Below are 72089 nucleotides of genomic sequence, written 5' to 3'. Positions count from 1 at the left end.
GGGGAGATTTTGTTCTTCGAGTTCGCGAAGGAGAGGATGCAAACGCGCAGATATGGTCTGCGTGTGCATCGCGAATGAGGGAGAGGTGTCACGTTTGTGAAGAGATGTTGAGGCAGCTGAGGACACCAGGTCCTTGGCCTACGCTTTCGCCAATGTGGTGGCCAACGCCTTGAGTAAGAAGGCAGTGAGTATGGGCAATCTTGCATTCATTCTTGTTGGGGAGAGACCCCTTGCAGTTGATGTTCAGACCTTGGCCAACCGGTTCGTAAGATTGGATATTTTGGAGCCTAGTGAGGTTCTAGCTTGTGTGGTTTCTTGGTCTTCCTTATTTGATCGCATCATAGAGCGCTAGTATGATGACCCTAATTTGCTTGTCCTCAAGGATAGGGTTCATCACGGGGATGTCCGAGATATGACTATTGGTGATGATAGGGTGTTGAGGATGCATGACCGGATATGTGTGCCCAATGTAAATGGTCTACAGGAGTTGATTCTTGAGGAGGCCCGTAGCTTGCGGTATTCCATTCATCCAGGTGCCGCGAAGATGTATCAGGATTTGAAATAGCACTATTGGTGGAGGAGGATGAAGAAGGATATAGTTGGGTTTGTAGCTCGGTGTCTCAACTGTCAGCATGTTAAGTATGAGCATCAGAGACCAGGTGGCTTGCTTTAGAGGTTAGATATCCCAGAGTAGAAGTGGGAACAGATCACTATGGATTTCGTAGTGGGGCTCCACGGACTCCGAGGAAGTTCGATGCTATTTGGGTGTTTGTTGATCGGTTGACCAAGTCCATGCACTTCATTCCAGTTGGTACTACTTATTCTTTAGAACGGTTGGTAGAGATTTACATCCGAGAGTTTGTTCGCCTTCATGGGGTGCCAGTTTCCATCATTTCAGATAGAGGCATGCAATTTACATCGCAGTTTTGGAGAGCCGTGCAGTGCGAGTTGGTCACTTAGGTTGAGTTGAGCACAACATTTCACCCTCACATGGACGGATAGTCTGAGCGCACTATCCAGATATTAGAGGACATGCTACGCACTTGTGTCGTCAATTTTAGGGGTTCATGGGACCAGTTTCTGCCTCTCGCAGAGTTTGCATACAACAACAGTTATCAGTCGAGCATTTAGATGGCTCCATACTAGGCTTTATATGGGAGGCGATGTAGATCTCTGTTGGGATGGCTTGAGCCGGATGAGGCTAGGCTTTTGGGTATAGACTTGGTTCAGGATGCATTAGACAAGGTAAAATTTATTCAAGACCAGCTTCGCATAGCGCAGCCGAGACAGAAGAGCTATGCTGACAGGAAGGTCTATGATATGTGTTACATGGTCAGGGAGAAGGTTCTGCTGAAGGTTTCACCCTATGAAGGGTGTTATGAGATTTGGTTAGAGGGCAAGTTGAGCCCTCAATTTATTGGGCCGTTTGAGGTGCTTCAGAGGATTGGGGAGGTGGCCTACGAGCTTGCCTTGCCACCTAGCTTGTCGAGTGTAAATCCAGTATTTCATATTTCTATGCTTCGAAAGTATATCAGTGATCCATCTCATGTTTTGAATTTCAGCACGGTTCAGTTGGATGGTGATTTGACTTATGATGTGGAGCCGGTGGCCATTTTGGACCGGCAGGTTCGAAAGTTGAGGTCCAAGGATATAACTTCAGTGAAGGTGCAGTGGAGAGGTCAGCCCGTGGAGAAGGCTACTTGGGAGATCGAGCGGAAGATGCGGAGCAGATATCCACACCTATTTGAGACTCCAGGTATGTTTCTGAACCTGTTTGAGGACGAACATTTATTTAAGAGGGGGAGGATGTAACGACCTAGCCGGTCATTTTGAAAGTTGTAGCCCCGTTCCCCCCATTTCCTGCATCTTTTATGTTCTACGGCTATATTATTGCTTACCAGGTTAGTCGGTTCGGGTCCGGAGTGATTTCAGAGTGAATTGAGGCACTTAGTTTCCTAATTAAAAGTTCAAGTTTGAAAAGTCAACTGTATGTCGACTTATCTGTAAACGACCTCGAATTTGGATTTTATGGTTCCATTAGCTCCATTAGGTGATTTTGGACTTAGGAACGTGTCAGGATTGTGTTTTGGAGGTCTGTAGTAGAATTAGGCTTGAATTGACGAAAGTTGAAATTTTGGAAAGTTTGACCGGGAGTGGACTTTTTGATATCAGGGTTGGATTGGATTTCTGGAAGTTGGAGTAGGTTTGTGGTATCATTTATGACTTGTGTACAAAATTTGAGGTCAATCGGGCGTGATTTGATAGGTTTCAGCGTCGATTGTAGAATTTGGAAATTTGAAAGTTCATTAGGCTTGAATCCGTGTGTAATTCGTGTTTTTGATGTTGTTTGAGGTGATTTGAGGATTCGACTAAGTTCGTATGATGTTTTGGGACTTGTTGGTATATTTGGTTAAGGTCCCGAGGGCCCGGGTGAGTTTCAGGTGGTTATCAGATCATTTTTGGCCTTTGAGTGATAGCTGATGTCTGCTGTTGCATTTCTTCTGGTTTCCTTATATGCGACCACATGAGCGGGTCCGCGATCGTGTAGATCTATTGAGGGCAGCTGGGGAATTGTTCTATGCGATCGCTAGTGGAAGCACGCGGTCACAAAGGTTGGTGAGCCTGGTCATCGCGGACACGAGGAGAGGTACGCGTTCTTACAGAGTACTAGGTCAGGAGCTGGAATCAAGTGATTCCTCTATGCGATCGCAAAGTTGTGGACGGGATCGCGTAGCTTTGGTTAGTCAGTTGTATGTGATTGCAGATTCTTTTACACGTTCGTGTAGGGCAAAAGTGTGGGGCAGTCTGTTTTGTGCTTCGTGATTGCGAGGCTATTTCCGCGATCGCGATGAAGGAAAACTGGGCAGATAGTATTAATTTAAAAAACGAGGGTTTGAACCCATTTTTCATATTTTGAGCTAGAGACCACGGATTTGGGCGATTCTTGAAGGGATTTTCGTGGAGTTGATTAGGGTAAGTGATTCTTACTTGGTTTTGGTTAAATCCCATGATTATATCTTTAATTTTATCATCTAATTTGTGATTTGGGGTGATAATTTGGGGAAAAAGAGGAAGAACTCTTGAGTTGGGATTTTGAGGTTTTGAATGGGATTTTATTATTGGATTTGATTAAATTTGGCATGGTTGGTCTCGTGAGTAAATGAGCTTTCTAGTTTTGTGATTTTTTTTGAATTTCGAGACGTGGGCCCAGGGGCCGGGTTCGGACCAATTTCGGATTTGGGCTATAATTTAATACTTTTCTTGTGGAATTGATCCCCTTAGTTTATATTGATTGTATTGTACTACTTATGGCTTGATTCGGGACATTCGGAGGCCGACTCGCGAGACAAGGGCATTTTGGAGTAGAGTTTTGTTCAGTTTGAGGTAATGTTAGTTTATGTGAGTCTACCAAACTATAGAATACCTGGTCCTCTATGAGACTGATACATAGAATGCAGTAAAGTCTGAATGTAAAGAAGGCAAGAGATTTTCTATGTGGAAAAATCCCACACAAGGGGATAAAAAAACCACGACATACTCTTGTAGGCTTTTAATTCTACTATCTTGTAATCTACCTATTACAAGTCACTTTGCAAACACCCTATTGCAAAGACTTGAAACTAACTTTTGATACAACCACCACAAGCCACTCTATAGCTCTCCTAGTTACAGAGGATTTAACTTATGACTATTCCTAGTCACAACATAAACTCTAAAGTTTACAAAATTGGTTTGTTCCTAAGACAATGCTTCTAAGAAAGCAAACTAGGAATTACAATGTTGAACAATTAACAAGATTACAACTCAATTATGGATGTACATAAAGCTCGTTTAGAAACTGATCCTTAGTGGAGTTGTCTTTTTGTTCTTGACACACCAGTGACTTCAATGCCGGATGAATGCTTTTACTTCTTTGAGAGAATATCACTGAATGCACAAGTGATGGTGTGTCTTGCACCAGGTTGTTTTATCACAAAAGATATCACAATGGATAGTGATGTCAACTCTTGGTGTACTTCCTCCCAGTGAGAAGTGACTGCTGCACTGTCTGCACAGCCACTTCTGAGCATTTGCGTTCCAGCTGGATAGTGGACTTTGTACTTCTGTCAGGACATAGCAACAGACCAGGTCCTAGTTGTGTTCCTCTTCTGTAACAGTTGCCAGATGGTCACTTTCTTGCTACATTCCAGCTGTGCACTTGACTTGTACTTCTGTCAGAGAACCCTAAGGGAGCAGGTCCTTGTTGTATTCCTCTTTATATTGATTGCGTACAGTCACTGACTTGTTTGTGTCAGAGAAACCTAAGGGACCAGGTTACCAGGTCCATGTTGTGTTCCTCCCTATGGTCATTTGTCCATTTGCTAACATGTGAAATGTATGAAATGTATCCTGTGGAACAGATTCTCTATCTGGTTCTTCACAACAAGTTTGTTAGATCATCATAACATAAGAAGCATAAGGCTAAGACATTTGAAAATCCATCAATTTCCCCCTTTTTGATGATGACAAACTTTGACAAGGAAAGCATTTGTTTAGATCAGAATTAACCAGATGAGATGCCAGTTCCCCTTTAATCTTAGATCTCCCTCCTTGTGAGTTTTAGTTCCCCCTCAATTTGTTGTTATTAACCCCTCAACCTCCTCAACTCCCACTTCTTTTCTCCCTTTTGGCATCATTAAAAAGAACAAGTATGTCGAACAACACAAGTAGGTAATAAGTATAAAGAAGTCTAACACAACTAGCTCGTGCCACATTTGTGTACACAACATGATAGAAAAGAGAAGCCAGAGGAGCACAATATTGTACAAGCAAGGAAAATGTAGTTGTTTTATTAATGTTTACATTGGACTGAGCAAGACAGGAGCAGTAATGGTTAAGTTCAACATGCCATCAAAAGCAAGTAAACAAAAGTAAAACAGCAACCACAAGATGTTGGAGCAAAAATAGCTTGACACTTGGGGGGATCCTAGGGAACACTAAAGGAAGGAGGCTTAGAGGAAGAGACAACAATGGTTTTGAGAACCAGGTCCAGTCTAGCATTTGCAACCAGTTGTTCTTCAAGTAATTGAGCCCGAAGTATCTCATTTTCCTTTCTCAGTCGGGCAACCTCATCATGTACAGAATCAGGTCCCTTAGCTGCTTGGCTAAGCTAAGTTTCCAGTATGGCATTTCGAGCCCTCAACCTTCTTATTGACTCAGAGGATACATTATGAGCGTTTATCAGCTAAGAAATGGTCGAGATGCTTCCACCAACTTTTTCTATACATTCACATTCTTCTAGAGTGGTCGTAAAGAAGGTCTGCTTTCGTGTGCCCACTCTAGGATTTCCAAAGGGGACCTTATAGAATCTGAACACTTGAGTGAGGAGAAAGCCATAAGGTAACCCATGATTTCCACCCTTAAAATTTGCCACCTTCTACATATGATCTATCATGATTGCTGGCAAATTGATTGATACAAACTCATCAAGCGCTTCCATCAGGAACAAATTCGATTTTGTAGCAATGGAACGTCTCTCAGAACGGGGTAAGAGTACTTTATTAACCAGTTCAAAGAGAAGCTGGCATTTCGGAAGCAATACCTTCTTATGGACCTATTCCCCCTGTTGAATAGCTTGCTCTTTCATGATAGCTCTCCGAAAGTTTATTCCCATAGACATCCTTAATTGAGGACACACCTTTACACGGAATTCTGAGAATTTCTCCCAATATTGAAGCATCGAGTGCAATATCCACTCCATTTACAAGTGCACATATGTGATCCCTCTCAACAGTGAAGAGAGATGCGTAGAAGGTTTGCACTGCATCTTCGTACACCAGAGGCATGCTCCCTTCAAACAGGTGTTCCCATTGTTGAAATTCCATAATCTCCAGAATTTGTCTCATGCCTGCCATCTCCGAAATTTTTGGATCTAAAGTTCGGCCCCACAACACTTGTTGAGTTCTTAATCTCTACTACCATAGAACACCATCACATGTCGAAGACCTTGTTGAACCAGGGTCCTTAACGATTTCCCTTTTTTGTTTGCTATTCCCTTCGGCAGACTTTCCTTTCCAGCTTGCTGCCTCCACAATATTGTCCTCAGACACGGCTAGCTCAGTTTGACTCCGTTTAGACTTGCTTCTGTACTTCACGGAAGACCCTTTCTGTTCTCAACAGTATCCTTAATTGTCATAGACTGTTGCACTAAGGCACCAGGTTCCCTAGAAGCATTTTTGTCTGTCTGGTTTACTGACACACTCTTGATGAAATCCTTTGGATTTGTTTTCCTATTTTTTCTTGTCTTGACACTCCTCTTACTTTTCCGTAATGAGGAGTCAAAATTCTCTTGCTGTAGTGACCTGGTGATGGGAGGTTTGGAAAAAGACTCCAAGAGCTTGGAATGAACAGGATGTGCAGGAGTGAGCTTGCATGGAAGTGAATCAGGTTCATCAGAAGGTTTTTCTGAGAATATTTCATGAGCCAAAGACTCGAGAAGTGCTGCGGTTCTTACATCTCCTAGGAATGGAATGTCTTCCACCTGATACTCAGAAGAGAGATATGCTCCTTCATTCATCAGACTCTCAGCAGCTATAGCCATGATGTTATGACCTGCTTCCTTTTCTGGTGACTCCTTAGGAGTCACTGAGTCCAACATGGAAGAGTTCAGGTACTAGTCAGGATTTTCCTCAAGGGCTTCTGATACTCGAGGAGTAAAACCTCCTGTGTGTTCTTTGGTGAAATCGTAGGATTGACTAGACATTGGATTCTCAAAATAACGGTAAACACAGTTTATTAGAAATGGAAAAACTGTAGGGGTGGAGGAGGAACCAGAAGTAGGTAAGGTGGTAGAAGGCGTGAAATAATGATGCTCTAAAATGACTTCAAGGATAATGACGAAGTGGGAGCAGTGTTAATGGTGGGGTAATGAGAAGATTGTTCGATCACCATTAGATGAGTACTTAGTAGACGAGTAGAGATAGAAAGAGAGAGCTGGGGAGAAGTTCCTAGCTATACAGAAGAGATGAAGGTTCATGACTTGCCGTGAGAGAGAAAGAAGGTTTTATTGGAAGAAAGGCTAATGATGAGTGGAGAGCAAAATAGGTTCTGAATAATCCTGAAAATGGAGGTAGGTTTGTGGGTAAGTGTTACCGTGCAGAGGGGATGAAAGGATTTGAAAGATAAGACATGACACACAAACGTTGAAAAGTCGGATGATGTGGCAGTTGATTTACAAAATGTAAAAAAAGTTTTTTATTGTTTAGAGAGGGCATGCAGAATTAACCACATTACTACTAACCTGAGATACAAGAGCCTGATGCCAGATCAATCTTTTGAACATAGTTTTAGCAATTCCCTTCTCGAAGTTCATAGCCATTCCTTTAGCTTCTATGATCATCCTGCGCATTTACCTACAACGATATTGATGTGAGTTAAGCTTGGTCAGAAAACACTTTAGCTACCTTTACCTAACGGTGTCTCACACAGCCAGTAGATGAAGGAACCGATCCGTCATTGGTTTCTTGCAACTCCATCTTCATCTTGATTCATTCGGAATATTCTCTACTTGAAGCTTTGATGCAGATATCTGGAGTGTGGTCTTCTGTTCTGAAATGCTTTCCATCAAACCGCCCCTTCTTCATGTTGAACCTCAGAAGATGATCTCACTCGTCAATATGCTTGAAATTTCTCTTCAGTTGTTGATAAGGTCATTTTGTTTTGCTTCCTTGTGTAGTGACATGGGCTGCATTTTTTATTCTTCCTTCAGCTTTAGTGGTAATTGGTGACATACCAGGTTCTTTGTGAGACGTGGAGAATAATGTCGCGTTGATGTTCTCCAGTCTTATTCATCTTGCTCACTTTATCATACTCCCTATTGAAACCTCAGATATTTCCTAGAGACATGATTGGTTCATCATATTGTTCCTCACTGTTTCTTTCTTGGTAAAGGAGAGTCTTGTTGAATACCCCATGAGCATCTTTTACTATTTAGTTCTTTCATTGTTGGAGACCTTGTGTCCTTGTTATGTGGATTGTACCCTAGGAGGATTCCTTCACTCGTAATTTTGCATTGAGCTTCCCAAGCTGATCCTTCCTGTTGTCAAGAACAAGGCATTTTCTTCCAATTTGGAAGCTCCTGGTGAGTTTTGATTTAGGCGGGACCTGGTCCGAAATCTGTTCTCAAAGTAGAGAGCAGTATTCATTCCTTTTGCCCAGAATTTCTTGGCGATTCCATAGGCGATTGGCACGATCCATGCATCATTTTCCAGTTCCGTTCTTTCTTTCAGCTATGCCATTTTGGTTGTGGAATCCTTGGTGTTGAGAAATTGTGCGTGATCCTTTCTCCCTCTCCTCCATCATTTTTGTGAACTCATGTCTAGGTGACACTTGAGTTTTGCAGACCACAGACCAGGTCCGGCTGAGTTAGTTTCTTGGAGGTGAGAAATTTGCATATACTTTTCATCCCATGGTTGTGACTTCCCTCATTTCATACCGCCAGCTTGTGGAGAATGATGATTAGCAAGAGTGACTATTCTTTTTTCCTTTGTTCAGTGATACTACTTGGCGAGTTATCAGATTGATGACTGCACTTTTTAGGTCATTCACATAGTGCTCGTTCCCATTCAAGTGCCAAAGGAACCTTTCTGCCTTTTCATTCACTGAGAATGTACTCTTTACTTTCTTCTCAAGGATACATTCCCTTCTTGCAGGGCTTTCAGTGAGTGGAAATTCATGATGTTTTTTCAGCTGTGTGTTTTGAGCATCTACTGTCCATAGTCCATCGCAGTCCGCTCCCCTTCACTGCTTCCTTCTCATGTACATCAAGGGTTAGATTTAGGAACCCAAACTAGTTTGGGTCCCTTGTTACTATAAAAAGGATGAATGAGGGATTTCTTAGTCTACACAGGCAATATCCACTTTTTGTGAGTGCTACCTGGTCCTTTGCTAGTAGTCACTCTATCAGTAAACGCTTTGTTCTTCTGAGCAGACTGAACCATGGCCTTGCAATTTTCTTTAAAATGCCCATTGTTTCTGCAGTGGGTACATATCCAGTTATCAGGTACAGTGACATACTTGCTGTGTGGGTTGTAGGGAGTTTTCTCCCTTTGGAACCCGATGCCCTGCTTGTTACCACTATTGTTGAGATACATGGCAGTCACATCATCTGAGGACCAGGTCCACTTCAGGGATTTCTCAAGATCATTTCTTACTTTCTCCAACTCAGCTTGGAGTTGCTGATTCCTCTCGAGTTCACTGCAAAGACTAGTTTTTACAACAATTAACTCCTTTTCAAGCAAGATGTGTGACTCACTGGCTACTTCCTTCCCTTTCCCAAGACTTACATTCCTATGTTCTCTATTGCGTCACTCAATGGTTTCCTCTAGATCAATGCATATCACTTGTAGGTCATCCCTTTACTCTTCAGTAGATGCAACATTTTCTTTTAAAATGTGTTTCTCATTGCTAAGACCTTCTATTGTTTCTTTTAGATCAACAACTACTACCATCAGATCGTCTCTCTCATTTTCCATACTAGTTAATTTTTCAATCAGGGCCTCCTTCTCTTGTTAAAGATTAGCTATGGTCTCATTTAAGTCCACTACACAGACCACTAGTTCATATCTAGATTGTTCGGCCTCACCTAGTTCTACGGTTAGAATCTCCTTATCATTTACAAGGCTATAATCGGCATCAATTAGGACATTAGATAAAGATCTTAGCTTCTTAGAAGAATAGGATTTCAGATTTCTCTGAACATCCCTGAAGTTTACCTCATCATCTTCAACTTCTTCATCATCTGACTGTGCCATTAGTGCGAACATTGAATCGTACTTTATTGCTTCAGTTTCCACTGCCATCATGGAACTGTTTTCTACATCTGATTCCCTTTCGGATTCACTTGAGGAGTCACCCCAAGCAGCAAGAGCCTGCTTAACGATATTGTGTGCAATACTTTTTTGATTGAATCTTTTATCTGGAACCAGGTTCCTTTTTCCTGCTTTGTCAGGATTTTGCTTGTATTGCTCCTGTTTCGCAAGTGGGTAGTCTTTTATGAAATGCCCTGACTTTCCACATCTGTAACAGAGATCGTTGTTCCTTGTTTTACTTGAACTGCCCCACTTTGGTATGCCACCATTTCTTCAAACCATTTTTTGAAATTTCTTAGTAAGATAGGCCATGTCACTATCTTCATCACTTGAATCACTGCTTTCAGCCTTAAGTACCAGGTTCTTATCCTTCTTAGGCTCTCTTCTTTCACTGTCTTTCTTTCTTTTCATAACGTATGTTTTTAGATTACCAATCAACTCATCCATGGTCAGAGTCTGTAAATCTTTAGCTTCAGTGATGACATTTACCTTACTTAGACAAGACCCAGGTAGAACACTGAGAATTTTCCTTACAAGCTTGTTTCTGGGAATGACATCTCCAAGTGAGTGAAGCTCATTTATGATGGAGGTGAATCTGGTGTGCATATCTTGTATAGACTCATCATCCTTCATCCTGAAGAGCTCATATTCAGTGGTGAACATGTCGATCTTGGATTGTTTGACCAGAGTAGTTCCTTAGTGTGCGGTTTGTAAAGCTTCCCATATTTCTTTGGCAGTATCTCAAGCTGATACTCTGTTGTACTCATCAGGTCCTATGCCACACATCAAGATTTTCTTGGCATGATAGTTCTTTTCTACAACTTTTTTGTCAATGTCGCTGTACTCTCTTCTCGCTTTGGGCACCAATGGTCCTGTTTCTTCAAGTTTCTTCATGGGAACATGTGGACCACCACAAATGATGTCCCATAGTTCTAAATCTTCTGCCATCATTAAATCATGTATCCGGGTTTTCCACCATCCATAGTATTGACCATTGAATATGGGAGGTCTATAGGTTGATTGTCCTTCTTCAAAGTTTAGTGGAGCAGCCATTGATGATCCTCCCTAGGTGTTAACCTGATAGGAGAGACCCGCTCTGATACCAATTGTTAGTTTATGTGAGTCCACCAAACTATAGAGTACCTGGTCCTCTATGAGACTGATACGTAGAATGCAGTAAAGACTGAAAGTAAAGAAGGCAAGAGATTTTCTACGTGGAAAAATCCTATACAAGGGGATCAAAAAACCACGACCTATTCTTGTAGGCTTTTAACTCTACTAACTTGTAATCTACCTATTACAAGTCACTTTGCAAACACCCTATTGCAAAGACTTGAAACTAACTTGTGATACAACTACCACAAGCCACTCTATAACTCTCCTAGTTACAGAGGATTTAACTTATGACTATTTCTAGTCACAACATAAACTCTAAAGTTTACAAATTTGGTTTGTTCCTAAGACAACGCTTCTAAGAAAGCAAACTAGGAATTACAATGTTGAACAATTAACAAGATTACAACTCAACTATGGATGTACATAAAGCTCATTTAGAAACTGATCCTTATTGGAGTTGTCTTGTTGTTCTTGATACACCAGTGACTTCAATGCCGGATGAATGCTTTTACTTCTTTGAGAGAATATCACTGAATGCACAAGTGATGGTGTGCCTTGCACCATGTTGTTTTATCACAAAAGATATCACAATGGATAGTGATGTCAACTCTTGGTGTACTTCCTCCCAGTGAGAAGTGACTGCTGCACTGTTTGCACAGCCACTTCTGAGCAGTTGCGTTCCAGCTGGATAGTGGACTTTGTACTTCTGTCAGGACATAGCAACAGACTAGGTCCTAGTTGTGTTCCTCTTCTGTAACAGTTGCTAGATGGTCACTTTCTTGCTATATTCCCGCTGTGCACTTGACTTGTACTTCTGTCAGAGAACCCTAAGGGAGCAGGTCCCTGTTGTGTTCCTCTTTATATTGATTGCGTACAGTCACTTTGTGTTGGAGAACCATAAGGGATCAGGTTACCAGGTCCCTGTTGTGTTCCTCCATGTCGTCGTTTGTCCATTTGCTGACACGTGAAATGTATGAAATGTATCCTGTGGAACAGATTCTCTATCTGGTTCTTCACAACAAGTTTGTTAGATCATCAAAACATAAGAAACATAAGGCTATGACATTAGAAAACCCATCAATTTCCCCCTTTTGATGATGACAAACTTAGACAAGGAAAGCATTTGTTTAGATCAAAATTAACCAGATGAGATGCCAGCTCCCCTTAATCTTAGATATCTCTCCTTGTGAGTTTTAGTCCCCCCTCAATTTTTTGTTATTTCCCCCTCAACCTCCTCAACTCCCGCTTCTTTTCTTCTTTTTTGGCATCATTAAAAAGAACAAGTATGTCGAACATCACAAGCAGGTAATAAGGATAAAGAAGTCTAACACAACTAGCTCATGCCACATTTGTGCACACAACCTGATAGAAAAGAGAAGCCAGAGGAGCACAGTATTGTACAAGCAAGAAGATGGGAGTTATTTTATTAATGTTTACATTGGACTGAGCAAGACAGGAGCAGTAATGGTTAAGTTCAACATGCCATCAAAAATAAGTAAATAAAAGTAAAACAGCAGCCACATTATGTTGGAGCAAAAATAGCTTGACACTAGGGGGATCCTAGGGAACAGTAAAGGAAGGAGGCTTGGAGGAAGAGACAACAATGGTTTTGAGAACTAGGTCCAGTCTAGCATTTGCAGCCAGTTGTTCTTCAAGTAATTGAGCCCGAAGTCTCTCGTTTTCCTTTCTTAGTCAGGCAACCTCATCATGTACAAAATCAGGTCCCTTAGCTGCTTGGCTAAGCTGAGTTTCCAGTATGGCATTTCGAGCCCTCAACCTTTTTATTTCCTCAGAGGCTACATTTTGAGCGTTTATCAGCTGAGAAATGGTCGAGATGCTTCCACCAACTTTTTCTATACATTCAAATTCTTCTAGAGTGGTCTTAAAGAATGTCTGCTTGCGTGTGCCCACTCTGGGATTTCCAAAGGGGACCTTATAGAATCTGAATACTTGAGTGAGGAGAAAGCCATAAGGTAACCCATGATTTCCACCCTTAAAATTTGCCACCTTCTGCATATGATCTATCATGATTGCTGGCAAATTGATTGGTACAAACTCATCAAGCGCTTCCATTAGTACCAAATCCAATTTTGTAGCAATAGAACGTCTCTCAGAATGTGGTAAGAGTACTTTATTAACTAGTTCAAAGAGAAGCTGGTATTCCAGAAGCAATACCTTCTTATGGACCTGTTCCCCCTGTTTAATAGCTTTCTCTTTCATGATAGCTCTTCGAAAGTTTATTCCACATACATCCTTAATTGAGGACACACCTTTACACGGAATTCTGAGAATTTCTCCCAATGTTGAAGCATCGAGTACAATATCCACTCCATTTACAAGTGCACATATGTGATCCCCCTCAACAGTGAAGAGAGATGCGTAGAAGGTTTGCACTGCATCTTCGTACACCAGAGGCATGCTCCCTTCAAAAAGGTGTTCCCATTGTTGAAATTCCATAATCTCCAGAATTTGTCTCATGCCTGCCATCTCCGAAATTGCTGGATCAAACGTTCGGCCCCATAACATTTTTTGAGTTCTTAATCTCTGCTGCCACAGAACACCATCACAGGTCAAAGACCTTGTTGAACCAGGGTCCTTAACAGTTTCCTTTTTTTGTTTGCTAGTCCCTTCGGTAGACTTTCCTTTCCAGCGTGTTGCCCCCACAGTATTGTCCTCAGACACGACTAGCTCAGTTTGACTCCGTTTAGACTTGCTTCTGTACTTCACGGATGACACTTTCTATTCCTCAACAGTTTCTTTAATTGTCATAGACTATTGCACTAAGGCACCAGGTTCCCTAGAATCATTTTTGTCTGTCTGGTTTACTGACACACTCTTGATGAAATCCTTTGGATTTATTTTCCTCTTTTTTATCATCTTGACACTCCTCTTACTTTTCCGCAATGATGAATCAATATTCTCTTACTGTAGTGACCTGGTGATGGGAGGTTTGGAAGAAGACTCCAAGAGCTTGGAATGAATAGGAGGTGCAGGAGTGAGCTTGCATAGAAGTGAATCAGGTTCATTAGAAGGTTTTTCTGAGAATATATCATGAGCCAAAGACTCGAGGAGTGCTGTGTTTCTTACATCTCCTAGGAATGGAATGTCTTCCACCTGATACTCAAAAGAGAGATATGCTCTCTCATTCATCAGACTCTCAGCAGCTATAGACATGATGTTATGAGCTGCTTCCTTTTCTGGTGACTCATTGAGAGTCACTGAGTCCAACATGGAAAAGTTCAGGTACTGGTCAGGATCATCCTCAGGGGCTTCTAATACTCGAGGAGTAAAACCTCTTGTGTGGTCTTTGATGAAATCGTAGGATTGACTAGCCATAGGATTCTCAAAATAATGATAAACACGGTTTATCAGAAATGGCAAAATTGTAGGGGTGGAGGATGAACCAGAAGTGGGTAAGGTGGTAGAAGGCATGAAATAATGATGCTCTAGAATGACTTCAAGGATAATGACGAAGTGGGAGCAGTGTTAATGGCGGGGGAATGAGAAGATTATTCGATCGCCATTAGATGAGTACTTAGTAGATGGGTAGAAACAGAAAGAGAGAGTTGGGGAGAAGTTCCTAGCTATACAGAAGAGATGAAGGTTCATGACTTACCGTGAGAGAGAAAAAGGTTATATTGGAAGAAGGGATAATGATGAGTGGAGAGCGAAACAGATTCTGAATAATCCTGGAACCGATGGTAGGTTTGTGGGGAAGTGTTACCATGCAGAGGGGATGAAAGGATTTGAAAGACAAGACATGACACACAGTCGTTGAAAAGTCAGATGATATGGTAGTTGATTTACAAAATGTAAAAAAAGTTTTTTTTTGTTTAGAGAGGGCATGCAGAATTAAGCACATTACTACTAACCTGAGATACAGGAGCCTGATGCCAGATCAATCTTTTGAACACAGTTTTAGCAACTCTTTTCTCGAAGTTCATAGCGATTCTTTAGCTTCTATGATCGTCATGCGTGTTTACCTACAACGGTATTGATGTGAGTTAGGCTTGGTCAGAAAACACTTTAGCTTCCTTTACCTGACGGTGTCTCACACAGCCAACAGATGAAGGAACCGGTCCGTCATTAGTTTCTTGAAACTCCATCTTCACCTTGATTCATTCGGAATATTCTCTACTTGATGCTTTGATGTATATATCTAGAGTGTGGTCTTCTGTTCTGCAATGCTTTCTATCGAACTACCCCTTCTTCATATTGAACCTCAGAAGATGATCTTACCAGTCAATATGCTTGAAATTTCTCTTCAGTTGTTGATGAGGTCATTTCGTTTTGCTTCCTTGTGCAGTGACATGGGTGATCGCAGCGGACTCAACCTAAGGAAGAGTGGGCGCTAATACTTTTACCCAATAGCGGTATCGGGGTCAATTTTCCACAGGGAGCTTCAATTTGGAGTTGAGTGTTTGTATGGTCTAGGACTATGTTTTAGCTCCTAATTGATCTTATAATCATTTTTGGTTTTCTTTTGATTATCAACTCAATATATCAACTACAAATTTAAAGCTAAGTTATGCTAAGATATTAATTCTAAGTTGTATGCAATATAGAGAAAGGCACTAGGGTCGTGGCATGTACCTAGGTGGTCAACTAACGAGTAGAGATTCCTAATGCAAGAATGATGAATATGGTACTTATACTATAACCATTGCACTTTTGCAACCACTCTCACACCTCTCGGTAGAGAGAGTGACTTTGCCCAATTGACTCTCTCGAGACCAATTGGGTAGGCCAATTTGCCCAAGCAACTTATGGTTCAAATTGGGTAATTACTCTCTCGAGGTTTAACCCGTTAATTGGGACTACCATTCTTATGGGTCCATCCCAATTCCTTGTTGGAATTAATCTTGGGGTCATAGACTCTCTTTCTCAAGAGGAGTCAAGACTCACTAAGCTAGACTTAGTGTTTGCAACCACCAAATCTTAAATGAAAACATAAGATTAATCCAAATAACAAATACCCAACATCATTCATGCACTAAACAATCACACCCATTAATTACCCATACTAGGGTTGAGCCACAACCCTAGCTAATGGGTTTAGCTAGCCATAATAGAAACAAAAATTGAAGAAATAGAAGATGAAACAACCATATTAATTAATTGCTAATGTTAAACTACAATAATGTATGATGAAACTAAGCTAAAAATGCCCAAGATAGGCCAAAATATGAGTCTCACGAGCTCAGCCGCTATCCGCCCAAAAACCAGAACTATAAAAAAAAAACTCCGCTAAAAAATAAAATGTTCTATTTATACTACACAGGAAAAACTGGACAAAAATACCCCTGAGGGTCTGGCGCGGACCGCGTACAAATGTCACGCGGCCGCGGAGGGCAATAAGTCTTCAAGTCTTGCTTCTGGAACTGAGGGATGCGGACCGCACAAATATGTCACGCGGCCGCATACGCTAAGATGCGCGGACCGCGTAGAAATGGGATGCGGCCACGTAGTAGATTTTGCCCAAAACTCAACTCTCTGAACTTTCACCCATGCGGACCGCACTGATTTGATGTGCGGTCACGTGGGCTTTTGCCTTGATTTTCTTTGTCTCTGAACTTCCATCAGTGCAGACCGCGTGGAATTGATTGCAGACCGCATGGCTTGACTTCAAACTTGCAAGGTCTCTGAACTCTCCTGCGCGGCCGCACACCAAATCAGTGCGGTCCGCGCAGGTCATCTTGTTCCCCACTTCAGTTGTCTTTTGACACTTGGCAGATTTCACTCCTTTTTGAGCCGATCTTTGATATTTATCATCTTGTCGCTCAAACCTGCAATCAAGTGTAATTTGTAAGCATTTTGGGACTAATATATGGCAATTAATGCACAAAGCTCAGGTAAGAATGGGTATAAAACATGTAGAAATCACAGTTATCAACTCCCCCAAACTTAAACCTTTGCTTGTCCTCAAGCAAATAAAATGAGACCTATCCCTCAATGGAAAACACCCAAGTAATTCCTATTTATCCTAGAGTAACCTCAACAAGCATCAATTGGGACTAACAATTTCCCTCAATGCGAATGCATCATTAACACATTTAAACTTTGAAAACTTGTGGATCAAGTGCGACACAAGAGCATCAAGAGTTGACACATTTCATCAAGGAACCTTTCTCAATTTCTTTGGTCATTGTGGAACCCAAACTCACACATCCTCGACTTTCCCTGAGTGAACCTCACCTTTTAGAGTATTTGCACACAAATCGAGGTGAATGGACTTCTCTCTCATCTCTCACAAAGAAAAGGCCCTAAGTCCAGCTCTAAGTACCATATGCTTTCCCCTTATGTAAGTATCCACTAATGTAGACTTCCCTCAACTCAAGATCATATAGGGCTTTTGAGGAGTCATTGTGAAGGCTTTGGGTAAAGGTATGACGTGTTTTTGTTCTTTGGGTAAAGATCATTAGTCTCTCTTCTTTCACTGTCTTTCTTTCTTTTCATCTCGTATGTTTTCAGATTACTAATCAACTCATCCATGGTCAGAGTCTGTAGATTTTTAGCTTGAGTGATGACATTTACCTTACTTTCCCAAGACCCAGGTAGAACACTGAGAATTTTCCTTACAAGCTTATTTCTAGGAATGACATCTCCAAGTGAGTGAAGCTCATTTATGATGGAGGTGAATCTGGTGTTCATATCTTGTGTGGACTCATCATACTTCATCCTGAAGAGCTGATATTCAGTGGTGAGTATGTTGATCTGGGATTGTTTGACCTGAGTAGTTCCTTTGTGTGCGATTTGTAAAGCTTCCCATATTTCTTTGGCAGTATCGCAAGTTGATACTCTGTTGTTCTTATCAGGTCCTATACCACACATCAAGATTTTCTTGGCACGATAATTTTTTTCTACAGCTTTTTTGTCAATGTTGTTGTACTCTCTTCTCCCTTTGGGCACCAATGGTCCTGTTTCTTCAAATTTCTTCATGGGAATGTATGGACCATTACAAATGATGTCCCATAGTTCTAAATCTTCTGCCATCATGAAATCATGCATCCGGGTCTTCCACTATCCGTAGTATTGACCATTGAATCTGGGAGGTCTATAGGTTGATTGTCCTTCTTCAAAGTTTGGTGGAGCAGCCATTGAGGATCCTTACTAGGTGTTAACCTGATAGGAGAGACCCGCTCTGATACCAATTGTTAGTTTATATGAGTCCACCAAACTATAGAGTACCTGGTCTTCTATGAGACTGATACGTAGAATGCAGTAAAGACTGAATGTAAAGAAGACAAGAGATTTTCTACGTGGAAAAATCCCACACAAGGGGATCAAAAAACCATGACCTACTCTTGTAGGCTTTTAACTCTACTAACTTGTAATCTACCTATTACAAGCCACTTTGCAAATACCCTATTGCAAAGACTTGAAACTAACTTGTGATACAACCACCACAAGCCACTCTATAACTCTCCTAGTTACAGAGTATTTAACTTATGACTATTCCTAGTCACAACATAAACTCTAAAGTTTACAAATTTGGTTTGTTCCTAAGACAACGCTTCTAAGAAAGCAAACTAGGAATTAAAATGTTGAACAATTAAAAAGATTACAACTCAACTATGGATGTACATAAAGCTCGTTTAGATACTGATCCTTAGTGGAGTTGTCTTCTTGTTCTTGACACACCAGTGACTTTAATGCCGGATGAATGCTTTTACTTATTTGAGAGAATATCACTGAATGCACAAGTGATGGTGTGTCTTGCACCAGGTTGTTTTATCATAAAAGATATCACAATGTATAGTGATGTCAACTCTTGGTGTACTTCCTCCTAGTGAGAAGTGACTGTTGCACTGTCTGCACAACCACTTCTGAGCAGTTGCATTCCAGTTGGATAGTGGACTTTGTACTTCTATCAGGACATAGCACCGGACCAGGTCCTAGTTGTGTTCCTCTTCTGTAACAGTTGCTAGATGGTCACTTTCTTTCTACATTCCAGTTGTGCACTTGACTTGTACTTCTATCAGAGAACCCTAAGGGAACAGGTCACTGTCGTGTTCCTCTTTATATTAATTGCGTATATTCACAGACTTGTTTGTGTCGGAGAATCCTAAGGGACCAGGTTACCAGGTCCCTATTGTGTTCCTCCCTGTGGTCATTTGCCCATTTGCTGACACGTGAAATGTATGAAATGTATCCTGTGGAACGTATCCTGTGGAACAGATACTCTATCTGGTTCTTCACAACAAGTTTGTTAGATCATCAAAACATAAGAAGCATAAGGCTAAGACATTTGAAAACCCATCAGCTAAGTAATAGTTATAAATCTGGTCCTGAGGGTATAAAACCCCGAATTTTGTGTCGTGTGATTATTTGGAGGTAACACACATGCTAGGTGACGGGCATGTGGGAGTGCACCGAAGGGATTGTGACTTGGTCCGTCCCGTGAAACTGTAAAGTTGGGTAGCTTACTGTTAACTACATGTTCCCTCTGTTTTATGGAAATTTGACTGCAATTTTATGTCAGAAATCATGCTTAGGCAATATGATATTACTGTTGGGACCCGTTGAGGTCATGTATTTGTTGAATTAGCTACTAATTGCTGTCTTGTACTCAGTCATGATTTTACCTGCATATTACACCTCCGTCTCTTCTTGTTTCTTGTTGATACATGTTATTATATCTGTTTGGGCTGATTTATATGATTTTTGAGAGCCCGGGAGACTAGAGAGGTTGGTGACTGAGATAGGGCCCGAGTGTCGAGCTGTGAGCTATGTGAGTTTATATGGATCAGGTTGCATGCCGAAACGATCCTGAGGGCTGAATTATATGGATCGGGTTGCACGCCCCAACGAACCTTATGGCTATTTATATATTGTATCAGGCTACATGCCACAACGATATAACGCTTGGGCTGTGATCGGAGCCAACCCTACACTACTATAGAGTGGCAATAGCGGTCGATGCAGCTTTTATCTGAAAAGGTCGGGATCGAATCCACAGGGAGCTAAGATATGTTTGGAGTTGGATTCCTATCTAATCTAGCAATGTGCAGTGTTCCTCCAATCATTCTTGTTTGTTCACTACTCTAATTTAATACTAATGATGCAGAAAATTAAATTAAGTATGACTTTTTTGTAGGGTTTTCTTAATTGGTCTAAAGGCACTAGGGAAATGACTTGCACCTAGGTGGATATCTAACAGGATCTACAACTTAGGGCAAATTTGTTATAGTTGGGATCATGATATAGCCATTGCACGTAACTACTCACTCTATACCTCTCGGTAGTTTGAATGACTTTGCCCTAATTGGCTTTCTCAAGCCCAATTGGGTGTTCAACCAATGCAAGCAAAATTGGCTTAAGTTGGGTATTACTATCTTTAGGTTTAACCCTTTAATTGGGGCTATCAATCTCTTGAATGCATCCCAATTCCTTGTTGTCCTAAAATTCCTAGACTTATTCTCTCTTTCTCAAGAAGAGCCTAAGTAAAACGACACAAATTAGTGTTTGCAACCTAAAAAAGTCACACATCAGTGTTTGCAACCACCAATTTAACATTTAAAGCATAAATCAGGCCAAATATCAATCACCCATAAACATTCAAGCCCTAAAATAGAAGAACCATTAAAATACTCACACTAGGGTTGACTCACAACCCTAGCTAATGGGTTTAACTACTCATAATCAAAGAAGAAATCATAGATTGAGATGTAATAGAGGCCATAAAAAATAATTACAAGATAAGAATCTAAGATTAATTGTTAAACAAGCTCTAAAATTACTCAAAAAGGTAAAAAGAGGCGGTTCACGTACTCAACTAATAACAGATGACCTAAAAATCTGAAAAAGAACTATTTATACACAGCTAAATTTTCCTGGACCAGTGCAACTCTAAGACTACTGCGGCCGCGCAAAATCCACCGCGGACCGTAGTCTTGAACTTTTAGTTCAACTTCTGGTTCTCTGATACTGACTACCACTGAGGCCGATAAAATGATTGCTGCTGTGCTAAGGCTAACGCTGCCGCACAATTTCACCGCGGGCAATGGTGACTAGTAAAGCCCAAAACTGCAACTCTCTAAACTTTTCCACCCGCTTCCGTGCTAGAGCCACCGTGTCAGCGCTTGATTCTTCGCTGTCAGGGCTCCTTTAACTCAGCTTTTGAACTTGTGCAGGTTTCACTCCTTTATTGAGCTAATTTTGACTTTCTTGTCTCTTTTTGACCAAACACTGCAAACAAGCACATTAAGTTAGCTTTCGGGAATACTTGTACACATTTTTAATCCAAAACTCAAGCAAAAAGGAGCATAAAACAAGCTAGAATCACTAGTTATTAGGCTGAAGGAGCCCCTCCGGAGTCTGTAAACCCCTAGTGAGCGCAGGTACCTATTGAGTGTGAGTACTGTGGGCTGAGAGCCGAGTGATCGAGTTGTTGAGGGGAGTTGAGTGACTGTTGCCCTGAGAGGCTGTGCTTGCTTTCATTTGTTGTTGCACTTAGTTGCTATCTATCATTGTTGTGGAATTTTCTAAAAGACATTATACCCGGTCTACTAGAACTTGAAACTGTATAAAACTGATTTGACTTAAACTGCCAGATTTGAAAGCATGTCTATATTTTACTGAAAAGGAACTATAACTGTGTAGCTCATCACTATCTTCAGTTCCTTATTTATTATTGTTACTTACTGAGTTGGATGTACTCACGTTGCTCCCTGTACCTCGTGTGCAGATTCAGGTGTTTTCGGACATGGTGGACGTTGATCTCGTGCGTGGTTGAGTATCAGAGACTTACGAGGTAGCTGTCAGCATTTGTAGTCTTTGTCTCTCCTTTCTTGTTATCTTTTCTTTCCTGTATTGGCATTTTGGCACATACTATTGTAGACTCTGTTTCTAGACTGATTGTGTAGATGATCATGACTTAGTGACACCCCGATGTCAGGCTATTTTCCACACTTATGTTTTGGGTTTACCCCATTTTTATGAAAAACTTCGATTATTGAAAATGTCTTAATTCATTTCTGTTAAATGTGGAAATTGTTTTAAAATGTCAGCTTGCCTAGTACCAAGATAGGCGCCATCACGACGGGTTAGATTTTTGGGTCGTGAAACTCAAGAACCCTTCCTTTTTTTTCTCCGATTTTCACCCCAAATTACAAATTAAATGATGGAATTAAAGGCAAAATTATGGAATTTAGCTAAAACCAACCAGGAATCACTTACCCCAAATAACTCCTCGAAAATCCCTTCAAGAATCGCCCAAATGCGTGGTCTCTAGATCAAAATATGAAAAATGGATTCAAACTCTCATTTTGAAATTTAACACTGCTACCTAGATAATCCTTCTTCGCAAACGCGGCCTTTCACTCGCGTTCATGTAGGCCAAATTTGACAGCCTCTCAACTAACTCTTCGCGAACGCGACCAAAGATTCACGAACGCAATTTCACCATGGTCAGCAGTGACTAGTAAAGCCCAAAACTGCAACTCTCTAAACTTTTCCACCGCTAAGGGAAGTAATTTCACCACTACCGTGCTAGAGCCACCGCGTCAGTTCTTGATTCTTCGCTGTCATCGCTCCTTTAACTTAACTTTTGAACTTGTGCAGGTTTCACTCCTTTATTGAGCTGATTTTGACTTTTTTGTCTCTTTTTGACCAAACACTACAAACAAGCACATTAAGTTAGCTTTCAGGAATACTTGTACACATTTTTAATCTAAAGCTCAAGAAAAAAGGAGCATAAAACAAGCTAGAACCCCTAGTTATCAACTCCCCCAAACTTAAGCTTTTGCTTGTCCTCAAGCAAACAAAGTAATTCCCACTTCCTAAAGATAAAAGAAAGGAAAATTTCAGCTTCCCTAAAGTACCCTCATCAAGAAACAATTGGGACTAACAATTACCCTCAACTCAAATACATCATTAACAACATTCAACCTTTTTAGAACCATGGCTTTAGTGCGACACGAAAGCATCAAGAGTTGACTCAACTCATCAAGGGATCTCTTTCTATCACATTGATCATTGTGGAACCCAAACTCATACTCCTCAACTCTCTATACGCAAACCTCACTTTTAGATTGTAGCACTCAGAATGAGGATTGTGGAAAACTCACTCATCTCTCTCCAAGGAAGGTTACAAGTCCGGCTCTAAGTACCATAAGCTTGCCCCTTATGTGAGTCACCACTAATGTAAGCTCACTCAACTCAAGATCATATAGGGCTTTTGCGGGAATGTAATGAAGGGTTTTGGTTCAAGGTCGGATATATTGGTCTATGAAGGTTTTATCTTTCTTTAAGAACTTCATTTTCTTCATTTTGGCTCACATTTTCTTGACTCTTTGAGCCATTTACTTCTTCCTTAGGGGCTAGAGAGACACACTGTCACTATTTCTTGTTCATTTTAATCCTTTTTCTCCTTTCTAATCTTTCCAAGACTTTCATCTTTTGCTTTTATTGAATCCTGTCATTTCTTCTACATCGTTCACTTTCTTTTTTTCTTTTTGGCTTTTTCTTTGTTTTTCTTTTTGCCTTTCCTTTTCTTCATTTTGTTCCTTTTATCACTTTTGCATTTCTCGTCTCTCCCCCCAAACTTATGCTTTTACCTTGTGCTAAGGAAAGATCAGGTGCCAAGAGAGGATCATTTTAGAATAGATAAAGGTTTGTATCATGGTTATTGAAAGAACATGGTCTATGGCTCAATGAGGTAGACTAGGGATATCATTTTTGGTGGGATGTGGATGTTTTCAAGTCTCAATTTGGATCAAGGAGAGCCTATAATCACTTCTCAAGTCGAGATACACGCAGGATTTCTCCTAGACAAACATTCAGGGCAAGCTCTGGACTTATTGACAAGGGACTTGGACTTGCAAATCAATACCTCACCACACAAGCTATATGATTGCTAAAAAGACAGAGTCGGGGGCCTACAACAATCTTAGCTAAGATTTGAGCAACACATATGGTTCCAAGAAACTACTCGATGATTGTTTAGTCAACACAAGAGTCTCAAGGTCACAACTATCACCATCCTATACACACCAATTTATTTTTAACCATAATGTCAAAGGTAAATGTGTAGGCCCAAGTGAATCTTTGCTTGAGGCACTATTTCTCACTAGCTTTTATCTACTCAAAAATGAAAAGAAAACAGACTCAAGCCCTTAAGAAGTTTGTCATGTCATCCATTATCGGGAAGAGCCACCCGGTTCACACAAACTCTGCCTTTGGAAAGAACCGTGACACTAAGAAAACCAAAGGCTTATTGAACACAAAAAATTGCAAAAGAAGTTATGAAGTAAAATGTGGAAAGTAAACTAAATATGTACAATAGGGGATTTAGACGAATATACATAAGAGGGAATGAATATATACATGACAGAGTAATTTTATATACAGACCAAGATTGAAAAATACTGAAAAGTGAAATAAATGGTAAAGTTATATACATACCAAAAGTGAAAAAAGCATAAAGAAAAGAAAATAGTATCATAATTACAAACCAATTACCAAATCATCAAAGTAGGACCACCCCTTCAAATGAAAACTAGCATTGTCCTCAATACTAAATAACCAAAAATAATATAAAAAATGGGTAGAGAGTGAAGAAAACTCCCTATGGGTCCTCTGTCTCCATGGGGTCCTGTAGCTGGGTCCTTGGATCATCTGGCTCGGGGTCTGTGGCTGTCCTGAGGTACCTCCCTCAGGGTCCTCCAGCTGAATCTCTACATCATCGACCCAGGGCACTATTCTCCTCCTCTTGGGCTCTCTCTCAGTCTCCTGCTCTTGAACTTGCTCTGTCTGAGCTGCTGGAGGCTGGTCCTGTAATAGTAGATCCAATGGTAAGTGGTCTGCTGCCTTCATCTTCTCCACCTCTCCCCTCAATTCCTTTATCGACTCCTTTAAGGCTCGAGTCTTTTTCAGCTTCTTTGTCTGCTTGCTCAACTCCTTAAGTTGTTGCCTGTATCCAGTTGTTGATGCTGGAAAGTCTTTGGTTCAACCTTTGAGCAGTCAACGGGTAGGCGGAGGAGGAAGGCACTGAGGATGGCATGGAAGTAGATGGTCCGGAGGCAAGATCCAGTATGGCAGTAGGAGGTTGTGAAGAAGTGACTACCACTAATGGCTCTTTAGACTGGCCAGTAGAAGTAGTAGCTTTGCCCTTGGATCCTTTGGATTTAGGGTTTCCCAGACCCTAAAGGCTGTACCAAGAGAAGGGCTTTTTTGGATTTACCATGATGTCAAAATCCCTTTTCTCTAGCTCCTAATCCTCAAAGTACATGGTGAGGAAGTTCGGGAAGGGGTAGGATCTATCACCCTCATTGACCACTCTGGTGATCACTCTCAACATGATATTCCCGACATTGATCAGGAACCCTGCCATGATAGCTACCACTACCATCGCCCGGGAAACCGATATGTCACTGTCGTGAGTAGTGGGGTCTAATCTACTGCATACGAAGGTATCCGAACCCTTTACCTCAAAGTTTAGGGTGTTCCTAAGATAGGAACCCCTCTTGTCAACCATGTTGGAGTAGTATCCGGGAGGGCCAGAAGTGATGCCAACCATGGACGAGCTGCCTCATCCATCGCCACCTTCTCTAAGTACAATGTCTTATCTTCATCATTGAATCCCAGATACTCATTGATCATCTCCCCATCAAACTTTACCTTCAAGTTTCGTACCTTAGTCACTTTTATGCCCCTTTTGATGTGGGAGGCATTGGCATAGAACTCCTTGACAAAGTGCTTATTAGCATCCGACACCGTGCTAGTGAAGCACTCCCATCCCACTCTTTCACTGAAGTGCTGCTTCACATTGGGGTTGTGGGGCAGAAGGTCCTGCTCTATAAACTGACGCTCATGAATTAGGTACTTTTGAGGCCACCACTCTCTGAATTTATGGTATGCCAGCTCACTGACAAACCTTTTTTGCCAAACCTCTGGGTCTCTTGTCCTTTTTACACCACCAGTCTGGGTATCACCCCCTCTCCTATCATCTGGTACCTCAGCATCTACATCCTGTCCAGGCGACGAAGCTGTAGGTGAGGTTGAAGCTGAACCATCAGACAACTTAGAAGAAATATCAACAGAAGCTCGAGCAGTAGGAGAGGCCAGAGGTGTGGGCTCATCTCTTAACTTAAGTCTCCTCGGGAAGTCTGGAACATGTGTGGGCACTGAGTCAGTCTCTGATGGCTCCCGGGAGGGCACATACTCACTCCCTTCTGAGTGGGAAGCAGCTCTATTTGTAGCTATGATGTTCTTTCTCATTTCCCCAATTGCTTGCCGGACTGCTGGGGTTAACTTTATTTGTCCTCGTCCCCTACCCCGGGAAGACTCTACTTTGCCTTTGCCTTTTTGTTTCTCACTGCCACCTCTAGATTTAACCATTGTCTGCAAACACATTCAGTAGAAGATTGTTAGTATTGGTGCAAGAAGAAGCAGTGAAAAAAACACAGAAGAATAATGGATAGTGCTTGAAAACAATTGCAGACTGTTGGCAGCAGAAAAAGCAACGCGGCAGCGGTAAGAGCACTACTGAGAGCGGAAAAAGCACCGCTGACTGCGGAGGTGTGGGGATCAGACTACCCACCCTCTAATAAAACTGTACCACTTAGCGCGGAAAAAGCAGCGCGACAACAGAGTGCATACCGCTGAGAGCGGAAAAAGCACTGCTGATAGCGGAGGTGTGGGGATCAGATTACCCACCTTCTGAACTCAAGAACCGCTGACCGTGGAAAATTGAGCGCGGCTGCAGAAGTTGAACCGCTTTCCACGAAAAATCAACCTCGGCCGCGAAAGATAAAAATGGGCTCAACAAACCTAGGCTTTCAGTTGTTCATAAACTTAGCAATCTCCTATACATTTTTAAACCCCACTAGGTATTCATTAACAACTCCTAACTATTTTAAGCCTTACCTAATTAACATTATACAGCCCTAGGTCAAAATTAAAAGAAAAGAAGAAGAAGAAGTAAAAACAAAATTAATAGTTAAAATAAAAACAAGTCCAAAATTGAAGAAAAATAAGGGAATGAATTTACTAGATGTGAAATGTGTGTTGAAAATGGACTATAAGTCTTGTGTTTGTGTAGCTTAGGGCGTGGATGAACAGTAGTGATTTTAGTTTGAGAGTAAAATGGGCAAAAAGGGTAAAAGGCCTTATGACTGCCTATTTATAGAAAACCCCCAAGGGCCCACTAAAACTTACCTAGCATGGCCACGGTAAATAATCGCGGCCCGCGCTTGTGAAGAACTGAAGGGCTTCTTTACTGAGACCACCGCTGAGAGCAAAAAATGCAGCGTGGCAGAGGTAAGCCATCGCTGACCGCGAAAAATGCACCACAGACGCGATTGGAACTTCAGAGAACCCCCATTTTGGATTTTTTAGCACCACTGACAGCCATCAAATCTCACCTCAACGATAAGGCCACCACTGACAGCGGAAAAGGGAGCGCGGTCAGCGATCTAACTTCAGAGAGTTGTAACATTCTTCCTGCTTAGTCCTACACTGCATCACACATTCCTACACACATATCACAACTAGTTAGTTCAAACCAAGTCCTATACTAAGAAGAAAATCAAAAAGAAGAAAAACACATGGGTTGCCTCCCAAGAAATGCCTGATTTAACATCGCGGCACGATGCAGGTTACCATCAATCACTTGAGATGGATCATTGCCACCACACGGCTATCATCAAACTTGCCAAGATAATGCTTTACTTTGTGCCCATTAACTCTGAAGATTTCACCATTTTTCTTTTTCAAATCAAGAGCACCAAACAGAGTTACAAGCACCACCTCAAAAGGTCCACTCCAATTTGACTTGAGCTTTCCCGGAAACAGTCATAATCAGGAGTTGAATAAAAGAACCAAGTCACATTCCTTGAATTCCTTGCTATGGGAATACTTGTCATGTAAGTACTTCATCTTGTCCTTACACAAGGACGAGCTGGAATAGGCATGAAACCGGAATTCATCAAGATCATTAAGTTGCTCCACCCGAAGATTTGCTGCACCATCCCATTCAAGATTTAACTTCCTAAAAGGCCACATGGCCTTGTGCTCTAACTCAAACTAGTAGATGGCAATCTTTCCCAAACACCAACCAGTACGGAGACATACCAGTCGGAGTCTTGTAAGCAGTCATGTAAGCCCATAAAGCATCATCCAGTTTCTTTGACTAGTCGGTCCTATTTGCATTGACAGTCTTTCACAATATGCTCTTAATCTCCCTGTTGGAGACCTCAACTTGCCCACTAGCCTGAGGATGGTAAGAAGTTGAAACCTTGTGATTGACACCATACCTTGCAATCAAAGTATCAAATGCCTTATTGCATAAATGAGAACCGAGTAAAGATATTCTTCTTGAGAAAAGCCACCACACTCCAGGCCTCGTTGCTGGGTAAAGCCACGGCCTCAACCTACTTGAAAACATAATCAACGACCACCAGAATGTATGTGTTACCACATGAACTTACAAAAGGTCCCACGAAGTCGATGCCCCACACAACAAATATGTCAACCTCAAGATTAGTGGTGAGAGGCATTTCATCCTTCTTTGAAATTCCGCTAGCTCTCTGGCACTCATCACATCTCTTCACAAGATCTCCCGCATCCGTGTACAATGTAGACCAATAAAATCCACAGCTAAGCACCTTTGAAGTTGTCTTTTTCCCACCATGATGACCACCGTAGGGAGAGGAATGACAAGCATCAAGAATACTCATTTGCTCCTTTTCCGGAACACATCTCCGGATCACACCATTATTACAGATTTTGAACAAATAAGGCTCATCCCAATAGTAATCCAAGCTATCATGTTTGTGCTTCTTCCTTTGGTTAGAAGAGAGCTCATACGGAACAATACCGGTACAAGAAAGTTGGCAACATCCGCAAACCAAGGCATGCTATTCACAGATATGGAGAAGAGTTGCTCAGCATTGAATGAATCATTAATTTCGATGCCGTCACAAGGCCTCTCCTCCTCCTCCAAGCGGGACAAGTGGTCCGCCACTTGGTTTTCACTCCCTTTCCGATCAAAAATCTCAAGGTCAAACTCTTGAAGTAATAGAACCCATCTCATAAACCTAGCCTTGGAATCATTCTTTGTCATCAAGTAGCAGAGTGCTGCATGGTCAGTATGAACTATCACCTTGTCACCCATAAGATAAGGCCTAAATTTCTCCGTTGAAAACACAATTGCTAGCAACTCTTTTTCTGTCATTGTGTAATTTACTTGAGCATCATTCATTGTCTTGCTTGCATAATACACCGGGTGAAACATCTTGTTGACTCTTTGACCCAAGACCGCTCCTACCGCAATGTCACTTGCGTCACACATGAGCTCAAAAGGTAAGCTCTAATTGGGTACGGTTATAATGGGAGTGGTTGTCAATTTGTATTTGAGAAGTTCAAAAGCTTTCATGCATTCCTCATTAAATACGAACTTGGCATCCTTTTCCAATAATTTGCACAAAGGGTTCACTACCTTAGAAAAGTCTATCACACCTCCTTTTTACTACCCCAGGAAGGATATAAAGGAGTTTTTTCCAATTTAAGTGACAATCGAAACGGGATTATTATTTAAGAATCAGAGTCGCCACTTGGGATAATATATGGTGTCCCAAGTCACCGGTTTAAAATCCTGAATCGAGGAAAGTTTGACTCTATTTTTACAGTCCGCAAACATAGAAATCCGGGTAAGAAATTCTGTTAACCCGGTAGAAGGTGTTAGGCATTCCCCGGTTCCGTGGTTCTAGCACGGGCGCTCAACTGTTATTATTGGCCTAATTATCTGATTTTATTATGTGTTTTAGCCTATGGTAAATTTAATTTATTAACCGTTTTAATTATTTTTAAGAAGATTCAATGCTATTTTAAAACATGCCTTGGACCACGCCACATGAAATGCACCCACGGTCCGCAACACATTTATATAACGTTGTTAAAATTTAGATTTGGGTCACATGAAATGCACACCAGAGTTTAAGGAAATTAATTTAAATTACGCGCCTAAAGCAACTACACACTTTCAAGTTTGCAAGGGTCATGGAAGATTCGCTAATGGCACACCTCGACTATTCTAATAAAAGAGTTTCTACACTTAATTTTGAGGGCCATAAATATTGGTGTTATACAATACAACACACCTCAATAATTTAAGGATCTAGTCAACTGATTAAAGGACTAAGGAATTTCCAATCATTAAGGCAAAGGTTTTAAGCTCAACGTTAATAATTAGTAAGCTAACAATACATGAAATCAAGCTGAGTTACTGAAGGGGCCTAGGCAGGCTGTGAACCCAATGACCAACTGCCCATTTCGTTAGCAGGCATGATGACACAACTGGGCTAAATCACGAAGCCCATAGCTAGGATTCGCCTGTCGAAAGGAAGTTTGGCACAACTGGGCCCATGCTAACAGCCCAATTCAGTGATTTAAGCATTAACAATAGAAGGTAAACTATATTGTTACGAAGATTCAGAATCTGATTATTAACAGCTCGTGCAAGATGTTTCATCATTTAAAGTCGCCAATTCAACTTTCCAACAAGAAGAAAACAAGTTCAAGTTTCAGAAATACTTCATTTATTAACAATGGCCTCGGAAAGGCTTGACTCTAGACCTTGAAAAGGGAGCAAACACTGGCTGATTTCGCATAAACCAAATGAGACTTTCATGTATTGCAACATGGCACAACCAATTTTCTGCATCTTAAAAATCAGAACTGCTACATAATCAATATTGAAACTAAAACACTTAACGATTTCAGTAGAGTGTTACAGCCATCCGAATCAGCTATCAAATACCATAACATGCCATGAATTTATTCAAACACCTAAACTAACATCTAAAAGAGGTAAGCAACCTCAAGTTAATTAACAAGCTCACATGTCTAACTTCTGAACACAGTCTCACATTAGGGCCAATAGGACCAAAAACATGATTAAAATATCTAATAACACTTCTTATTAGCCCATAACTCAAATCATACTAGACCAAATTACTCACCCATTTTACATATTTCTTAATAATAAAAACTTAATGAACACATAATCACATAACTAGACTACATAAATACAGAACCAAATAATCTAACATAAATTGCCATGAAACATGGTATCATCAGCATTCTCATTCCCATTTCAACATGCCATTTGAGGTCGACTGTGTACCTGGTTACAACAAAGACAAACAAAGAGCTTTGAGACTCAACTTAAAGCAACATCAAACCAGCAAGTACAACAACAGAGATCAGTAGTAAAACCAAATCAAACAGCTTCCAAAAACCCAGCCATTTCAACTCTTTAAACAATTTTTACCCAAATCAAACAAGAGTTTTTCGAAGCTTTTTAAATTCCAGTTGAAACTCAAGATTAGGGAGCAAATTCAGGACTAATTCCCACTGCAAAAGATGCAGAAATTTCAATATATTTCCCGAATAACTATTTTCAGCCGTTTGTTTGCTTTTCCAGTATTTCTTAATCCCTATATCTGCCTTGTGCATGAAGAAACAGTCCTTTTATAAGGAGCTTTTAGGGCAACAGAAAGTGAGTCAGTTTATTGCCCTTAAATCCCTTTTCAATTCTTATTTTTGCTATTATACCCTTAATTTAAAATCAGTTTTTCAGAGTTGCCCTTAACCCTCCTTCTAGGAAGCTTCCTAAATCAGTTTAATAGATTCCCTTCCCTAAATTTCCTAGACTACCCTTAAATCCCCCTGTTTTTACTTCAGAAACCAAATGGGTTAAATTGACCCAATGACTTAAACCCCAATAAATGGGTTTCTCTTAAAATATGGGTCAAAATTGAACCCAAGGCCCAAACAAAAAATCAGAAATCCATTTAGCTAATTCGATGAGAAGCAGAAAAGAAAAACAATTGAACGACTTCAAAATCCAAAATCTAAACTAAATGATTGATTTCTTTTTAAGCTAAATACTGAACTGGAATTAAACTATACTACCAAATCAACTAAATCTAACTATCAGAAAAATGTTATAAATAACAGAAGAAAATAGAGAACATCGTTTAAAATTTGAAAAGAAAAACTGAAAATCGAAAAGAGAAAATATGAACACTAAATTAATCAAAAGGGAAAACTAGGTCTGAAACTTTTTATCGACTTTCCAATCAGAGAACAAAACATTAAAAGAAACGAAACAACAAAACAAACTAAAAAACAAAAAAAAGAAAGGAGTAGGAAGATGAAACAACACAAGACGGTAAGGAAAATGAAGAAAACTTACCAATTTGCCCTCGAAACTAGTATTGGACTCTTTGATTTAACACAAACAGTGTTAATCGTTTGTTCTTTGTTAAGAACAAGCGACCAACAATGCTTATGTCAAATTAACCTTAAGGAAACTCAGGAAATTTGGGGATTAAACCTTGCATGCCAACGATTCAAAAGAAATCGATTTTGGGCTTTTAGGGTTTCGAACTACGATTTAAAATCCGAGCATTTGTGGAGGGATTCGAGGGGAGTTATGTTGCGATTTGGAAAGAGGAGGGTGAGAAGGTTCCAGGGTGTTTATTTTGGGTGGGTTAGAACGGTGTAAGGCTATGCCACCACCGGATATAATGGTGGGTTTTTTAGGGCGGCGGATTCTTTAGGGTTCGAGGTTTGGAGACGAAGGAGACTGGGGGGGGGGTTCTGAGGGGGTGGGGGCTTTTCGGACAGTTATATACGTAGGGAGCTTCAATTCCTAGCCATCTGATCACACGAGATCAACAGCTCAGATCGAAAGCCTGGGAAACGGGGTCGTTTAGTTAGCTGAGCGGGTGGATCGGGTAAACACGACGGGTTTGGGCCTATTTGGGGCGGGTAAAGGGTAAAAAAATGTTTTGGGTCTATGGGGAATTAATTAAATAGCCCAACAAGACTTCTTTCTTCAATTCCTTTTCTTTTCTCTCTTTTTTTTATTTTCAAAAATTCTTTTTCTTTTCAAAATTAAAATCTAAATTAATTCCTAAACTAAATTATCCTACCAAATTAGATTAATTACTCAAAATAATACTTACCACAACTAGTTAATTACCAAATTAAAAGAAAACTCCAAAATTCAAAACAAAAAATGCACAAATGAGTTATTTTTGTGATTTTCTATTTTTGTAACACAACTAAATTAATAATTAATTTAAAAATGCAAAATTAAATCCTAAATGCAAATGCAATGTATTTTTGTATTTTTTATGAATTAGATAAAATAAACGTGCACAGACTAATGCAAACAATTAACAAAAAATGCTACAAAAATTACGAAATTGCAAACAATGGGAAAAATTTATTTTGTTTGAATTTATGGGAATAATTCATATAGGGAAAAAATCACGTGCTCACAGCTGCCCCTCTTTGCTCGGAAACACGGAGAGTTTTCGTGCAAAGATAAAGTGAGCGAATACGAGCAATTTTTGCCTGTTTGTATACTCCGTGGGAAGCATTTTTGAAAGATTTGACCGTACCTTGCTTCCGAGGTTGCCTACGTATCCTTGGCTATAAAGGAATCAAGTCAGTGTAGTTCGGGAAGTTTCGGTAGCTGGGACTACCAGGAAGCTGTGATTTCACTGTTGCTACTGCTGCTACTGCTTGTTGAACCCCTTATTACACCAAGACAAAATAAAAGAAGCTATACTAAACTATGATCTATGTATTACAAGAATTCTATCTATATCTTCAAACTTGATCTTGCAATTTCCGCTGCTCTGTTGACTTGTACTCTCCAGGTGAGATTCCTTTGTTGCTGTCTTGAATTGTATTCTGAGGTGCTTTCCCTTTGTTTTTCAGGCGGACACCTGATTGCTGAACTTGAATCGTCTTCCTTCAAACATTGCTGCTTTCCCTTTGTTCTTCCAGGTGGGCTCCTGATTACCAACACTTGAACTGCTTCCTTTCCTCCAAAACTTTCCTTGTTCTTTCTTTGTTCTCCAGGCGGGCTCCTGATTGCCGAACTTCCTTTGAATATTGTTGTTTCCTTTCATTCTCCAAGTGGGCTCCTGATTACCGACACTTGCGCTGCTTTTCCTCGAAACTTGAACTACCTCCCTTTGTTCTTCAGGTGGGCTCCTAATTACCGAAACTTGCACTGTTGTTTCTCGAAACTTGAACTGCTTCCCTTTGTTCTTCAGGTGGGCTCCTGATTGCTGAACTCCTTTGAACCTCGCTGCTTCCCTTTGTTCTCCAGGAGGGCTCCTGATTGCTGTCTTCATTTGAACATTGCTGCTTCCCTTCGTTCTTTAGATGGGCTCCTGATTGTTGTCTTCCTTTGAACATTGTTGCTTCCCTTCGTTCTCTAGGTGGGCTGCTGATTACCAACACTTGTGCTGCTTTTCCTCGAAACTTGAACTGCTTCCCTTTGTTCTTCAGGTGAGCTCCTGATTGCTGAACTCCTTTGAACCTTGTTGCTTCCCTTTGTTCTCAGGTAGGCTCCTAATTGCTATTTTACTTTGAATATTGCTGCTTCCCTTAGTTCTTTAGGTGGGCTCCTGATTGCTGTCTTCCTTTGAACATTGCTTTCTATCCTTAAAACTCGTGTTGTTCTCCCTTGCTCTCCAGGTGAGTGCCTGATTTTAACAAAATAGACAAATCAAAGAAAATCTTCTGCCCCAGTTTGGTAGCTGGGCACATCTGTGAGTATTAATTGAATCATGTTATCAAATATCATTAAGAATTTGAAAGCTAGATCCCATTATCTAGGAGGGTCCTGAAAACTCCTAGTTAAATGACAGTTTTTAAAGCTAAGGCATGACTTCAACTAAACTTTGTTATCTATGAAGGTTTTGCAACTAAATCTCATTATCCAGGAGGGATCTGAAAATCAAGTCTTATCTTAAGAGTGACAACTTTAAGGCTAAATTATATTTCCCTACGACAGAAACTGACACTAAATCCTGTTATCTAATTGAGGTCTTAAATATAAGTCCCATTATTCAGGAGGGTCCTGAAAATTTCGAATTGAATCCTATCCCTAAGAATGAAAACTTCAAAGTCAACTTGTATTTCTTTGGGGTAAGACTTATGCTAGATATTGTTACTCTTGCATGTTTGAATTTTAAACTAGGTCCCATTATCCAGGAGAGTCCTGAGAATTTATGGCCAAACCTGTATGGTACTTGCTTTCCTTACGGAGGATTTCTCCGAAACAAACAAAATTTTTCTACCCCTGTTTCAAATCAAAGAAAAATCTTGTCAATTTAAAATGTAGTGGTTAGTTTGTGGCATTCTTGCTGAAGGTGGCTCTTCCCTTGCCTTGCTTTGCTTTGACTGGCTGCCTTGAACTGGCCAAGTTTTGACTTTCTGACTGATCCTCAACCGCAGGACCTTGGATGACCCGAGTGCTCTATACCCAAACCATTGTTTTACTTTTCTGACCCTTCTATCTGAGCCTCTGCATCTCCTATGAAATTACTAAACCCTTCGACCAAAGGGATTTTAACTGACACTTTATGTCCCACTTTACATCATACTATCTCTGGCATGTTCTAGCCACTCTTTGCTTTGTGCAATTTGAAAGTTGGTAGTAAGCTTTGAAATTCCTTCTTACTTGTTAAACAAGGCTAATATTTAAAAAAGCCTTAGATAAATAAAACCAAAAGAAATGAAATGCAATGACTTTGAGAGTTAAGAATAGAGAAGAAAATCCAAAACTAGATGACTTTTTGAGGGAGAAAAGGAAAAGAAACTTATCTGAGTGGAGCAGCTGGTACCAATGATCATGACATGCATTTCGGATTAATCAGCCCAGTCTATTCCACCAATCAACTTTCAATTGTCATACTTTGTGCCCCAGGATCTCCATAACCCAATTCTTTTCGCCAAGTCACAGACCTTGTTCGGCTTGCAGTGCCCTGAAGGGTTTTCACCAACAAACCTCTCTCTTTTGTTCATCTCTCAACTTACTGACGACTTACGGTGCTCATGAGTGTTTTCACCAATAAGACTCTCTCATTTTTGATTTCTCTCAGCTTCCGTTGCCTTATGGTGCCCATGAGGGTTTTCACCAATAAGACTCTCTCATTTTGATTTCTCTCAGCTTTCGTCGCCTTACGGTGCCCATGAGGGTTTTCACCAATAAGACTCTCTCATTTGTTTTTCATTTTTCCTGCTTAAAACATAGTGTTGCCCCTGACCTGAAGCCTTTACTTGCTTGACTTGGCATCTCTCGAGGACTGATCGAAAGGTCTTTCTTTGGACCGTAATGTGGGCTTTTGGATAAGGTTAGAAAGAAAGGATATCAAAAGGCTCAAAACAGTTCAAATGGGTTAAAAATTACAACTTTTGGAATCAGATTTCTTAAAATAACCACAACTTCTGCCCCAGTTTCTTTGCTTGGAGGCTTTTGAATTTTTATTTTGATGGGACAGAACCGTGAGGCTGCCTACATATCCTTAAAAGGAATCAGGTGGAACGTAGTTCATGTCATAGAAATTACTTTGATTTTCCTTTCTTTTTTCTTTCTCTTCTTTTCTTCTTTTTCTTTTCTTTTGCTTTTTCTCTCTTTCTTTCTCTTTTTTTTTTCTTTTTCATTCATTCTCTCTTTCCCTTTTACTTATCTTTTGTGCTCACGTTTCTGAATTTTGCATACTGATTCCAAAAGAGGGGTATGAAAGAAAATAAATAAATAAGGCTCAAAGGGGTAACAACGGATAAAGTGTTTAGATAGCAGAACAAAATGCCTTCATCATTCCAATCTACAAAACATGCCAAGTACAAACAAACACAATTTAAACCAAAGAAATCATACATAATATCTTTTGACTGAATCAGAATTGATAGTCATATCTACACATTTTACTTCTATATCTATTAAATACAAAGCACCATTGGACAATGCTCTCGTTACGATGAACGACCCCTGCCAATTTGGGGCGAACTTGCCTTTAGCGTCAGCTTGATGTGGAAGGATGCGTTTCAATACTTGCTGACCCACTTCAAATTTTCGGGGATGCACCTTCTTGTTGTACGCTCTTGCCATTCTCTTTTGATACAACTGGCCATGACATACCGCTGCCAACCTTTTTTCATCAATCAAACTCAATTGCTCCAGACGGGTTTTGACCCACTCATCTTCTTCATCAATTTCGGCTTCAGCAACAATCCGGAGGGATGGAATTTCAACTTCCGCGGGTATCACTACTTTTGTGCCATATACCAATAAGTAAGGAGTTGCGCCTACTGAAGTACAAACAGTACTGCGATAACCCAACAACGCAAAGGGAAACACCTCATGCCATTGCTTGGATCCTTGCACCATTTTCCGAAGTATCTTCTTTATGTGCTTGTTGGCTGCTTCAACTGCTCCATTCGCCTTGGGGCAATACGGGGTGGAATTGCGATGCTTAATCTTAAACTGTTGACATACCTCTTTCATCAAATGACTGTTGAGATTAGCACCATTATCTAGGATGATTATCTGTGGGATCCCGAACCGATAAATGATATTTGATTGAACAAAATCGACCACCACTTTCTTGGTCACAGACTTGAAAGCTTTAGCTTCAACCCACTTGGTGAAATAATCAATGGCTACCAGAATGAACCTATGCCTATTGGATGCTGCTGGCTCAATTGGTCCAATGACATCCATACCCCAAGCAACGAAGGGACATGGTGCGGACATTGTGTGCAATTTGGATGGCGGAGAATGAATCAAATCTCCGTGTACTTGGCATTGATGACACTTGTGCACAAAACTGATACAATCCTGCTCCATGGTGAGCCAATAATAACACGCTCGAAGAATTTTCTTTGCCAGAACATACCCACTCATATGCGGTTTGCTGACTGCAGAATGTACTTCGGTAATGATAGAAGTGGCCTGTCTAGCATCTATGCATCTTAACAATCTGAGATCTGGAGTTCTTTTGTACAAAACCCCTCCACTAAAGAAAAATCCACTTGCCAACCGTCGAATTGTTCTCTTTTGATCCCCCTTGGCTTACACCGGATATACCCTCATTCTGATGTATTCCCTGATGTCGTGGAACCATGGCTAACCATCAAGTTCTTCTTCCACCATGTTATAGTAAGCATGCTGATCGCGGACTTGAATATGCAGAGGGTCGACATAAGCTTTGTCCGAATGGTGCAACATTGACGCCAAGGTAGCCAAAGCATCGACAACCTCATTATGGATCCTTGGAATATGGTTTAACTCTATTGATCAAAACCATTGACAAAGATCATGCAAGTATTGTCGGTACGGTATGAGCTTTAAATCCCGTATTTCCTATTCTCCTTGAATCTGGTGCACCAGAAGGTCCGAGTCTCCCATGACCAAGACTTTCTGGACACCTATGTCTACAGCTAACCTCAAACCCAAAATGCATGCCTCGTACTCAGCCATGTTGTTGGTATAGTAGAAACAAAGCTAAGCTGTAACAGGGTAGTGATGCCCTGTTTCAAAAATAAGCACGACCCCTATTCTGACTCCTTTCATGTTTGTAGCCCTATCAAAGAAAAGTTTCCAACCTGGTTTTTCAATTTGCTCCAGCTCGTTAATATTCATCACCTCTTTATTGGGAAAATAAGTTCTAAATGGTTCATATTCTTCATCAACCGGGTTCTCGGCCAAATGATCAGCCAATGCTTGGGCTTTCATCGCAGTCCGAGTCATATAGATAACGTCAAACTCCGTGAGCAAACTCTACCACTTTGCAAGTCTCCCTATAGGCACAGGCTTCTGAAAGATATACTTTAATGGATCCAGGCGATAAATGAGGTAAGTAGCGTAGGACGACAAATAATGCTTCAGCTTCTGTGCTACCCAAGTCAGGGCACAACACGTCCTTTCTAGGTAAGTGTACTTAACCTCATAAGATGTGAATTTCTTGTTGAGATAGTAGATGGCTTGCTCTTTCCTACCAGTGATGTCATGCTAACCCAACACACAACCAAATGAATTGTCCAAAGCCATCAAATACAGAATCAATTTGGGGCGAACTTGCCTTTAGCGTCAGCTTGATGTGGAAGGATGCGTTTCAATACTTGCTGACCCACTTCAAATTTTCGGGGATGCACCTTCTTGTTGTACGCTCTTGCCATTCTCTTTTGATACAACTGGCCATGACATACCGCTGCCAACCTTTTTTCATCAATCAAACTCAATTGCTCCAGACGGGTTTTGACCCACTCATCTTCTTCATCAATTTCGGCTTCAGCAACAATTCGGAGGGATGGAATTTCAACTTCCGCGGGTATCACTACTTCTGTGCCATATACCAATAAGTAAGGAGTTGCGCCTACTGAAGTACAAACAGTACTGCGATAACCCAACAACGCAAAGGGAAACACCTCATGCCATTGCTTGGATCCTTGCACCATTTTCCGAAGTATCTTCTTTATGTGCTTGTTGGCTGCTTCAACTGCTCCATTCGCCTTGGGGCAATACGGGGTGGAATTGCGATGCTTAATCTTAAACTGTTGACATACCTCTTTCATCAAATGACTGTTGAGATTAGCACCATTATCTAGGATGATTATCTGTGGGATCCCGAACCGATAAATGATATTTGATTGAACAAAATCGACCACCACTTTCTTGGTCACAGACTTGAAAGCTTTAGCTTCAACCCACTTGGTGAAATAATCAATGGCTACCAGAATGAACCTATGCCTATTGGATGCTGCTGGCTCAATTGGTCCAATGACATCCATACCCCAAGCAACGAAGGGACATGGTGCGGACATTGTGTGCAATTTGGATGGCGGAGAATGAATCAAATCTCCGTGTACTTGGCATTGATGACACTTGTGCACAAAACTGATACAATCCTGCTCCATGGTGAGCCAATAATAACACGCTCGAAGAATTTTCTTTGCCAGAACATACCCACTCATATGCGGTTTGCTGACTGCAGAATGTACTTCGGTAATGATAGAAGTGGCCTGTCTAGCATCTATGCATCTTAACAATCTGAGATCTGGAGTTCTTTTGTACAAAACCCCTCCACTAAAGAAAAATCCACTTGCCAACCGTCGAATTGTTCTCTTTTGATCCCCCTTGGCTTACACCGGATATACCCTCATTCTGATGTATTCCCTGATGTCGTGGAACCATGGCTAACCATCAAGTTCTTCTTCCACCATGTTATAGTAAGCATGCTGATCGCGGACTTGAATATGCAGAGGGTCGACATAAGCTTTGTCTGAATGGTGCAACATTGACGCCAAGGTAGCCAAAGCATCGACAACCTCATTATGGATCCTTGGAATATGGTTTAACTCTATTGATCAAAACCATTGACAAAGATCATGCAAGTATTGTCGGTACGGTATGAGCTTTAAATCCCGTATTTCCTATTCTCCTTGAATCTGGTGCACCAGAAGGTCCGAGTCTCCCATGACCAAGACTTTCTGGACACCTATGTCTACAGCTAACCTCAAACCCAAAATGCATGCCTCGTACTCAGCCATGTTGTTGGTATAGTAGAAACAAAGCTAAGCTGTAACAGGGTAGTGATGCCCTGTTTCAAAAATAAGCACGACCCCTATTCTGACTCCTTTCATGTTTGTAGCCCTATCAAAGAAAAGTTTCCAACCTGGTTTTTCAATTTGCTCCAGCTCGTTAATATTCATCACCTCTTTATTGGGAAAATAAGTTCTAAATGGTTCATATTCTTCATCAACCGGGTTCTCGGCCAAATGATCAGCCAATGCTTGGGCTTTCATCGCAGTCCGAGTCATATAGATAACGTCAAACTCCGTGAGCAAACTCTACCACTTTGCAAGTCTCCCTATAGGCACAGGCTTCTGAAAGATATACTTTAATGGATTCAGGCGATAAATGAGGTAAGTAGCGTAGGACGACAAATAATGCTTCAGCTTCTGTGCTACCCAAGTCAGGGCACAACACGTCCTTTCTAGGTAAGTGTACTTAACCTCATAAGATGTGAATTTCTTGTTGAGATAGTAGATGGCTTGCTCTTTCCTACCAGTGATGTCATGCTAACCCAACACACAACCAAATGAATTGTCCAAAGCCATCAAATACAGAATCAATTTGGGGCGAACTTGCCTTTAGCGTCAGCTTGATGTGGAAGGATGCGTTTCAATACTTGCTGACCCACTTCAAATTTTCGGGGATGCACCTTCTTGTTGTACGCTCTTGCCATTCTCTTTTGATACAACTGGCCATGACATACCGCTGCCAACCTTTTTTCATCAATCAAACTCAATTGCTCCAGACGGGTTTTGACCCACTCATCTTCTTCATCAATTTCGGCTTCAGCAACAATTCGGAGGGATGGAATTTCAACTTCCGCGGGTATCACTACTTCTGTGCCATATACCAATAAGTAAGGAGTTGCGCCTACTGAAGTACAAACAGTACTGCGATAACCCAACAACGCAAAGGGAAACACCTCATGCCATTGCTTGGATCCTTGCACCATTTTCCGAAGTATCTTCTTTATGTGCTTGTTGGCTGCTTCAACTGCTCCATTCGCCTTGGGGCAATACGGGGTGGAATTGCGATGCTTAATCTTAAACTGTTGACATACCTCTTTCATCAAATGACTGTTGAGATTAGCACCATTATCTAGGATGATTATCTGTGGGATCCCGAACCGATAAATGATATTTGATTGAACAAAATCGACCACCACTTTCTTGGTCACAGACTTGAAAGCTTTAGCTTCAACCCACTTGGTGAAATAATCAATGGCTACCAGAATGAACCTATGCCTATTGGATGCTGCTGGCTCAATTGGTCCAATGACATCCATACCCCAAGCAACGAAGGGACATGGTGCGGACATTGTGTGCAATTTGGATGGCGGAGAATGAATCAAATCTCCGTGTACTTGGCATTGATGACACTTGTGCACAAAACTGATACAATCCTGCTCCATGGTGAGCCAATAATAACACGCTCGAAGAATTTTCTTTGCCAGAACATACCCACTCATATGCGGTTTGCTGACTGCAGAATGTACTTCGGTAATGATAGAAGTGGCCTGTCTAGCATCTATGCATCTTAACAATCTGAGATCTGGAGTTCTTTTGTACAAAACCCCTCCACTAAAGAAAAATCCACTTGCCAACCGTCGAATTGTTCTCTTTTGATCCCCCTTGGCTTACACCGGATATACCCTCATTCTGATGTATTCCCTGATGTCGTGGAACCATGGCTAACCATCAAGTTCTTCTTCCACCATGTTATAGTAAGCATGCTGATCGCGGACTTGAATATGCAGAGGGTCGACATAAGCTTTGTCCGAATGGTGCAACATTGACGCCAAGGTAGCCAAAGCATCGACAACCTCATTATGGATCCTTGGAATATGGTTTAACTCTATTGATCAAAACCATTGACAAAGATCATGCAAGTATTGTCGGTACGGTATGAGCTTTAAATCCCGTATTTCCTATTCTCCTTGAATCTGGTGCACCAGAAGGTCCGAGTCTCCCATGACCAAGACTTTCTGGACACCTATGTCTACAACTAACCTCAAACCCAAAATGCATGCCTCGTACTCAGCCATGTTGTTGGTATAGTAGAAACAAAGCTAAGCTGTAACAGGGTAGTGATGCCCTGTTTCAAAAATAAGCACGACCCCTATTCTGACTCCTTTCATGTTTGTAGCCCTATCAAAGAAAAGTTTCCAACCTGGTTTTTTAATTTGCTCCAGCTCGTTAATATTCATCACCTCTTTATTGGGAAAATAAGTTCTAAATGGTTCATATTCTTCATCAACCGGGTTCTCGGCCAAATGATCAGCCAATGCTTGGGCTTTCATCGCAGTCCGAGTCATATAGATAACGTCAAACTCCGTGAGCAAACTCTACCACTTTGCAAGTCTCCCTATAGGCACAGGCTTCTGAAAGATATACTTTAATGGATCCAGGCGATAAATGAGGTAAGTAGCGTAGGACGACAAATAATGCTTCAGCTTCTGTGCTACCCAAGTCAGGGCACAACACGTCCTTTCTAGGTAAGTGTACTTAACCTCATAAGATGTGAATTTCTTGTTGAGATAGTAGATGGCTTGCTCTTTCCTACCAGTGATGTCATGCTAACCCAACACACAACCAAATGAATTGTCCAAAGCCATCAAATACAGAATCAATTTGGGGCGAACTTGCCTTTAGCGTCAGCTTGATGTGGAAGGATGCGTTTCAATACTTGCTGACCCACTTCAAATTTTCGGGGATGCACCTTCTTGTTGTACGCTCTTGCCATTCTCTTTTGATACAACTGGCCATGACATACCGCTGCCAACCTTTTTTCATCAATCAAACTCAATTGCTCCAGACGGGTTTTGACCCACTCATCTTCTTCATCAATTTCGGCTTCAGCAACAATTCGGAGGGATGGAATTTCAACTTCCGCGGGTATCACTACTTCTGTGCCATATACCAATAAGTAAGGAGTTGCGCCTACTGAAGTACAAACAGTACTGCGATAACCCAACAACGCAAAGGGAAACACCTCATGCCATTGCTTGGATCCTTGCACCATTTTCCGAAGTATCTTCTTTATGTGCTTGTTGGCTGCTTCAACTGCTCCATTCGCCTTGGGGCAATACGGGGTGGAATTGCGATGCTTAATCTTAAACTGTTGACATACCTCTTTCATCAAATGACTGTTGAGATTAGCACCATTATCTAGGATGATTATCTGTGGGATCCCGAACCGATAAATGATATTTGATTGAACAAAATCGACCACCACTTTCTTGGTCACAGACTTGAAAGCTTTAGCTTCAACCCACTTGGTGAAATAATCAATGGCTACCAGAATGAACCTATGCCTATTGGATGCTGCTGGCTCAATTGGTCCAATGACATCCATACCCCAAGCAACGAAGGGACATGGTGCGGACATTGTGTGCAATTTGGATGGCGGAGAATGAATCAAATCTCCGTGTACTTGGCATTGATGACACTTGTGCACAAAACTGATACAATCCTGCTCCATGGTGAGCCAATAATAACACGCTCGAAGAATTTTCTTTGCCAGAACATACCCACTCATATGCGGTTTGCTGACTGCAGAATGTACTTCGGTAATGATAGAAGTGGCCTGTCTAGCATCTATGCATCTTAACAATCTGAGATCTGGAGTTCTTTTGTACAAAACCCCTCCACTAAAGAAAAATCCACTTGCCAACCGTCGAATTGTTCTCTTTTGATCCCCCTTGGCTTACACCGGATATACCCTCATTCTGATGTATTCCCTGATGTCGTGGAACCATGGCTAACCATCAAGTTCTTCTTCCACCATGTTATAGTAAGCATGCTGATCGCGGACTTGAATATGCAGAGGGTCGACATAAGCTTTGTCCGAATGGTGCAACATTGACGCCAAGGTAGCCAAAGCATCGACAACCTCATTATGGATCCTTGGAATATGGTTTAACTCTATTGATCAAAACCATTGACAAAGATCATGCAAGTATTGTCGGTACGGTATGAGCTTTAAATCCCGTATTTCCTATTCTCCTTGAATCTGGTGCACCAGAAGGTCCGAGTCTCCCATGACCAAGACTTTCTGGACACCTATGTCTACAACTAACCTCAAACCCAAAATGCATGCCTCGTACTCAGCCATGTTGTTGGTATAGTAGAAACAAAGCTAAGCTGTAACAGGGTAGTGATGCCCTGTTTCAAAAATAAGCACGACCCCTATTCTGACTCCTTTCATGTTTGTAGCCCTATCAAAGAAAAGTTTCCAACCTGGTTTTTTAATTTGCTCCAGCTCGTTAATATTCATCACCTCTTTATTGGGAAAATAAGTTCTAAATGGTTCATATTCTTCATCAACCGGGTTCTCGGCCAAATGATCAGCCAATGCTTGGGCTTTCATCGCAGTCCGAGTCATATAGATAACGTCAAACTCCGTGAGCAAACTCTACCACTTTGCAAGTCTCCCTATAGGCACAGGCTTCTGAAAGATATACTTTAATGGATCCAGGCGATAAATGAGGTAAGTAGCGTAGGACGACAAATAATGCTTCAGCTTCTGTGCTACCCAAGTCAGGGCACAACACGTCCTTTCTAGGTAAGTGTACTTAACCTCATAAGATGTGAATTTCTTGTTGAGATAGTAGATGGCTTGCTCTTTCCTACCAGTGATGTCATGCTAACCCAACACACAACCAAATGAATTGTCCAAAGCCATCAAATACAGAATCAAACGCCTTCCCGGTTCTGGTGGGACCAACACAGGTAGGTTTGACAAGTACCCTTTTATCTTCTCAAATGCTTCCTGACACTCATCAGTCCACTTGACCGCAACATCCTTCTTCAGCAACTTAAAGATAGGCTCACAAGTTGTCGTGAGCTGAGCGATAAACCTGCTGATGTAGTTCAGTCTCCCTAACAGACTCATCACTTCGGTCTTGTTCCTCGGCCGTGGCAATTCCTGGATAACTTTGATCTTTGATGGATCCAATTCAATGCCCTACCGACTGACTATGAATCCCAACAATATTACGCCCCACAATATTACGTCGATATCACGTTCCACAATATTACATTATGGTGATGTCACGCTTCCAGTATTAAGTTACGACGATGTTGCACCCTGAAGTATTGTACGTAGAATTTGTCGTAAAATAATTAACATAAGTCCAAGTAAAAGATTATTTGGAGGTTATAAGGATTATGCTATTTCACAAGTGATTAGTAAATTCGTGAAGGTGAGAGGGGAAGCAAGTCGAAGACAATGAATTTCGTTGAAAGTGGCCAATTTGGGATAAAATACGGGTCGAGCGATAATACCCGATAATTATAAACTAGTACCATGCGAGATACAATATGACCACGGTAGTGTAATATATAAAGTATATATGAAGTAATTTGAAAATAAATAGAATTTTAAGTACTTTGTGATAATTCTTAAATTATGCGAGTAATAGATTAATTACCAGGTAACGAAACATTACCCGGTTAACTAATAAGTGGATAAATTTAACAAAAATCACCTCCCAAGGAGGTACGTGGCAGCCCCTCCCTTTATCAAGGTGACTCATTAATCACCTTTAATAGGTGTCACAAGCATAATATCAAAGTCTTATGAAGACTTTATAGTGAACCTTATCACATCAAAATGAGATAACAAACATTTCACTTAAAAGATTAAGAAAACCATTCTGTCAACTAACGTGTCAAGCCTAGAAACATTTCAATTTCGTCCAAGTTCCTTAGCTTAATCAAAATTCTGCCATGGTTTTTAAAATTCAAAAACTTGGAACAGAGTTGTTTTCGTCCAAATTATTTAGTTAAGGTTCAATTGGAAATTCAAAGAACAACAACAATTTGGTTCAAATAAATTCCAGGAACAGGTATGTTAAGACTAAGCTCTTCTTTCATTTGGCATGATCTCGTCATTATATTCATATCCCAGAATTTACGCATATCTTGCTAGTCTCGCAAATTGCGTATATTTTCCTAGTATTGTAAGTTATAATATTCTCCTTATCGAGACTTCATATTCATTTGAGTATTTCATTCTTCCATTCAAGAGAGTAGAGAGTTAACTATATATATAGTATTAAAAATATTTTCATTAACATCGAGCTATAATCGATAGGCAGGCCCCTATTGGGCAACCTCTGATCAGATGGTAAGTTATATGACGATCCTACTGTGGCCGAGTGCATATGAGTGAGCCCAGTTGGTCGAGATACAGAGCCTAGTATGGCCGAGCGCTTATGAGCGAGCCTACTACGACAGAGCAGATATATATGTATACTGAGCCTTATAGGGCCGGACATCTATTTTACTTATTATATTGAGAGAATTGAGTCAATATCAGCAGGTAATCATATCTTCAAATTAGTTTTAACTTTCAGCTACTTCCAGTTACTATATTATCAGTTCAGTTTCAGCTTTCAGTATATTGCTTTACATACTCAGTACATTATTTCGTACTGACGTCCCTTTTTTGGGGGCACTGCATTTCATACGTGCAGGTCAAACAGACAGACGAGTAGGCCTCTTCAATAAGTGTTGCCCGAGTTCATCTTGATCGGTAAACTCCATGCCTTTCGGAGTTTCCAGGTCTAGAGCCTTATGTATATCTTGTATATATACGTATATATGTCATGAGTAGGTCGGAGAGCCGTTCCGATCACAGTATATCCATTAGTAGAGGCTTATAGACAAATCTTGTCAGTTAGTGCAGTATGTTGGGCTTTCAGGCCTTGTATATATATATTTGGTTGGTTTGTCAGCTGTATTAAATATGACGACCTTGTCGGCCAAGCTTTATATTGATATTTAGTTAGCATTCGTTGTCGTCTTGCAATGTGGCCCATGGACAAAAGTATGACATCATATATTCAGAGTCCCTTATCTGCAAGTTGGTACGCAAAGATAGGTGAGGCACTGGGTGTCGGTCTTACCCCCCAAGTTCGGGGCGTGACAAATAATTTCCCCAATGGAACACCAAATGCGCACTTTGTAGGATTGAACTTAAGATTGTACCTGTTCTGGAAAAAATTCCTCAAATATCTGACGTGGTCAGACTGCTTCCTGGACTTTATGATCACATAATCCACGTAGACCTCTATCTCGTTGTATATCATGTCATGGAATATGGTCGTCACTGCCCTCATGTAAGTTTCCTCAACATTTTTCAAACCAAAAGGCATGACCCGGTAACAATATGTTCCCTATGGCGTGATGAATGCCGTCTTTTCCGCATCTTCCTCATCCATTAAGATCTAATGATAGCCCACATAGCAATCCACACAAGACCCAATCTCATGTTTGACACAATTATCAATCAAAATGTGGATATTTGGTAGTGGGAAGTTGTCTTTTGGACTAGCCTTGTTGAGATCACGGTAATCAACACACATTGTGGTCTTTCCATCCTTCTTTGGCACAGGCATAACATTGGCTAACCAAGTGGGATACTGCGTTACTCGAATGACCTTTGCATCAAACTGCTTTGTGACCTCTTCTTTAATCTTCACACTCATGTCGGTTTTGACCTTTCTCAACTTCTGCTTGATGGGAGGAAATGCCGGGTTAGTGGGCAATTTGTGAACCACCAAGGCAGTGCTTAGACACGGCATGTCGTCATATGACCATGCAAAAATATCTTTGTATTCAAACAATGCTTTAATTATCTCTTCCCTGATTTGTGGTTCAAGATGGATACTTATCTTAGTTTCCCTGACATTATCTGGGTCCCCTAAATTGATTGCTTCTGTATCATTCAGGTTAGGCTTGGGTTTTTCCTTGAAATGACTTAGTTCTTTACTAATCTCTTCAAAGGCCCCATCCTCATCATATTCTGGTTCATCATCACACTCTATTTCTTAAATTATTATTTCAGAATTAGATTGACTTTTAAGACTATGCCGAAGATTCCTCATGCATGTCATGTCATTGAAACCAGCATAAAAAGAACTGTACAGGGAAGAAAAGAAAAACAAAAAATAAAACTATCAGGAATGATAAAAAAGGAAAATTGCATTTCATTGGAAATAAAATATAACAGGGTTTATACATCCAAACAGACGGAACATAGAATCTGAATTACAACCCTGGAATAATCCAGATAAACTGAAAGAAAATCAAAGCAAACTACCAAAACTCCTTCCGAGTTGGGAGAAAAGTAGCCTTCCAATTGTTAAGCTTTGCATTCGGCCCAACAAACTGCACATCTGCTTTGCTAGAACCTTCTCCAACTTCCACCATATTCACCTCATCAAACAACTTCTGGAACCTTTCAATTAGCTCTTCATTGATGTCAACCACAGAACTGGGAACTGTTGTTCCTGGCACCGGGCTTGACAAACGACCTGGAGAGACGTGGCAGAGGCTTTGGAAGGGCCCACGCCCTCTGTTTCAACTTTCTAGCTCTTTTCACGTCTGCGGCTGTGGGTTGAAATCCCAGACCAAATGTACCCAAGTTTTTAGGTAGGGACACCGGTTGTATGATACCCTGCAGGAACGCACCCAAACCCTTACCCGGCACAAAGCCATTTTTCAGCATTTCAAAGGCCACCATGACTGATGCGGCAGTTACCTTTGGAATTGGAATGCATTTCCCTTCTAGAATTTTCTCGACCGAAACTATTTCAAAAAACTGATAGACCCAGGGCCCTTTGTCATCTTCTACCTCAATGAATGGGATAATGGCATCACTGTGAACACACAAATTATCCTCGCCATGCACGACGATCTCATGTCTATCCCATTCGAACTTGACCATCTGGTGTAGAGTACACGGGACTACTTTGGCGGCATGAATCCAAGGTTGGCCTAATAGAAAATTGTAGGAGATGGCTACATCCAACACCTGGAACTCCATGGTGAATTCCACCGGTCCTATTGTCAACTCAAGCACTATATCACCAACTGAATCTTTCCCTCCACCATCAAATCCCCGAACACAGATACTGTTCTTGTGAATCCTCTCATCATCCACCTTCAACTTGTTCAGAGTAGAGAGAGGGCAAATGTTTGCACTGGAACCATTGCCAACCAATACCCTGGTAACCACAAAATATTCACATTTTACCGTAAGATAGAGAGCTCTATTGTATTCAGTACCTTCCACAGGCAACTCATCATCAAAGAAAGTGACCCTGTTCACCTCAAATATTTTGTTGGCAAACTTTTCCAGATGGTTTACTGAAATCTTGTCGGGAACATGAGCCTCGCTCAGAATTTTCATCAAGGCCCAACGATGCTCGTCTGAGTGGATTAACAATGACAACAGTGAAATCTGAGCAGGCGTCTTTCTCAACTGCTCCACGATGGAATAGTCTTGTACCTTCATTTTTCTCAGAAACTCCTCCGCCTCTTCTTCAGTCACTGCTTTTTTCACTAGAACTGGGTTATCTCTGGATGTTTTGGCTTTCTTTAACTCTTCCGGAACAAAGCATCTCCCCGAACGAATTAATCCATGGGCCTCATTGACTTATTCTTTCACTTCCTTTCCCTTGTATGTCACTATCACCCGCTCATCATTCCACGGGATAGCCTTGCTGTTGACTATTGGCAACTGGGTTACAGTCTTGATGATGACAGGATCCGTACGGGCACCCTTTACAATTATGATAGGCTTGTTTGCCACTCCTGGTACAACCACTTTTGACTTTTCTTGTTTTGCTGCAACATCACTTGGGGATCCTTTCTTGACTACCGCAGATGGTTCATCGTTTGTCCAACTCAACTTGTTCACTGATACCTCAACGATTGGTTTTTTAACTAGCTTGACCTCACTGGACAAAATCATCATGACGGTCTGTGAAGGCTTCTTGGGCTCCCCTCCCTTATATACTATCTCGATCATGTTCGTTTCTAATGGGTTGACAATGGGTTCCGGTTGATATTGGGTGCCTATGGAGTTTGGACTTCAATCTGGTTTGCGTTAATAAGCTCCTGGATGGCATTTTTTAAGTGCCAACACTTCTCCGTATCATGCCTCGGAGTACCAAAACAATATTCGCAGCTTACAGAGTAATCAAGATTCTTTGGAGGAGGGTTTGGCACTTTTGACTCGATCAGCCTCAGCATATCCAATTTCCTCAGCCTGTGGAACAACTGGTATAAGACTCCCCCAATGGGGTAACGGTTTTCTTCCGCTGCTACTTCTCATTTTTAAATACTTGATTGGGTCGGAAACCTGGGACGGTAGGGTTTCGGTAGGTTCGTAGAGGTGGGTAAGCATTTTGTGGAGCTGGGTAAGTGGTTTGTGGGGCTGGGGCACGCCATTATGCGTAAGCAGGAGGTTGAGTGTATGCTTGGGCATGGTGGACAAAAAATGAGGGTCTGGTGATGGGAAGTAATGCTGGGGTGGATTATACGGGGTTTGGGTGAAGGTTTGATGGTGTGGTCGAGGCTGATTATAATGGTGGGATGGGCCCCTAGGTCCAAACCATGATCCTGAATCAATTTTTGCCATATCTTCTTTCTTCTTCTTTCCGATTACTCCCCCTGTACCATTCTGAATAGCTTGGGTAGTTGCCTTAATAGCCGAGTAACTCATGATTTTGTTTGATTTAAGCCCTTCTTCCATCATGCCACCCAACTTCACTACCTTGTTGAAGGACTTGCCTATGGCCGATACCAGATGGTCGTAGTAAGTAGGTTCCAGGGCATGCAGAAAATAATCCACCATTTCGCTCTCCTTCATTGGAGGGCCAACCCTTGCCGCTTGTTCTCTCCAACGAAAATCGTACTCCCTAAAACTTTCACTTGGCTTCTTCTCAATCTTAGTTAGAGACAAACGTTCTGGAACAATCTCGAGGTGGTATTGGAAATGACAAGCGAATGCTTGGGCCAAATCATCCCATGTATACCATCTGCTGTGATCCTGATGAGTGTACCACTCCAACGTCGCACCGCTTAGACTCAGACTAAAGTATGCCATCAACAGCTCTTCTTTCCCACCGGCTCCTCTCATTTTACTGCAGAATCCCCTCAAATGGGCCACCGGGTGTCCTTGCCCGTCATATAGATAAAATTTGGGCATCTTAAATCCCACTTGCAGTTGAACATCAGGAAATAGACACAGATCTTTGTAGGCCACACTCACCTGGCCTCCCAATCCCTACATGTTTCTGAATGACTGTTTTAGGATTTTAACCTTCCTGACCATCTCCTCCTGTTCTGGATTTTTAGGTGGTCTCTCAGTCTCAACAGGGAGGTCAAAACGAGGAGTATAGGAGTAAGGTTCTAGGGCCTTGAAAGTAGGCTTCGGGGGATAGTATTGGTTATCCTGGGTTTGGAATAAAGGCTCACTAGAGGATTGGTAGAGTGTAGCGGGTGGGTGTGCCACAAAAACAGGGGTGGCTGGTGGAGGAGGGTATGGAACTGGTTTGGTTGGTGGAGCTGGTGGTGTTTGGGAAGTGGTGCCTTGGTCTGGTGGTAAATGGGAAAGCCTGGAGATGAATCAATAGTGGGAGGTTCCTAGGATTGAGTAAACGGCGGGATGAAAGCAGGGTTGGTGGGGTAGGATGGTGGTAGATTCCCTTTCACCCATGCCTGGTACATCTCTGCCATCTGTTGTTTCAGTTTATACACTTCCTCTTTCAGATTAACATCAGACTCTTCCCCCTCTCTCAACGGATAAATAACACTTGCATCCAGTTCTTGGTTAGTCATGATCAACTTGTTTTTGGACCTGGTGTTGTACGGATGAGTTGCCATAATGTCAAACAAACTAACCACCTACCTGTACTGATTTTAAACAACAAACTTGTTAGCGATTAGAGCTTAACAGATCGGCAATCGCATATTGGGGATGCAATGCACCTAAACAGTTAACCATTTCTATTATGCATTCAATCGGTTGCTTGCGTCATCCCGACTTTCCTTAATTTCTATTTTGCAACTTCTCTTTTTCCACTTTTGCCTTTCTTTGCTTGATTTCTTGTTGTTCTTTATTCCCTCATTTTCTCTCTTGTTTTGTCATTGTTTCCTTCCCACAATTTCTTGTTTTTTTCTTCTTTTTGGTTATGATTGAATCCTATGGAGATTGCCTATGTATCATGACCCCGCATGAATCAGATCAAGCGTAGTTGTGGGGGATAAGTGTAAAAATAAATAACGAAAACATTTTGGGGATTTTCAAATTTTCATAAAATAAAAATGTTTTGATTACAACAACTCATCCTACCGATTTTAATCATAAAAACTAACAGACTCGATAAAGGGGAACTAATAGACTCCAACAGAAAAACGAAAATACAGACTCGAAAATAGACTAACAGACTCCAACAGAAAGACAAAAGTGCAGACTCGAATAAAATCATGAATACATCAATGCCTCAACTGCTCCGGGGGCCCGCGGGACATCAGTCTGTCTCGCCACGGGCCTACACGCCAAATCCCCTTGGAGATGACAGAGATCTTCCATTATCTGGCGGACAAAGTTCATTATAGTGGCGAAGAACATGGATCTGGTCATGTCCTCACACTTACTGCATTTCATTGTGATTTTTAGTCATATCTCCGCATCAGCGGAATTTCACTTAATGGACCAACACCGCATTTGCGATCCACTCGCCGCTTCTGCGGCTCTGCAGGTGCGGTCCCCCTTCCGCATCTGCGGTTTCAGGCCTTCCTCATCCTTTCTGATTCTGCGATCCAATCAACGCATCTACGATACCGCACCTGTGGTCCCCAAACCGCAGGTGCGAAAACACCAGAAGCAACAGAAAAATCTGCAATCCCTCAAGTTCCAAACTTCCTGTTAGCCATCTGAAATCACCCTGAGGCCCTCGGGACCTCAACCAAAAGCACCAACACAACCCAATACCTTATTCAAACTTGTTCCAATCATCATAACACCTCAAACAATGCCAAATTCATCAATTCACATCGAATTCAAGACTAAGTTTTTCTAAAAACTTCCGAAATACGTTTTTGATCAAAAACCCAACCAAACCACGTCCGAATGACCTAAAATTTTGCACACACATCCCAAATGACATAACAAAGCTACATAAACTCTTGGAATTCCATTCCGACCCTCCGATCAAGATCTCGCTAACCAACCGAAAATCGCCAAAATACTAACTTCGCCAATTCAAGCCTAATTCTACTCCGGACCTCCAAAACCAATTTCGATCACACTCCTAAGTCATAAATCACCTCCCAACGCTAATCGAACCATCGGAACTCACATCCGAGCCCTCTAACACATAAATTAACATCCGGTTGACTTTTCCAGCTTAAACCTTCTTAAAAGAGACTAAGTGTCTCATTTCTTACCAAATCCACTCCGAACACCAATTAATCCGCTTGATTACATAAAACACGGATAACGGAGCATAAAGAAGCAGAAATGGGGGAACCAGAGTGGTAACTCATGAGACGACTGACCGGGTCGTCACATCCTCCCCAACTTAAACAAACGTTCGTCCTCGAACGAGTCAAGAAACATACCTGAAGTATCGAATAGGTGAGGATATCTGCTCCGCATTTCCTGCTCGGTCTCCCAGATAGCCTCCTCCACAGGCCGACCTCTCCACTGCACTTTCACTAAAACTATATCCTTTGACCTCAACTTCCGAACCTGACGACCCAAAATAGCTACTGGCTCCATATCATAGGTCAAATCATCATCCAACTGAACCGTGCTGAAGTCCAAAACATGAGACAGATCCCCAATATACTTTCGGATCATAGAAAAATGAAATACCGGATGCACACTCGACAAGCTGGGTGGCAATGCAAGCTCATAAGCCACCTCCCCAATCCTCCAAAGCACCTCAAAAGGCCCAATAAACCGCAGACTCAACTTTCCTTTCTTCCCAGATCTCATAACACCCTTCATGGGCGAAACCTTCAACAAGATCTTCTCACCTACCATATAGGACACATCCCGAACCTTTCGGTCTGCATAACTCTTCTGACGCGACTGCGCTATACGAAGCCTCTCCTGAATCACCTTCACCTTCTCTAAGGCATCCTGAATCAAATCTGTCCCCAATAGCCTAGCCTCGCCGGGTTCGAACCAACCAACTGGAGATCTACATCGCCTCCCAAACAAAGCCTCATACGAAACCATTCGAATACTCGACTGGTAGCTGTTGTTGTAGGCAAACTCTGCAAGCGGTAGAAACTTATCCCATGAACCTCCGAAATCAATAACACAAGCACACAACATGTACTCCAATAACTAAATAGTACGCTCGGACTGCCCGTCCATCTGAGGATGAAAAGTTGTGCTCAACTCCACCTGAGTACCCAACTCTCGCTGAACAGACTTCCAAAACTGGGAAGTAAACTGAGTACCTCTATCTGAGATGATGGAAACCGGAACACCATGCAACCGAACAATCTCCCGGATATATATCTCTGCTAACCGCTCTGAAGAATAAGTAGTACATATAGGAATGAAGTGCGCGGACTTGGTCAGCCGATCCACAATCACCCAAATAGCATCGAACTTCTTCAAAGTCCGTGGAAGTCCAACAACAAAGTCCATAGTAATCCTCTCCCACTTCCACTCGGGAATAACCATCTGCTGAAGCAAGCCACCCGGTCTCTGATGCTCTCCTCCCTCAACCTCTGCAATACAACTCGCAAATGCTCTGCGTGCTCCTATTGACTACGCGAGTACACCAGAATATCATCAATGAATACTATAATGAACGAATCCAGATAAGGCCGAAATACAATGTTCATCAAATGCATGAACGTTGTTGGGGCATTGGTCAGCCCGAAAGGCATAATAAGAAACTTATAATGACCATATCTGGTCTTGAAAGCAGTCTTAAGAATATATGAATCCCTGATCTTCAACTGGTGATAACCCGAACGGAGATCAATCTTGGAGAACACCCTCACTCCCTGAAGCTGGTCAAATAAATCATCAATGCGAGGCAAAGGATACTTGTTCTTAATTGTTACCTTGTTCAGTTGCCTATAATCGATGCAAATTCTCATTATGCCATCCTTCTTCTTCACAAACAGAACCAGCGCACCCCAAGGTGACACACTAGGCCAAATGAACCCCTTATTCAGGAGTTCCTAAAGCTGCTCTTTCAATTCTTTCAACTCTACTGGTGCCAGACGATACGGCGGAATAGAAATGGGCTGAGTACCCGGCACCAGGTCAATACCAAAATCGATATCCCTGTCTGGTGGCATGCTCGGCAGGTCTGCAGGAAACACGTCGGGAAAATCCCTCACAACTGGGACAGAATCAATACCGGGAGTCTCAGCTCCAACATCTTTCACAAACGCTAGATATGAGAGGCAACCCTTCCCAACCATACGGTAGGCCTTCAAGAAAGATATCACTCTACTAGGAACATAATTAGTCACACCACGCCACTCGATCCGCGGTACACCCGGCATAGCCATAGTGACTGTCTTAGCATGACAGTCTAGAATAGCACGACACGGAGATAACCAATCCATGCCCAAAATGACATCAAAATCCACCATGCTCAATAGCAGTAGATACACTCGGGTCTCCAGACCCCCAATAGTCACCACACATGACCGGTATATACAGTCTACAACAATAGTATCGCCTACCAGGATGGATACAAGAATAGGTAAGGCAAGAATCTCTCGAGATGTATCCAAATAATGAGCAAAATACGAGGAAACATAAGAATAGGTGGAGCCAGGATCAAATAATACAGAGGCATCTCTGTGGCAGACTAAAACAATACTTGTAATGACAGCATCTGAAGAAATGACATCTGTCCTGCCTGGAATAGCATAGAAACACCCAAATTCCCTTCAATTTCGGATAGAAACCAGTTTTGGTTTTCTAGGGTTCTTACGTTTCGATTTGGGGTTCGAGTGTTTCTAGCCAGATTCGACCCAAACCAAAGGTGGTTTGGTCACGAGGGAAGTCAGGGGGTGCCAGGGTATGAATTTGGGCTTGGTTGGGGTAGGTTCGAGTTCTGCTCGAATCTTCAAATGGAGATTCGAGGCGTTCCAAGTTGATTCGAGGCAAGTGGTTCATGGATTTGGATCGGGGGTGGTTTGGTGGTCATTTGGTGTTAATTTGGGGCTGAGGGGAAGTGGTGCCGCCACTAGAGGAAAGGGGGAAAGGGTGGCGGCTATTAGGGTTCCAGGTTTTCGATCTAATATTCGAGAAGATCGAGCAACATTCGAGGTAAACGGACTGGGGATTCGGGACGGGGAGGTCGAGGGGAGTCTACGGTGTAAAAGTGGGAGGGATTGGGCGCCGAACACCGCCGTAGGCGATTTCCAGCTTGGTGGCGGGCAGTGGCATTACGTTTTGTCTCTGAAGAAGACGAGAGACAGGGGGTGTGAGAATGAAATAAGGGTAAGAGATTTGGGGGGGGGTTGTGGTATATTAAAATTGTTGATTTAATCAGGGCCGCTGGATAAATGAAATCCAATAGTCCTAATCGAGTCAATAATCAAAACGGGGTCGTTTCAACCACATGGGTGCTGGACTGGACCGGATACAAGGTGGGTCGGGTCAGGGTTTGTGAATGAGTTAACTTCTGGACCGTTTGATCAAGCTGATTCAACGGTCCAGATTGACATGACCAAAACATCGTCGTTTGGTCGACGCTGGGGCGGACCGGGTTGGGGCGAATTTGATTTGCGCTTTTCAAATTAAACTGAATTTGGCCCAAAATTCTGATAAACTATTTATTATTCTTTTCCTTTTATTATTCTAGAATTCTAATAAAATAAAAAAAATCCAAACATAAATTTAAACTTGATCAATTTATCCTAAAAATGTTAATTAACTCTAAGTAGTAATTATCACAGAATAATTAAATACCAAATCACACAATTAAACACTAAAATGCAAAGTGCATTATTTTTTATGCTTTTCTTGTAAAAATACAATTTTACTAAAAATAAAATCCTAAATTCAAAATGCTATATTTTTGTACTTTTCCATTAATTTACACAAATAAACGTGTACACACAAATGCAATCAATAGCTGAAAATATCACGAAAAATTCACAAAATTGCACACAAAAGAAAAACTATTTTATTTTGAATTTTTGGGAGTAATTTGTGTGAGGAAAAAATCACGTGCTCACAACTGCCCCTCTTTGTCCGGAAACACGAAGGGTTTTCGTGCAAAGATAAAGTGAGCGGATATGAGCGATTTTTTTTTGCCCGTTTGAGTACTCCGTGTGAAGCATTTTTTGAAAGAGTTGACCGAACTTCTGCTTCGAAGGTTTCCTACATATCCCTGGCTAAAAGGGAATCGGGTCAATGTAGTTCGGAAAGTTTTGGTGGCTGGGACTACCATGGGACTGTAATTTTGCTTCTACTGTTGTTGCATGCTGCTACTACTGCTTACCGACCTCCTTATTACACCATTGGTAAAAGAAAACAAGAAGCTAGACTAAACTAGGGATTACAAAATCTTATCTATCTTCGAACTTGCTCTGGTCACCTTGCTTTCTTGTTGGCTTGTGTTTCCTCCGCTGTTTCTTTCTTTGACTTGACTTGTGAGTGTATTCCTCTGTTCTACAGGCGGGCTCCTGACTCCTTCAACTTCAAATTTAACAACCTCCATTCTACAGGCGGGCTCCTGACTTCTTCAACTTTTAAAATAAACAACCTCCGTTCTACAGGCGGGCTCCTGACTCCAACTTAAAATTTAACAATCTCCATTCTCCAGGTGGGCTCCTGACTCCAACTTAAAATTTAACAACCTTCATTCTACAGGCGGGCTCCTAACTCCAACTTAAAATTTAACAACCTCCATTCTCCAGGCGGGCTCCTGACTCCAACTTAAAATTTAACAACCTCCATTCTACAGGCGGGCTCCTGACTCCAACTTAAAATTTAACAACCTCCATTCTACAGGCGGGCTCCTGACTTCTTCAACTTTTAAAATAAACAACCTCCGTTCTACAGGCGGGCTCCTGACTTCTTCAACTTTTAAAATAAACAACCTCCGTTCTACAGGCGGGCTCCTGACTCCAACTTAAAACATAATAACCTCCGTTCTACAGGCGGGCTCCTGACTTCTTTAACTTTTAAAATAAACAACCTCGGTTCTACAGGCGGGCTCCTGACTTCTTCAATTTTTAAAATAAACAACCTCCGTTCTACAGGCGGACTCCTAACATCTTCAACTTTTAAAATAAACAACCTCCGTTCTACAGGCGGGCTCCTGACTCCAACTTAAAACATAACAACCTCCGTTCTACAGGCGGGCTCCTGACTTCTTCAACTTTTAAAATAAACAACCTCCGTTCTACAGGCGGGCTCCTGACTCCAACTTAAAACATAACAACCTCTGTTCTACAGGTGGGCTCCTGACTTCTTCAACTTTTAAAATAAACAACCTCCGTTCTATAAGCGGACTCCTGACTCCAACTTAAAACATAACAACCTCCGTTCTACAGGCGGGCTCCTGACTTCTTCAACTTTTAAAATAAACAACCTCCGTTCTACAGGCGGGCTCCTGACTTCTTCGACTTAAAACATAACAACCTCCATTCTATATGCGGGCTCCTGACTTCATCAACTTAAAATTATAACAACCTCCATTCTCCAGGCGGGCTCCTGACTTCTTCGACTTAAAATTATAACAACCTCCGTTCTACAGGCGGGCTCCTGACTTCTCCAGCAATTACTTCCCTCAAACTAGTGTTTTCACTTCTCTGAAACCTGCCGGGGATAACACTGATGGGGAATTATCTTCCTTCTTTAAGACTAGTTACTTTCCTCCTTTTAACAATGGTGGGGATGATACTGATTCAAAGACCACTACCCTTAAAACTTAGGTTATCTTGCTTCTTCCAAGATTGCTTTCTTAAAAACTTGTATTGCCTTCTCCCATAAACTACTGGGAATTCTACTTCCTTCAAAACTTGTGTTATTTTCCATCTTCCCCAAGTGGGTATCTGATTTCAAGAAAATTTTCGCAATGAGAGAAAATTTTCTGCCCCAGTTTGATAATCTTCTTTGTGGCCATGTCTCCCCGCCGTCAATAACATTTCCTTTCCCCTGCTTCAAATCAAAGAAAAATTTGTTAGTTTAAAACGTGGTGAGTGGTCGTGCCACTCCTGCTAGGGATGGTTTTTCCCCTTTTTCCTTTTCCTGCTTTGCGTTTTATTACAAAACTTGCTGGGGATGATATTATTTGCTGGGGATGATATTTCTGCTGGGGATGGTTTTTCTTTTCTCTTCCTTCCCCGCTCTGTGTTGTCCGACCATCGCGGAACTTGGTCGATAATCTGTCGGAGTTGTTCCTGCATCTCGCAAATCTGCTGGGGATCCTCTTGGAATTTGATCCATAACTTTTCAACTTCCTAATTTTCTGTTTTTCTCCAACTTCCCCTGGAAATTTGGTCCCCTTGGAATCTAGACCCATTTATCATTTGGTCTTGCGACAAACTTCTTTTCGCTTTATCGCCTTATCTTTGGTCTGTCCTATTCGCATTTTGCTTTGCACCGTTTTGGCAACTGGTAGTAAGCTCTGAAAAATCTTTCTCAAAACAAACTGCTGGAGGAAAAATTCTTAAAAAAAAGAAATGAAAAGTGATGATTTCAAAAGATGGAAAAAGAAGAAGTCTTTCTGAACGAATGATGGGGAGAAGAAAGGAAAAGGACTTATCTGAATGATATAACCGATCCCAACGAACATGTCGTGCATTCTGGATTAATCAACCCAGTCTATTTGTATCAATCAATCTTTCTGGTGGCCTCATTTCGCTGGGGGATATGCAGGCGCCCAACTCTTTTTGCCAAATCAACACTTTTGCATTGTTTGATGCCTCGACGGATCCTTTCCGCCAATCTTATCTTGTCGCCTCATTGTGCCCTTCGAGGGGTTTTCACTAATAAGACTCTCTCATTTCTCTCAACTCCCGTCGCCTTTTGGTGCCTATGAAGATTTTCACCATAAGACTCTCTCATTTTGTTTCTCTCAGCTTTCGTCGCCTTACGATGCCTATGAAGGTTTTCACCATAAGACTCTCTCATTTTATTTTCTCTTTCTCAACTGGGGAGTGGAGTGTTACCGATAAGACTTTATCTGCTGGGGATTCTTTTGGCTATCAATTCTTTCCAGCTTATGATCATCTTTCTGCTGAGGATCAGAGTGTTATTCTTGACTTCCATTTGCATGACTTGGCACTTCTCGGATACTGATCGGGAGGTCTTTTTTAGACATCAATATGGGTTTTTGTGTATGGCAAAAAGGGGTATCAAAAGAGGTTCAAGAATAATTTTGATGGGTAAAACATTACAACTCTTGGAATCAAACTTCCTTCCCGCAACTTCTGCCCCAGTTTCGTGCTTGGGGATTTTTATTTTTATTTGTTTGTTACACTATGACCGAGCCATGAGGCGCCTACGTATCCTCTTTGAGGAATCAGGTCGAACGTAGTTCACTCGATTCCTTTGTATTTCTTTTTCTTGTAGCTTTTCTTTTTGTTTTGTTATTATTTTTTCTTGCTTTTTTTTTCATTTTCATTAGTGATTCCAAGAGAGGGGTATGAAATAATAAATAAGGCTCAAAGGGGGAAGCAAAGGTTAAAGTGTTTGGATAGAAGAAATAATTGCCTCCATCATTTCATTCTCCGATAAATGCCAAGTACAAACAGACAAACATCAATTGCAATCAAAGGAATTACACATAATATCTCTTGACTGCGTCAGAATTGATAGCCATGTTGATGCATCTTCCCTCAACATCTGTCAGACATAAGGCGTCGTTGGATAACACTCTGATCACAATAAACGGCCCTTGCCAATTCGGGGCGAACTTGCCCTTTGCTTCGGCTTGATGTGCCAAGATTCGTTTCAGCACCTGCTGTCCTACTTCAAATTTCTTGGGACGCACCTTCTTATTATATGCTCTTGCCATCCTCTTTTGATACAACTGGCCATGACATACTGCTGCCAATCTCTTTTCATCAATCAAGCTCAACTGCTCCAATCGAGCTTTGACCCATTCATCATCATCAATCCCAGCCTCAGCGATAATCCGGAGGGACGGAATTTCTACTTCTGCCGGTATCACTGCTTCAGTTCTGTGTACCAACAAATAAGGAGTTGCACCTACTGAAGTGCAGACAGTAGTGTGATATCCCAACAATGCAAATGGAAACTTTTTGTGCCATTGCATGGACCCTTCTACCATCTTCCTCAATATCTTCTTTATGTTCTTATTGGCTACCTCAACCGCGCCATCCGCCTTGGGATGATACGGGGTGGAATTACGGTGTGTAATCTTGAACTGTTGACATACTTCTTTCATCAAACTGCTGTTAAGATTAGCGTCATTGTCCATGATGATCACTTTGGGGATCCCAAATCTACAGATGATATGGGAATGAATGAAATCCACCACTGCCTTCTTGGTTACTTACTTGCAAGTTTTAGCCTCAACCCACTTGGTGAAATAATCGATGGTGACCAGAATGAACCTATGACCGTTGGAAGCTACCGGCTCAATCAGTCCAATGACATTTATTCCCTATGCAACAAATGGCCATGGTGCTGACATTGTATGCAATTCTGTTGGCGGAGAATGAATCAAATCTCCGTGTATCTGACACTGATGGCATTTTCGCACGAAACTGATACAATCACGCTCCATAGTGAGCCAATAATACCCTGCTCGAAGAATCTTCTTCGCCAATACATATCCGCTCATATGTGGCACCACATTAGCCAACCAATAAGGATATCGAGTGACCCGAATAACCTTTGCCTGCAGCTGCTTGGTTACTTCTTCTTTAATCTTCACACTCATATCTGTCTTGAACTTCCTCAATTTCTGCTTAACGGGAGGGCACGCCGGGTCAGTGGGCAATTTGTGAACCACTAGATCGGTGCTTAAGCCCGACATGTCATCGTACGACCATGCAAAAATATCTTTGAATTCAATGAGTGCTTTGATTAGTTCCTCCCTGATGTTCGGCTCAATGTGGATGCTTATTTTGGTTTCCCTGACATCGTCTGCATCCCCTAAATTGATAGCTTCAGTGTCGTTCATATTGGGCTTGGGTTTCTCTTCGAACTGGCTTAATTCTCTGTTTATCTCTTCAAAGGCTTCATCCTCATCGTATTCTGATTCATCATCATAATCGACCTCTTGTACAATTAGTTCGGAATTAGATTGATTTTTTAGACTAGGTTGAAGATCCGTTGTGCATGCCATGTTATTAGAACCAGTATAAAGAGGACTGTTCAGAAAAAGAAAAGAAGAAAACAGAATTAAAACAAAATAAAGAGATAAAACTTTCACTTTATTAAAATGCGGGATAATAGAGTTTCACGCTTTTGATGAATACAAAAATAAAACAAAACTGGATTACAACTCTGGAATAATTCAGAAAACAAGAAAGAAAATCCAGAGCCTACTACCAAGACTCCCTCTGGGTATAAAGAGGAGTAGTTGTCCAATTGTTGATATTGGCCCTAGGCCCCACAAACTGTATATCTGCCCTACTGGAACCTTCTCCAGCTTCTATCACGTTGACGTCGGCGAACAGCCTTTCAAAACCCTGATTCAAATCTCCATCTGACCCAATCAGAGGTCCGAGAATTTTGGGGACTGACAACCTTCTGATACCTGCTCTGACAAAGGATCTGGAAAGACGTGGAACTGGCTTGGGAAGAACCCAAACTTTCTTCTTCAACTTTCGGGCCCGCCTTACATCTGCTGTCGTAGGCTTGAATCCTAGCCCAAAAGTGTCCAAGTTCTTGGGCAAAGAAACTGGCTGGACCATACCTTGCAGATCAACCCCAAACCTTTTCCTGGTACAAACCCGCTGTTTAGCATTTCCGAGGCTACCATGAAGGTCGCAGCTGCGATCCTGGGAAGTGGAAGGTCCTCGCCTTCAGAAATTTTATCCACTGAAACCGCGTTGAAAACCTGGTACACCCATGGACCTTTGTCATCATCAGTTTCTGTGAATGGCATAACGGCATCACTCACAATGCCTGTACCGTCAACCCGGTGCACCACTATCTCCTGCCTATCCCATTCAAATTTCACCATCTGGTGCAATATAGAAGGCACTGCTTTGGCGGCATGAATCCAGGGTCGCCCCAATAGAAGATTGTATGATACTGCCACGTCTACCACTTGGAATTCCATGGTGAATTCCACTGGACCAATGGTCAATCCCAGTATGATATCACCCACCGTGTCGGTACCACCTCCATCGAAACCTCGGACGCAGACGTTGTTCCTGTGAATCCGGTCATGATCAACTTTTAGCTTGTTCAGAGTAGTCAAAGTACAGATGTTGGCGCTTGATCTATTATCAATCAATACTCGGGTGACCACCGAGTCTTCGCATTTCACAGTCAAGTATAGGGCTTTGTTGTGTTCTGTACCCTCTGCTGGCAATTCATCATCAGAAAACGTCACTCGGTTTACCTCGAAGATTTTGTGCACTATTCTCTCCAAGTGATTTACAGAGATTTTATCCGGAACATGGGCCTCGTTCAGGATTTTCATCAGTGCCTGGCAATGATCGCTGGAATGGATCAGCAGTGATAGTAACGAAATCTATGCTGGGGTCTTTCTTAACTGCTCCATAATGGAGTAGTCTTGTGCCTTCATTTTCTTCAAAAACTCCTCAGCCTCTTCCTCCGTCACTGGCTTCTTTACCACCGCTGGGTTGGACTTTCTTAACTCTACGGGAGCGAAACACCTTCCCAAACGAGTTAAGCCCTGGGCCTCACATACTTCTTCCACAACCTCCTTCCCTTTGTACATTACTATCACTTTACTGTAGCTCCATGGCACGACTTTCTCGCTGGTTATCTGCATCTGCATTACTGGCCTGATGACAACTGGCCCTATGCATGCTGGCTTGCTTGGTACCCCTCGCACCGTTACTTTGACCGGATTTGGATTCTTTGCAACAACAGGCGAACTCTTCCCCATCACCACTACTAGCTTGACGTCTACCTTTTCCAACTGTACCACCTTTTCTCCACCTGTCGACTTTTCTTTTGGACTGGAACGGATCATCATCACCGTATGTGAGGGTTTCTTTAGCTCCCCTCCTCTGTGCACTAGCTCGATCATGTGGGTTTCATGGTGTGCTGGCAACGGGTTCTGAATGATGTTGGGTGCCTCCGGTGTCTGAACCTCGATCTTGTTGGTTTCAATAAGATCTTGCACTGCACGTTTCAACTTCCAGCACTTCTCGGTATCATGTCCGGGAGCCCCCGAACAATACTCACAGCTTACCGAGTGGTCCATATTTTGGGGAAGGGGATTCGGCAATCTGGGCTCAACAGGACTCAACAAACCTAACGGCCTTAATTTGTGGAACAAAGCAGTATAGGTTTCTCCCAACTCAGTGAATGTTCTTTGTCTCTGCACCCTTTCATTTCTGAAAGCCCGATTCCCCCGGAAACCTAGCCCTGCGGGATTCCTGTAGGCCCTTGGTGGTGGATATGTGTTTTGTGGAGGTGGATATGTATTCCTAAAGGACTGCTCCAGGCTTTTAAATTTTCTAAGCACTTCGTGTTGCTCCGGGCCCTTAGCCGGCTTTTCAGTCTCCACCGGGATTTCAAAGTGAGGATTATAAGTATATGGCTCGGGTGCTTTGAGGGTAGGTTCAGGGGGTAATATTGGTTATCGTGAGCCTGAAACAACGGCCCACTGGATGATCTTTGTAACGTGGCTGGTGGGGGTGCCACGAAAACAGGAACATTTGGTGGGGGAAGGTTCTGATTGGGTGGTGGAGCTTGAGGATCATAGGGATTTCTTCCCTGATAGTAGTGGTGACTTGGGAAGCTTGTCGAAGGGCCGAGTGAAGGGTATTCTGGCATGTGTCCTGGTGGGAGAGTAGGAGTAACGGGTGGTTCGGGCCCCTTTTGTACCCTAGCCAGGGCTAGCTGTATTTCGTTCATCTCCAGTCTCATTTTTTCCATTTTTTCCATTGCCTCTTTCAGCATCTGACTTTCCGTCCTTTCCTCTTCAACACTGTTTTCTGAGTTAGTCATGCTTTTCGGTATTGGCCCTTTGGATCTTGTTTGGTAATGGTAATCTACCAGAACGTTCTAACAAACTAACTAGTTTGAAATCTCTGGAAAACAACAAACTTGTTAGCGTTAGAGTTTAACACATATTGCAATTGCACGTTGGGGGATGCAATGTTCCTAGGCAGTTTAACCATTTCTAACATGTCTTAGCTCCGTATGCATCATCCCGACTTATTTTACTTGTGCCCTTTAGGTGTTTCTGAAACTTTCCTTTATTTGCTTTCTCTTTCTCTCTTTTCCTTTCTTTCTTTTCCTTTCTTTTATTCACTTTTTCTTTTAGCGGTGGTCGAATCTTATGTGGATTGCCTACGTATCATGTCCCCGCATGAATCAGACCGTGCGTAGTTCTACCACAAATAAAGACACCAATTTTTGGAAAATTTATTTCATTACTAAAACTTCTATTACAAACTACCCATTTGGAAAAGGAAAACAAAATACAGACTCCGAAGTACTAACATAATTTGATGCCAAAAGGAAACACACGGACAGACAACAGACTTTTAAAAATAGAAAAATACAGATTTGAACTAGGAGTACATTAACGCTTTGAATTTTGGTGCCCACGGGGCATCGTTCGGCCTTTCCGCGGGCTTTGGTGCAAGGCCCCTTTGCAAGCTTTTCAATTCTTCCATGATTCGGTGGACGTAACCCATGACTGAAGCAAAAAGGGTATCACTGGGTATTTCCTCACATGCTAGGCACCTCATGGTGATGTAATGCCCAATCTCCTAAATTCTACCCCTGATTCTATCCCTTTCCATGAATAGTTGCTCTATTCGTTGATTCTTTGCTCCCAGTACTTGAGCGTTGTCAGCTAGTTGATCTTGGAACCTCTCCATTTGTTCTTCCATTCGGGCCATTAAATCATAGAAGCGCTTCCTGTCCATTCTGGCATCTCGGGCTTGTTTAAAGACCCGATCTTTGAGAGTGGAATTTGTTTCTCTTAATATTTCAATGCTCGCTTCATAATCCCTTCTCACTTGCCGTAAGTGCTTTGCTCGCGCTGTTGTACCTTTTGCCCATCTGGCCCGAATTCTTGCTATGCAGGCCTCTGATCTTGCCAAACCCTCTCGGCTTTCAATGACTTGGTTTCTCAACCCAGTTATCAGACCTTCGTCGGACCGGCTCCTTTGTTGGTTGTCGATATCCATTCTGACTCGTTGGATTTGGGCTTTCAAGGCCTTATTTTCTTGAGTCAAACTGTTCTTTTTTCCTGTGTCATCATCGACTTGTACGCTATTTTCATATTTCAGATCCTCAATTTGCTGTTTCAGCTTGCCAATTTCAACGCGATAGCCTTCTTCTCTTGCCAGCTAGCCCCATTGTTCTTGCGTGTCATTCGTGAATTGCTGGACATGGGCTCTTTTAGCAGGCCTTTGATGAATCCGGAACCTTTTCCCAAACGATGCATCATACTTCGGGTCCACCTCGCCTTTGGCTAAATCTCGCACCATAGTTTTGGGCTCAAGGAATCTGCATTCATGCCACAATTTGCGAATTGTATCTTCCGGGACTGTGGCATCCGGTCTTAGCTCGATGGTATGCTTGCTCAAATATTCATCATGAGGGATAATCTGGAACCTTCCCAATTGGCGCAATACCCGATGGGGAGCGTATGGTTGGATACTACGGACACCCATCAGAAGAACATAACATTCTTTGGCCGACATGTATATTGCTTCAGTAGCGGGCAACCACCCAAACGCCCATTCAATTTAATCCGCCGTTAGTGATCTCAGTCGTATAAACCAATCTCCAGTACCCTCCGGGAACGCAACACCCGTTACCCTCTTCTCAAACTTTTCAATGCAGTTTAAACCAGTCAGCCCGAAGTTCATATACCCCACTCGATGGCAGAGATGTTCCTGTATCCACAACTGAAGTAATAGATTGCAACCTTGGAAAAAACTTCCTCCCTCCTTACACACGGTCAATGCTCGGTATATTTCTGATAAGATCAGGGGAACTATAGTGCTGTCAGCCCTTTTCATTGCGACATCAACCATCCCCACGAGACCTATCTCTATTTTCTTGTCGTCTCGTGGGCAAACCATGATTCCCAAGAATGCCATTATGAATGCCAAGGTTCGTCTTGCTTCCCATTTACCTCTGTTTCCGGCGTGATTCAGTCCCAATTTTGGCTCGTCAAAACCCCGCGGATTACCATAATGCTGATATAAGAACTGAAGAGCGCAGCATCCTTTTGATAAATCATTATTTTGCACAGTCCGGCTGATATTTAACAAGTCCAGAAATCGGTGTGGTGATACCGGCCTTGGTGACAACATATACTGACTTCTCAGATTCCCATTCATACCCGCATAACCTGCTACTTCCTCCAGTGTGGGTGTAAGCTCAAAATCCGCAAAGCGAAATACATTTCGGGTCGGGTCCCAAAATGGTATCAAAGCCTCGATGACATCCGTTCTTGCCTTGACATTTAGTAGACTGATGAGACCCCCAAGACTCTGACCACTATTTCTTTGCTGCTTTTTCCCAAATCGTCCCACCACATATGGAGCTGGAGAGGGACCTTGCTAAAGATGGTGAAGGGTTTGTTTTCACTTGTGCTCATCCTGCACATTTATTAAGGTGATTTAAACAAAAGCAAAAAATTATTTGACTCAAAAAATGATTTGACTATATTTTCAGAAAGAAAGATCCGATTTTCCGAACACGGCCTTTCAGCATTTCGGGGATGAAGATTTTAAGGCTGTGGCCGTTTATGCAAAGTCCGCCTTCCGGCGTCTCTTTCGGGAACATTTGGCTATTTTTGACAAAAATAGCATCCCTTGATTTATTTAAGATTCTTTTCTTGTTTTTCCAAAATAGTAACCCAACATTGAGAACACGGCCTTACAGAGCCTCGGGGACGAGGATTCTAAGGCTGTGTGGGCTAATTGGTCAAAATTCAAAAAAAAATGACCAAAAGTGGCCGTTTATGCAAGGTCAGCCCTCCGGCATCCCTTTCAGGAACATTTGGCTATTTTTGACAACAACGGCACCGCCCGACTTATAATAAAATTTTTGACATTTTCTGGGTATTTTTGCAAAAAGGGGAAGTTGGACCCGATGAGGGTTGCCTACGTATCTCACATCCGGTGAGAATCAAACCGACGTAGTTCGGGCAAGAAAAACAAACTAGAAAAAACAAGACTCTTTTCTTTTCAAAAATACACTTTTTTTTTCAAAATTTCGGTAGAGTTTCGACACTACTTGGACATTGGTTTTTTCTGAAAATAAGTAGTTATCTCTCTACACTGTTATTTTCTCTTTTTCACGATTTTCTAGTATTCCCTAATTTTCGTAAGCCGGCCTGCATGCAAATCTTGAACAAACAAATGCATAAATCAAACATGATGTAGTAGGATGGTCTTTTCACTTCAAGTTGCTTGTCCTAGACGGACCCAACCCCTGTGTTGAGTCCCCTAAGTCAAAATGCACATGATGCAAATAAACGTTCCTACTAGGGATTCGGCATGAGGTTGAATTATTCTAGGTTCAAAACCTAGGTGTTTGTTCTAGACCTGACTTACCCGAGCAGACAGCTCGAGCCGAGGGGGAGGTAGTGTACCGGGAATACAGAAGCTTCGCCGGCTTTGCAACTTATCCAAACCTCGTTCTAAATTGGGAATTAGACATTATACAGAAAAGAAGTCACACGAAGTGCACCCTTCTTCATGATTTAGAAGACTCAGAGAGAAGATGGGTTTCAGCACAGTTTATATATAGTTCACATAATATCAAAGCGGTAAAAGCAGTCAATTAGCACATTAGGCATAGATCATGTAACAAAATCAGATAAAGCCAAACACAATAATTATCTAAGCTTGAATTCTGAACCTTAAACAAAACGTTCTGGGTTCTTCTCCCCAGCAGAGTCGCCAGAGCTGTCACACCTCCTTTTTCACCTACACCCCGGAAAAGGGTATATGTAAAGGTAGTTTTTTTAATTAAAGGACAATCGAAACGGGATTTATTTTAAGAAATTCAGAGTCGCCACTTGAAAGATTTATGGTGTCCCAAGTCACCGGTTTAATCCCGAACCGTGGAAAAGAATGACTCTGTTTAACAGTCCGCGAACCAGAAATCCGGATAAGGAATTCTGTTAACCCAGGAGAAGGTGTTAGGCATTCCCGAGTTTCGTGGTTCTATCACAGTTGCTCAACTGTTATGTTCGGCTTAATTATCTGATTTTGAACCTTTTTGAACCTATGTGTAAATTTTAAATTTTTAAACCGCTTTTATAAAAATTATTAAAGAAAATTGAACGTCGTTTAAAACATGTTTTTGGATCACGTCACATGAAATGCACCCACAATCCTGAACACATTTGACTCGACGTTTTGGGATTTGGATTTGGGTCGCATGAAATGCACACCTGAGTTTAAGAAAGTAAATTATTAAAAACGTGCCTAAAAGTGACTAGCGTATTATGATTTTGGGGAAGGCCATGAAATTTGCTAGACGGCCCATCCCGAATTCTAAGTATTTTTAATATATATGCATTTATGAGGGCCCCACGGCTTGTGCGTTTTATTTGGCTAGGCTCGTCTCGTTTATTTTAAAAGGATAATCCTAAAATGACTACATTTTTTCTATTTTTGTTCATCTCTAAAAATGAAAGAAGAAAAAGTCTTAATTAAATTACATGCTTGGCAAGTTCGGGCCTCTTATAATTATTAGATTACAAAAGATGCTAACGGAAAATTGCACTCGAACTCGTAAAAATGGAAAATTGTTTCGTGCCTTATTCTATAAGCGAATATCACTAAAGTTGAAATTATATATAAAAAAAAAGCATACGAGATTGCAAGTTTGGTTCTAGTGACTCGTAACGCCAACTACTGAAGTTACCAATGTCTGCTCTAAAATAATGAACTCAAAGGCATATTAATTTTGACAATTGAAACCTACTCTACTGATATTTAACTATTGCATTTACTAAGGAGGCATGGACTTACTGATTTCAGTCTAACATCATGCTTAAACTATTCCTAATTTTTAATTTCAGACAGAAAAATGTTATCATACAAACAAAACTAACTACAACTATAAATACCACCTAATAGTTCATTATAACTATAATTTCAATTAATCTAAATCAACTGAAAACAGTCCAGCTATACAAAGCATCAGAAATCTACATAACAGTAGTATACAAAATGTTCTAACTACAATCAGTAAAAAAAAAGCTGAATCAAACTTCAGACTTCCATTTTTATATATATTCATGCTTCCACATATTTCAGCTTACAATAGCCAGCGTTACAGTCGTGTACCTGGTATTGGAAACAAAAGAAGAGGATGATGAGAAACAGCAGATGCAGTAGCAACACAGCAACAGCAACAAATAGCAACAACCCAATAACAGATTAAAACCAGCAAAATCTCAGCAATAACCAATGGAACAGTAACGAGAAACCCACAACAAACTCAGAAAAACTAGTTGACAACCCCAGCAATACCAAACTGAACCAGAGAACTCCCAGAAACAAACAGAGGGCAGAAATCAACTCAGAAATGCAATGAAACAGTACTTTCTGATTCTCTATTCTTTAACTCTCAAAGAAGAACACTTTCAAGAAACTCTACTCTTTTAACTGATTTTCAGCAATCAAAGAAGACTAGACTTTCTTACTCTCAATATTGAATTCTTAGTATTGAAATCCAGCCTGTTTTCACTCTCTAATTAACTGAACTTTTGTGTTAAAATCCAGTCACTTTCACTCTCAAACTAAACTGACCTCTTCAACATTAAAAGCCAGCCTATTTTTATATATTTCTAATTCTGAATTTCTGATCTCCAAAATTCCCCTTAATCAGTCCAAATGCCTTCTCTTTCTAGCCATTACATACCTTCCCCCTCTTTAAAACTTAACTACCCGACCCCCCAGCAACCAAAATCTGCATATTTCCACTTAAAACCCACTAAGGAATGCTTTTCCTTATTTTCAGCCTCAATTCCCTCTTGTTCCCCATTAACTTATTAATTTAAAGACATTTAATACCCCACTAACAAGACACTAACATTAAAATATTATCCTAACTGTTCCATTCCCAAATCACCCCTGAAACCCCTTAATATTACTGCCCTAATACAATCTATTCATCTGCATTAAAACCTTTAACTCTAAAATCTGTTCAAGCTAACAATTATCTAAAACTAATTCTGATTAACAGCTATAACCAATCCTCCTGACAACTGAATGACTAAGGTTGAATTCCAATTGAAACAAATGAACTGAATTTAAATCAAAACCAAACTAACACAACACAGAACTCAACAGAATCATTAAAGCTGAAGTTGAAACTGAATCAAAATCACATGAATGCAGGGATTAAACTAACACAATTTTAAGTCAAACCTATACAAGAATGCGGGATCATTGTCAGTATATTGACAATGCCCTGAAGCTAATTGCCTAAAGATCAGTACATACAACATTCGACCTCAAACCATTTGACGAAATCTACTAGTAAAACTGAATTAATCGACGATAACTAATTAACCGATTACCTATAACAATTGACAACAATCAATCAGAAATAGATAATCAAGCAATTTATGGGGCATTGACAAAAACAGGGATTTATAATAAAAACTTAATTAATCGACGAAACTATTCGAATCGATTATACAGCCTATAATATATACTCAGCAACGAACAGAAGTAAATTTGACCAAATAAAAGGTCTGAGTGAGAAGAACAGAACATTTGACAAAAATGAAAAAATTAATATAACAACTCTAAACAAATAAACAG

At 41.4% G+C, this 72089-nt stretch overlaps 5 protein-coding genes across 5 annotated transcripts; all 5 read right to left on the bottom strand.

Annotated features, from left to right (window-relative positions):
* Positions 1-17324: 17324 nt before the first annotated feature.
* LOC138883676 (uncharacterized) lies at positions 17325-17957 on the bottom strand. Its single transcript, XM_070164376.1, has one exon. The coding sequence runs from the start codon at positions 17955-17957 to the stop codon at positions 17325-17327; it is 633 nt and encodes a 210-aa protein (XP_070020477.1).
* Positions 17958-34350: 16393 nt separating this feature from the next.
* Positions 34351-37167, bottom strand: LOC138883675 (uncharacterized). Its single transcript, XM_070164375.1, has 2 exons — positions 36929-37167; positions 34351-34477 (listed from the first exon to the last, which is right to left on the bottom strand). Exons 1-2 carry the CDS (start codon positions 37165-37167, stop codon positions 34351-34353), a joined length of 366 nt encoding a protein of 121 aa, XP_070020476.1.
* Positions 37168-38840: 1673 nt separating this feature from the next.
* Positions 38841-39236, bottom strand: LOC138883674 (uncharacterized). The gene has a single exon (XM_070164374.1). The coding sequence runs from the start codon at positions 39234-39236 to the stop codon at positions 38841-38843; it is 396 nt and encodes a 131-aa protein (XP_070020475.1).
* A 1673-nt stretch (positions 39237-40909) lies between these two features.
* LOC138883673 (uncharacterized) lies at positions 40910-41305 on the bottom strand. Its single transcript, XM_070164373.1, has one exon. It carries the CDS (start codon positions 41303-41305, stop codon positions 40910-40912), a length of 396 nt encoding a protein of 131 aa, XP_070020474.1.
* A 1673-nt stretch (positions 41306-42978) lies between these two features.
* On the bottom strand, positions 42979-43374 carry LOC138883672 (uncharacterized). The gene has a single exon (XM_070164372.1). The coding sequence runs from the start codon at positions 43372-43374 to the stop codon at positions 42979-42981; it is 396 nt and encodes a 131-aa protein (XP_070020473.1).
* Between the last annotated feature and the right edge of the window lie 28715 nt (positions 43375-72089).

Source organism: Nicotiana sylvestris, chromosome 12 (genome assembly GCF_000393655.2).
Source record: "Nicotiana sylvestris chromosome 12, ASM39365v2, whole genome shotgun sequence".
Lineage (NCBI taxonomy): Eukaryota > Viridiplantae > Streptophyta > Magnoliopsida > Solanales > Solanaceae > Nicotiana > Nicotiana sylvestris.
This window is presented reverse-complemented; position numbering and strand designations above follow the sequence as displayed.

What these genes read in the sequence shown, in the direction of transcription:
- LOC138883673 (XM_070164373.1), bottom strand. Translation starts at nt 41,305, where the DNA reads ATGGTGCAAGGATCCAAGCAATGGCATGAGGTGTTTCCCTTTGCGTTG.
- LOC138883676 (XM_070164376.1), bottom strand. Translation starts at nt 17,957, where the DNA reads ATGGCAGAAGATTTAGAACTATGGGACATCATTTGTAATGGTCCATAC.
- LOC138883675 (XM_070164375.1), bottom strand. Translation starts at nt 37,167, where the DNA reads ATGGTGCAAGGATCCAAGCAATGGCATGAGGTGTTTCCCTTTGCGTTG. An exon ending in AGTTTGATTGATGAAAAAAG is followed by an intron (nt 34,478 to 36,928) that starts GTTGGCAGCGGT and finishes TGTTAAAATCAG; the next exon opens with GCACTCACCTGGAGAGCAAG.
- LOC138883672 (XM_070164372.1), bottom strand. Translation starts at nt 43,374, where the DNA reads ATGGTGCAAGGATCCAAGCAATGGCATGAGGTGTTTCCCTTTGCGTTG.
- LOC138883674 (XM_070164374.1), bottom strand. Translation starts at nt 39,236, where the DNA reads ATGGTGCAAGGATCCAAGCAATGGCATGAGGTGTTTCCCTTTGCGTTG.